General features: G+C 43.3%; 1 protein-coding gene across 1 annotated transcript; it reads left to right on the top strand.

Moving 5' to 3' along the window:
* Nucleotides 1-6,642: 6,642 nt before the first annotated feature.
* On the top strand, nucleotides 6,643-32,388 carry LOC146036879 (ubiquitin carboxyl-terminal hydrolase 46-like). Its single transcript, XM_083160731.1, has 9 exons — nucleotides 6,643-6,723; nucleotides 8,417-8,497; nucleotides 15,870-16,083; nucleotides 18,603-18,829; nucleotides 21,342-21,418; nucleotides 23,526-23,609; nucleotides 25,609-25,806; nucleotides 27,706-27,784; nucleotides 31,321-32,388. Exons 1-4 carry the CDS (start codon nucleotides 6,643-6,645, stop codon nucleotides 18,776-18,778), a joined length of 552 nt encoding a protein of 183 aa, XP_083016857.1. The 3' UTR covers nucleotides 18,779-18,829; nucleotides 21,342-21,418; nucleotides 23,526-23,609; nucleotides 25,609-25,806; nucleotides 27,706-27,784; nucleotides 31,321-32,388.
* Nucleotides 32,389-72,089: the final 39,701 nt, after the last annotated feature.

The following is a 72,089-nucleotide window of genomic DNA, read 5'->3' on the forward strand; positions in this document are numbered from 1 at the left end:
AAGGGACAGCTCTTGCGGTAAGAGCTGTCCCTTGCGATGCGGTGCCGGCGCTGGACTTCCGGGTCTGTGACCCGGGAGTCCATCTGCGCATGCGCAGACCCCGGCGCCGGCCGCAGGGCACGCTGGGAGGGATCCGTGACGGATCCCTCAAACAGCGCTGCGGTAAGAAGCCCATAGGCTTCTGCAGGGATTCGCCAGCTTTAGCTGGCGATTCCCTCCGCAGCGCTGACACTGCGGAGGCGCCATATAGCATATAGAAATGCGGTAGAAACCCCGAAAACGGGGTTTTTACCGCATTTCTGCTATATAGCATCCCGCCCTATGACTTGAAACTGAATGTGTTTTTACTCCATTGAGTATGTTCCTCCTATGTTCCATTCCCCTTACGTGTAATGTTCTTGTTGTTCTACCTATGTATTGCTTACCGCAGCCGCAGGAAAGCAAATAAATAACATAGGTTGAGCTACAATTTATAAAATTTTCTATTTGAAACACCTCGCCATTGATAATAGATTTATAGCTAGTTGTTTTTCTGGGTGCCATTAGGCATGTCATGCATTTTTCTTTCCCACATCGATGATATCCCTTTGGCTTTGGGGGTAGCCAGTTTAGTTCGTTATTAATATCCTCTCTCCCACCTCTTTTGTCTGCATTTGAAAAATGGCTATGTGTTAATTTTGATTTTAAGTTATCTGCTTTACGAAAAATCATTCTGCCATTATGTTGGATCTCATTTTTCAAAAGGGGATCTTGTAATAGCATGACAGTATTATTTTTAATTATATTTCTGATTTCTTTTGCACATCCGTTGTATTGGGTTACAAAAAGGCCTGTCATCCCTTCACCGGTTTCTCTCATTGTATTCTGTTTTATATTCTTTTTATTTTTATTTTCACCTAATAGGTTAGTTCTATCCATTCTATCTACTTCTTGTTTTGCTTGTTTGAGGATAGTCTCTGGATATCCCTGTTCTCGAAACGATTCTAATAGCATATTTGCTTGTTTAGAATAGGCATCATTAGTGGAACAGTTTCTTTTTATACGGACCAGCTGTCCCTTCGGGATATTTTTTTTCCAATTCTCTGCATGTGAGCTTTGGTAGTTCAGATATCTATTTTGGTCAACTGGCTTAACATAAGTCTCAGTTGTCAGCATATTGTTTTTTACATGGAGGGCGACATCCAAAAAACTAATGTGACTGGTGCTGTGATTGCTAGTAAATTTAAGACCAAACTCATTAGAATTTAGTTGATCTGTGAAATTTTGAAGTGATTCTAAATCCCCATCCCAAATAATAAACATTTATTATTTGGGATGGGGATTTAGAATCACTTCAAAATTTCACAGATCAACTAAATTCTAATGAGTTTGGTCTTAAATTTACTAGCAATCACAGCACCAGTCACATTAGTTTTTTGGATGTCGCCCTCCATGTAAAAAACAATATGCTGACAACTGAGACTTATGTTAAGCCAGTTGACCAAAATAGATATCTGAACTACCAAAGCTCACATGCAGAGAATTGGAAAAAAAATATCCCGAAGGGACAGCTGGTCCGTATAAAAAGAAACTGTTCCACTAATGATGCCTATTCTAAACAAGCAAATATGCTATTAGAATCGTTTCGAGAACAGGGATATCCAGAGACTATCCTCAAACAAGCAAAACAAGAAGTAGATAGAATGGATAGAACTAACCTATTAGGTGAAAATAAAAATAAAAAGAATATAAAACAGAATACAATGAGAGAAACCGGTGAAGGGATGACAGGCCTTTTTGTAACCCAATACAACGGATGTGCAAAAGAAATCAGAAATATAATTAAAAATAATACTGTCATGCTATTACAAGATCCCCTTTTGAAAAATGAGATCCAACATAATGGCAGAATGATTTTTCGTAAAGCAGATAACTTAAAATCAAAATTAACACATAGCCATTTTTCAAATGCAGACAAAAGAGGTGGGAGAGAGGATATTAATAACGAACTAAACTGGCTACCCCCAAAGCCAAAGGGATATCATCGATGTGGGAAAGAAAAATGCATGACATGCCTAATGGCACCCAGAAAAACAACTAGCTATAAATCTATTATCAATGGCGAGGTGTTTCAAATAGAAAATTTTATAAATTGTAGCTCAACCTATGTTATTTATTTGCTTTCCTGCGGCTGCGGTAAGCAATACATAGGTAGAACAACAAGAACATTACACGTAAGGGGAATGGAACATAGGAGGAACATACTCAATGGAGTAAAAACACATTCAGTTTCAAGTCATATACACAGATGTCAAGGTGGAAGGGTGGATGATGTGACAATAATTGGGATCGAAAGTATTAAAAGTACCAACAGAGGTGGCGACAGATTTGGTAAATTATGTCGCCGTGAAGCATACTGGATCTATAGAATGGATTCATTAATGCCAAATGGCCTAAATGACGCAATAGAACTAAATAATATCTAGTCATAATCTATTTGATGTTGCATACATCCACCTCTCCACCCCTATTCTTATGTGTTCATGAAGCAATAATGAAGTGGGAACACATAATTGTTCATATAGGATTTAACATCTTCCTATCCCCACACTTCCCCTCTACTCTAAACTAGGTATAATTATAATAGAAATTGTAACTTATTACTCTTTGTATCAGTTTTTGACATCCCTTTCACCTTTTCTTACTCATCCCCTAGCTTCTATTATCCCATTGGGCTTATTACTTTTAGCTATAACAAAGGGGAACTATGTTCCTACTATTGTAATATAAATGCTGTGGGTCGCCGGGGCGCCAGATCTGAGATCTTTGCACGTGTGGGACCGGAGGTCCATCTGGACCACATGTGCAGGAACTCGGGCGGCGCCTAGACGAAAACACAAATATTATTTAGAATCCAACTGGACAATTTTTTGGTTCAAAAGAAAAAATGTATTTGGAGCTATGCTATAGTTGTGACGAAACAATGTAGTGGGCCATATGTGTGTATATATGCACCACTATCTCTATGGTTACTGAAAAGAAAAAAGAAAAATACAGTGCTCTATAGAATAATGAATATTAAGGGCTTATAGCTATATGTGGACTTCTCTTGAAAAATTATGGTACATGTTATATGCTCATATATATATATTTATATGTATAAGTAATTCATGACGACCACTCTCTATGTATGTTTTTTTCTGGTCCTTTATTACATGGAGAAATGGTTGATATGAATCTGTGATTGAAAATGAATAATAACAAAAGAATAATTAATTGTATACATATAATTATGCAATTATGTCTCTACATGTACATTCTCTGGTTATGTCTGACTAGAGGTACATATACCTATTCCCCCCCCCCCCCCCCCCCCCCCATTCCCCCCTCCCACATTTTTTTTTTTTTCCCCCTCCCTCTTCCTCTTTTTTCTAATAAGTGGTATATAAACATTTTTTGTTTCTGCTTAGATATCCAGATCTATAGAATCGATAGATCTATGTTGAAAAATATGGGAATATCTGTTCCGCTTTTGATAATATGTAGATATGAATCTAGATATATAATATGAGAAAAAGATAAACATATGTGAAAAAGAGGTTCCTCTCTCTGTATATATATCTATATGCATCTTATTATAATTGGTTTGTTTTTCTTTTCTTTTCTTTTTCTCTTTTATAATGATAATTTGGTGATTAATCGATGTTTATATATAATAACTTTGCCCTTGGGATATAGACTCCTCCAGATGTAGTAATAGGAAGATAACAGATGGATGGAAAACAACTTTTTAAGTGATATATTTACATTGTCTCTATTGGGAAACTTAAAGTGTGATTAACCGTCTACTGAGTATCTGTCGACACATTTACACTGTCATAAAAGGCAGTTGAGATAAAATGTGTGAAAAAAATATCCGCAGCATACGGCATAACAGCTATATTTAAGGCATAATATGTCAGAAACGGACATGATTAACATAATGAGACTGGGAATTATGATGTCAATAATATATGTTTTCCTAAAGAAATAAATGATCTCTTCCGTGACTTCCCTTAATAATAATGGCCGCTGCGGTTTCTGTAATATACCTAAACAGATTTGAATACCAATGGAAACGGCATATTCCCCTAATAAAAATGGCCGCTACTAACTGCATTCCCTAGATGTTGATAACAACATAAATAGAGGGAATACATAAGACGGACACTACATTGACGGCGAAATGGAACGCAAAATGACGTGCTTCCGGCCCAGTGGAACGCACGGACCGGAAACTGGGTAACAAACAGCGGAAAAGCCGCCGCATAGCCGGAAACGGCAAGACGGCACACAGACATGCCGCTCAGACCATCCTGAGGTATAAATATGGGACCTACTAAGTGGACATCCACTTGCGACTCTTCCTTTTCTTTTTCCTTGATAAAGCCGCTGAGACCGTTAACGGAGGCGGGGAAACGCGTTGGAACAACAATTAATTCTTTTTGCACCACAGGGGATACCACGCAGTTTACAACCAGACCACCAGCCCGAAGGAGACTCCAGATAAAGTTGGACCAAGCAAGGTGATTCAGCACCATCCACTGGGAGCCCGGAGGAATTACAGGTGGCAGCTGTAAGGTACCCCAATACAATATTGTCTGGCCAGACAAAAAAAACCTGGACAGTTATATTCACTAATCCAAACAAAGACTGTTACGTAACCAACAAATTAATTACAACTAATATACTAATGTGACCGCAATAAGTAAAAGGGAAGCAAAAATTACTTGGTTTTAATCCACTAACCTGACACGACCGGTTGTGCAATAATTTTTTACTTAAACCTTCCCCCTATATACTTTTTTTATGTAATATCAATTATATCTAATTTTTCTTAAAAAATTGTGTTATATTATTCTGTGTATGTTTTATATGTGTTTTTTATCGGTACATAAATAAATTGCATGTACTATTTCCCCCTTTTATGGTGCAGTTCTATTTTGTTTCTTTCTGTTTCAGAGATGTATGCAAACCTGATTTTTTTCCCCTGCAGTTATTTGCATTTTAAGTTACACTGAGCATGTGTTGTAATATCTTGCAACAGTGGTCACCGAGAGGATATGGGTCATTATAGTAGAAGTAGCAGCAAAATCGCAGCCATGTGCGTCTGCAGTCCAGTAGCAGCTGCAATGTTGCCAGTGTCTTAAATTTTGCGGCCATGCTGCGTGATTATAGGGCTGCCTACCTAGAACTTCGATAATCGCCTGATCTATTGCTACTGCAGCAGAATGCAACTACTATTATGGTGTGTAATAGTAACCTGCTGCATTACCACTACAGCGGTTTTACTACTTCCAAGGCTGTGGTAGTGTTAGCAGCTCCAACTGCAAGTGAATCAGGCCTACTGTGCAGCAACTATGCTGACGGATGTGAACACTGAAATTAGATGGGAAGAATACATGAACGTACTGTAGTGCTTTTGATTTTGCCTTGCTAAACTTTAATAGGCCCAATGTTTTTCAAATGTGAAATGCAGGAATTTGGCATAACAGAGGGATTTAACCTTTGAACATAGTTGTGCAATCTTTCACTCTTTAAATGATTTTTTAACTACTAGTGACATTTGTAAGGAGACGTGGGGCAGCTCACAATAGCCGCCAATCAGTGGTCTGGATACTTAGAAACTAATGTTAGTAGAGCTTGTTGTGCCCAGCTTAGTGCTGTCTGTACAAACTACTATGAAATACTGTACTACCATAAAGCCAGAGAAGATGGAGAACTGTTTATTTGTCACAGTAATGTGATCTTTGATCTCAGTCTTGCAATGTATGTGGATTCAGGGAAAGGGGTAGATAAAATACCTCTCCACTGCTTGGACTGTTCAGGTGTAGAAATCTTGACCAGTACTTTGACACTTTCATCATCTTCAACATCATCCATCAAAGCCTCATTTTGTGGGCTGCTGGAATGTAACACTGTAGGTTGTCCATTTACATGGTAAATGACCTTCTGGATCTGCAGACCGTTCTCTTTTATTTGTATGGCAATATTTCAAGCAGCTCTATGCACAAACACATTAACATATGACATCATACAGTAATAAATGGATAGGTTAGGCAGGATGAGTTTGCACAGGATGGGGCCTGTCCATAAGAGCGTATATGCTAAGGGGAGCCACAGCGAGCGAATGCATACTATGGGGGGCACAGCGAGCAAGTGCATACTATGGGGGGGCACAGCGAGCGAGTGCATACTATGGGGGGGCACAGCGAGCGAGTGCATACTATGGGGGGGCACAGCGAATGAGTGCATAGTAAGGGGAGCCACAGTGAGAGAGTGCATACTAAGGGGAGCCACAGCGAGAGAGTGCATACTATGGGGAGCCACAGCGAGAGAGTGCATACTATGGGGGGGGGGGACACAGGGAGAGGTTGCATACTAAGGGGAGACACAGCGAGAGAGTGCATGCTAATGGAAGCCACAGCGAGAGGTTGCATACTATGGGGAGGCACACCGAGAGAGAACTTGCTAAGAGGAGCCACAGTGAGAGAGTGCATACTAAGGGGAGGCACAGCGAGAGAGTACATGCTAAGGGGAGCCACAGAGAGAGAGTGCATACTAAGGGGAGGCACACCCGAGAGAGTACATGCTATGGGGAGCCACAGCGAGAGGTTGTGTACTATGGGGAGGCACACCGAGAGAGAACTTGCTAAGGGGAGCCAGAGCGAGAGAGTGCATACTAAGAGGAGCCACAGTGAGAGAGTGCGTACTATGGGGAGGCACAGCGAGAGAGTGCGTGCTAAGGGGAGGCACAGCGAGAGTGCGTGCTAAGGGGAGGCACAGCGAGAGTGCGTGCTAAGGGGAGGCACAGCGAGAGAGTGCGTCCTAAGGGGAGGCACAGCGAGAGAGTGCGTGCTAAGGGGAGGCACAGCGAGAGTGCGTGCTAAGGGGAGGCACAGCGAGAGTGCGTGCTAAGGGGAGGCACAGTTAGAGAGTGCGTCCTAAGGGGAGGCACAGCGAGAGAGTGCGTCCTAAGGGGAGGCACAGCGAGAGAGTGCGTGCTAAGGGGAGGCACAGCGAGAGAGTGCGTGCTAAGGGGAGGCACAGCGAGAGAGTGCGTGCTAAGGGGAGGCACAGCGAGAGAGTGCGTGCTAAGGGGAGGCACAGCGAGAGAGTGCGTGCTAAGGGGAGGCACAGCGAGAGAGTGCGTGCTATGGGGCGGCACAGCGAGAGAGTGCGTGCTATGGGGCGGCACAGCGAGAGAGTGCGTGCTATGGGGGGGGCACAGCGAGAGAGTGCGTGCTATGGGTGGGGGGGGGGCACAGCGAGAGAGTGCGTGCTATGGGTGGGCACAGCGAGAGAGTGCGTGCTATGGGGGGGCACAGCGAGAGAGAGTGCGTGCTATGGGGGGGGCACAGCGAGAGAGAGTGCGTGCTAAGGGGGAAACAGTGATTTCAGTGCGTGCTAAGGGGGAAACAGTGATTTCAGTGCATGTTTGAAGCTGATGAGGAAGTATATTTTAGGTGACTGGTATAAAGTGGCAAAAGTTTTGGAGGTGGGTGTGCGAGGAGGAACCCGTATTGGATGTAAGGCAGTGGTCAATGAGGAACAAAAGATATGACATATGAAAGACACAGAAATCAAGTTAGAGATAGATGTAGAGAGGGAGGATTAATTAAGGACTTTATATGCGAGGGTGATCAGCTTGATCTGGACTGAGTGGTAGAGGATGGGGTGGGGATGTGATGGCATCAGAGAGACAAAAAAAAGAATGCTTAGTGCAGTAAGAAGTGACTTGCAAAGCCTGACTGAATGGAGAGTTTGAAGAAGTTAATGATTAACAGTGGCAGATTAATCTAAAAATATGAGAAGTGAGGCAGCGGTACATTTCTGTGGTGCCAAGGTAATGGAGACCAAGTAGAATATGATGAGATGGGAATGGGTAAGGTCCATACAAGCTGGGAGATTTGCCCAGCGTGTATGGATAAAGATGATCGTGGAAAAAATAGCTGGGCTGAAAATTTCTCTGTGCATACACACTGAGCGATTTTTGCCCATTTTAGCGATTTTTTTTTTTTCCCCTGGGGTGGACGACTTTCCATAACAGGATGCTATAAAAAGCCGCCCACTCCATCGCTCATCTAATAGTAATACCAGCAGAGAGCGGCCAGGCCAGCCCATATCAGCACTTACCACTCATTGCTGCCCCATACACACCGGGCGGCTTTCGAGCTGAAAGCGGCTCAAATGAGTAAACTGAGCTGCTTTCTGCTCGGGCACCGTGTGTGTGTGTGTGTGTGTGTGTGTGTGTGTCTTAAGAGCTTGGAGCCACTGTACAAATACATTGTGTGTTCTGTTGTACAGATTTTTTTTTTTTAAAACCTTGTATTTTGCACTATTACAATGGTTTATGTGTTTTGCCTAATATAAATGTATTTTTTGTTGTTTTCCATAGGGCACCAATGCCTCAACATTGGAAAAAGAGATCGGCCCAGAACAATTTCCTGTAAATGAACATTATTTTGGTTTGGTCAATGTAAGTTTTTACTAAAACCCTTTTCTTATTTCACTGTTCTTTATTTCGATGTTGATGTTTGTAGCTTTATTGTACAGTTACCACCGGTAATAAGCCATCAATCATGTGTTCTCTTCTACTAGGTGATTTATAGAAGATCCGTACCGTCCTTCCTCCCCTTCTCCTTTCCCTTTGTCTAGTAGTACTATAATGGCACACCTGTTATTTTCCTAAAGTAGCTGTCCCAGAGCTGAAGAAGAGAAGGCAAAAGACATTGGCCACATATTAGGTTAGATATTTCCGCATACATCCTCAATAAGCCACATAGTGTACCATGAGAGGCCTGATGTGAATGTGCCACCAGGTCCCATGAAATTCTGTTAGCGTTGGGCATCTTTTTGCTGACACTGCATCTTATACACCTTTCACACCGCACAAATAACCCGGGTCCGACCCCGGTCACTGTGCAGTGTGAAAGGGCCTTTGGAAAAGACCTGAGTAAAAAGAAGGCTTTTATCCAGTTAAGAACCAGATTGCTGGGCAGTGTGAATGGGTAACCAGGTCCCATTCACTTTTATGGAGAAGGCAGCAGCGATACCTAGGGATGGGCGCTGACCATCGATATTTCGAAATCATTGATGGTTTATGGTCAATGTAGAATAGTTTTGCCATCGATGTAGGAGAACCAGATGGTTTCCCACCATCGATGTTAATCGTAAACGAATAGTTAATTTTTCTCGTAAGGGGCCAGAACACAGAGCGTAGCTCCGTCCCTGACACCTGTGAAGACTGGCCCCCGTGTTTTGATTGGCACACAGGCCACTCAGCCTGAGAAAATGGATGACCATCAATAGGCAAAAACATCAATGGTCATCCATTCCATCGATGGCAAAGGCCATCCCTAGCGTTACCTTAGTGCTGCCTCCTTCCCTGCAGGCCTGACTCTCCGTCGCTCCTCCCACCCTCTGGATGATGTCAGCGACACGCAATAAGCTGGGTCGCTGTGAGCCGAAATTAGCGCAAATGCAGGGATAGACCCGTGCCCTAATCCTGTGTGCGACCCGGCATTTGTGGACTAATAGTGTGTGTGTGTGTGTGTGTGTGTGTGACTGAGTTTGTATACTGAGCAGAGCAGCTTGAAAATAGCTGCGGCTCCTACATTGTAGCGTTTCCCATACAAATTCAGAGACCCCTTTGCACCCAGATATACATGTCTGGCACATCAAGCTAATCAGCACAGCCCCCGCAGCAAATGTAATGCTGACACAATATGTATGTGACCACAGTCATTCACAGATATATCCATTGTACATACCTGCTGGTGTGGCCCCAATATATTGCCCAGTGTGTACCCAGCATAAGATGCATTTTTCACAAAACAATAAACCTAATGCTAGAAGATTCTCACTGGACTGGACACACCGGCAGGAGCTGTTTGGCAGGACTGCAATGAGGCCACATCTGTAGTTCCTAGGCTATCCAACCAGTAGCAGTCAAGTGAGTTATGGGGACATTTTGTGGTCAGTGACTGCTTGGCGAAACCCATTTAATACCCTTGGCTTCAACTTTCTTTGTAAGGCTTCCTGTTATAACCAGTTGTTTCTTAAATTGTGCAAAGATGGAAGTGTCCTATAACTCCTCTGATGCTTACATAAATGGTGACTCACAGCAGATAATTACGCATTGAGGCTTCGAGGAAGACTCTAATCTCCCTGGACTCAGTGGCGGATTCAGGGGGGGGGGCACCCGGGCACGTGCCCCCCCTGTCATTTATTTTGTATCTGAGGACCAGGGCTTTCCAACGAGCCCAGCCCCGTGTCTCTAGTCCCCCGGGAACCGGAGATATTGCCTGGCAAACCTGTAACGTTTTTTCCCCATAGGATAATATGGGACCCGTCAATTCCAACCCCCACCCGGTTCCGACGGCTGCCAGTTCCCGTCCTGGCATCTCAGAAGCTTGTGGTTGATATCATTCAATTCCAAATCGCTGGGCCTTCAATATGATACCAGGCTGGTCCAAATCGGTCAATCGGTTCCAGAGATAATGCGTGTAAACCGAATTTTTTATTTTTGAAATGTAATTTCATGGCTGTTCATGATTTTGAGGGCAGATTACTCTGGAACCAAACGTTCCAGTTTCACTGGACCAAAATCATTCAAAGCCAACTCAAAAGTTCTTCAATATAATACTTGTCTCATGTAAATGGGTCAGTTGGTTCCAAAGATATAGCCGGTTAAATGAGATAACTGGTTAAAGGGGGGAGGGGTGGTTTTCTCTCCCCCTCACACCAGAAAATGCAGGGACTAGGCTGGTGTAAAAGGGGCCAACCTGGGAATGCATTTTCTGGTGTGAAAGGGGTATTATTTCAAATAGCCGGGACCTGCAGTGCTCTGAATACAGCCAGGCTCTGCCACTGTCAGTGGCTATCACTTCTGCCTGGCGGCGGCTGTCCCCCATTTACCACGAGCATGTATTCCCCCTTGGCAATGAGCATGTAATCCCACATGGCAACGAGCATGGAACCTCTGGCAATGAGCATGGAACCCTTGGCAATGAGCATGTAGAGAAGCAGCACTTATGTAGCATAATTTTTAATAGGCATTATGGTGTTTGGCATAACACATAATGGACATAATGGCGTGTAACTTAACGTGTAATGGACATTATGGTGTAAATGTTTAATAAGCGCCTTTGGTGGACAATGTCCCTGTTTATGAAGTGTATTGTGAATTTTGGCTTAATCTGTGTGGCATTATGTGAATTCTGGCTCAATCCATGTGGCATTATGTGAATTTTGTCTCAATCCGTGTGGCATTATGTGAATTTTGGCTCAACCCATGTGGCATTATAAGAATTTATGTGAATTTTGACACAATCCATGTGGCATTATTTGAATTTTGGCTCAATCCATGTGGCATTATGTCAATTTTAACTCATTCCATTTGGCATCATGTGTAAGGGGCAAGTATAATGGGGTCTAGTATTTTGTTGCATAATGTGTAGAAGTTGTATATGGTGTTGAAACGCCCCCTGTTGAGTGGCCACACACCCTTTTCTGGAGCGTGCCTTTGGTGCGCGCACAACTACATCCTTCACTTTTGTCGCCATGGTGGGCCTCCGTACTTTAAATGCCAGGGCCTATTTTTAATTCCATTCCAACCCTCTCCTGCCGCTCTCTTAACATGTACACTGGCACCATTAACACCGCCCCTCCCCCACCCAAACCCTTTTTTATCATGGTGCCCCCCCTGTCATTTTATCCTGGATCCGCCCCTGCCTGGACTGTATATAAAGTTGTCTTTTCAGCAGGAGCTCTGTAATACAGTAACAGCTCAGTCAGTTATCACACTACACTATTAACTTTCCAGGTAATGATTGAAGACTTTGGTTTCAACATGTCTAGTATCTTCCCCTGAGAATTTTTAGTTCTTTTTAGTATTTGAATGTCAGGCGTAAATCCTTAAAGATCTGTTCTAGGCTAGTAATATAAAAGTGATCTGCGGCAGCGTCTGATACAGTCCTTTAATGAATTAGCGCTGTAATGTACTGTACTGTATTTCAGGTCAAGTCGACCCCCTCCACCCCTGGAAAGGGAGGAGGCGGTTGACTTCAGCTGCATACACATTATGCACAGTACCAACAGTTCAAAATATTCAGCATCGGCTATGTGAATGTGAAGGTAAATGTTTGTATAGGATCATGACACTACACAGCCCTTTTGCTTGCTCCGATGTTTACGAGCGACTCATTGGCACGAGCGTCTCATTTCCTACGAGCGTCTCATCGCGCACGAGCGTCTCATACTGTAAGCGCACTCCGTACGGCGAATGGCGGGATTCCATTGGCACATTACGGTATATCACTCCAACTCTAGCTTGATGGAGCATTAGCCACCCAGTGGTGGTGGATTGTATTGCATGGCGTGCACCCACGCCCCTTGTTGGGTGCCAGCGCGAGAAGAATATCGGAGCGCCAGAACCTCCGCCATGGCGATTCGCCAGCAAGAGGGAGGCTGGCTCCAGCTGTATTTGAATGTCAAGCGATCTCTTCTAGGCTAGTAATATAAAAGTGATCTGTGGGTCAATATTCCTGCTGCTGCTGCCACCACCATCCGTATCTATAAATAGCATTTTTCAGTAAATTATAATATAATATGTTCCAGCATAACTGGAACATATTATAATCTACTTGGAGAGATTTACACCAAACTTTGTACACACCTGATTTATAATCTGGGAAAAAATTCTGTGGGGCTAAGACACCCCTAGCACCCTGCCAAGGGGGCCCAAAAGGGGGCCCTGCCAATACACAAAGTGGGTCAGGGAAGCAACATATCCAGAATAACTTTGGAATGACTGGACCAATGTTTACCAAACTTTGGCCCTTATTCTGATACACTCTTAGAGGCAAAATCCTTCTCAAATTGACAAAACCAGGTGCACTGCAGGTGGGGCAGATGTAACATGTGCCGAGAGATTTAGATTTGGGTGGGGTTTTTCTTCAAACCCTGCACAGAAACAAAATAACTCGCCCAAATCGAAATCTCTCTGCCCCTCCTGCAGTGCACATGGTTTTGTCCATTTGGGAAGGAATTTGTCTGGTACTTGTTTCCCAGCACGGCGCCAATCGTATGCCATCACATACCACTACTTAAGGGATGCGATGGGACCCGATTTTCGGGTTTTAAGAGCCACACTGTACAATTTTAATATTGCGTCGCATTGCATGCCATTACAATGGCATGCGATGCGATCACACCCGATTTTTAATTGTACAGTCACCCTGATGGGTGATTACTATGTTAAATGCACCCCCATTGTTAACGCCACCACCACAATCAACACCAACCCGAAGTGTGGCGACCTTTTCATACCCCTACTGTCCACGACGGCGTGGAGTTGATTTTAGTATGGCGAGCCCGTGGCGAGCGCACGCGGAATACATGTGAAGTAATCCTCGGCCCCTCGCGGGGCTCACCACGCTTCAGGCTCGGTGGCTCGCTGCGCTCGCCACACTATAGAAAATCAACTCCACGCTGACGTGGATAGTGGGGGAAACAAAAGGGGAAACAAACTCGGGTGGGGTGCACTCTTAATATCTTAATCACAAAAGTTGTTCAATAAAGATATTTTTTAATTTCTGTTTTTTTTAGTGTGATTTTTAATATATTTGCTGAGTGTTTTAGATTAGTAACCAAAGTTACTGATTTATTTTACAATTAGTCTATTCTGGCGATTTATTAACTCATTGCAGGATTAGATCAGATTGGTGTGCGTAAATGCCCATTTAACTATAAATATAAAAATATGAGAGCTGCTGACCGTCATATATCCTTAATGCCTTTAACCAAGAGGCAGTGTCAATGTGGTCTCAATTATATGTATATAAATATATATGCAAATAATATTATGATAATAATTTTTTGGTATATGTCATTATTTTTCTACCTTTGAAATTTTGAGTTACGCTGACCAATGATTATAATCCTTATCTCAAAATTAATTGAGACCACATTGACACTGCCTCTTGGTTAAAGGCATTAAGGATATATGACGGTCAGCAGCTCTCATATTTTTATATTTATAGTTAAATGGGCATTTACGCACACCAATCTGATCTAATCCTGCAATGAGTTAATAAATCGCCAGAATAGACTAATTGTAAAATAAATCAGTAACTTTGGTTACTAATCTAAAACACTCAGCAAATATATTAAAAATCACACTAAAAAAAACAGAATTAAAAAATATCTTTATTGAACAACTTTTGTGATTAAGATATTAAGAGTGCACCCCACCCGAGTTTCTTTCCCCTTTTGTTTTCCTTGTTAAACTTATACCAAACTCAGGGGTGCACCACTGACCATTACAATAATCAGACTAAGGCTGTTGTCATAAGCCTGTGTGTAATGATAACTTTAGAAATTATTCTTTAATTCAGTCAGTTATATCTTTAATCCACTATCTACACCTTCATCCCACTTGAATTATTTAACCCCACCTAGTGCAGACTTCCCTCTACCTCTTTCTTTTAGTGGATAGTGGGGGGTATGAAAAGGTCGGAGGACGCGCACGGCCGCCCCTCGTGGGCTCGCTGTGCTCGCCACGCTTCGGGTTGGCGTTTATAGTGGGGGTGGCATTAACAATGGCATTTAACATATTAATCACCCATCAGGGTGGCTGTACAGTTAAGTCTGCGATGTGATCGATGCGATGGCATAAGATTAAAATGGTGGGCGCCGTGCTAGTAAACAAGTGCCATTTGTCTTTAAGAGTAAACCAGAATAAGGCCCTTTGTACACATATGGCTTACAATCTGGAAAAAATACTGTGTGGGTGAGGCACCCCTAGCACCCCCTGGGGGTTCAGGGCCCAAAAAGGGGTCCGGACACTACAAATATGCAAGATATAGCAGAGTTGCATAACATATGGGGGGCTTTTCTGGTTATATCCTGTCCTATAGAAGACACCCCTCCCCCTTATGTTTTTGCTGGCATTTTTTTACTATTTTAGCCTAATATTGGCTCTGTTTTGTTGCTGACGGTAATGGAACATATCCTGCTATAGAAAATTTGGAGCTATAACTGAATTTTGTTCTAAAGACTCTTTTAAATGTGCACAACTCACTATAAATAGAAAACACTAAAAATAACCTCAATATCTCATTTCTGCTCCATGCATATTACTGTTGCCATGCTATGCGTATTCCCCAATGACTGATTCAGAATACATTGTTGAGATTTATTACGAGAAATATTCTACAGTTCTCAACCCTTATTATGGTCATTTATTACATATTAATACATTCCTGATGCATTATCCTGCGTCCTACTTATTTTTAGCAGTGAATTAGGGCTTTTGAATAAGCATTTCAGGTTATTTTAGGTTCCTAATACGTTTTGCTAGTCACGATTCCCTTATGTAGCAGAGCAGTGACGCTGCATTAATGCTCATGCGCACTTATGAGTTTTTAAACCTTTTTTTATTTAAAAAAAAAATGCTGAATATATTCCTATTTTTACATTCAGTTTAGTTCTTGTATTGTATCTTGTACAGAATATTTCCTTTTTTGTTTTTTTCTGTAGTCCAAGGACACCCACAAAAAAATGCGTATCTAAGCTTATATGTGCTGCTGTTTGCCATAGATCTCCAGAATATATTCTAGCTGCGTACATAGTGATAACCGCCTCTATTATATACATATGTGTAACCCTTAAATACAGTAAATATATATATTTTATTATATATATTATATATTACGGTCAATATATATCTATATAGATAGTGTGGCCACCCCCACTTGATTTTTGGAAACTTTTTTTTAATCTACTTTTTTATTTGGTTTCTATAGTATTTAATTTGTAAATTAGTTTTTCTGTCTTGTCTTTCCCAGTTTGGCAACACCTGCTACTGCAATTCTGTTCTACAAGCACTTTATTTTTGTCGCCCGTTTCGGGAAAAAGTTCTGGCATACAAGGTCCAGCCATGGAAGAAGGAAAGCTTGCTCACATGCCTGGCGGACTTGTTTAACAGCATTGCCACGCAAAAGAAGAAAGTGGGGGTTATACCTCCCAAAAAGTTCATCTCCAGATTGAGGAAAGAAAATGGTAAGTAAATAATGCCTTGCCACATTAATGGAGGTTTCTCATGTGTGCAGTAAAGGTGAACTGAAGGCAGGTATTCAAATGTCATACTGAGTTGTACCGAATTGAGCCGGAGGTTTGGAAACCCACTTAAAGTAACATTTTAAAAACTTCAGTGAAGTACAATGTTAGAATTGTACCCTCTGATCTTCATATGATTGCCATACTGGGGAATGTAACCCTTTGAGAGATGTGAAAAATATATGCTAAAAATGCCAGCGTCGCTCACATTTCAAATAAAAAAATGTTGTGTAAAAAACAATTAGATTTTTTAATACAAAGGTAAACATTACAGGTCATTATGATGAATAAAAATGTTTGCTTGGTAATTTCTTCCACCTATTGGCACGCAAAGGATTAAAAGAAACTGCATGGCTATACTGTACATAAAAATATTATGTATTAATAAAACGCTCTCACTCCAACCCAGAAGCATTTAGCTGCTTTGCCAACTTGCATCTGTTGTAGTGTTTCTACAGCACTTATTTAACAGGGTATGACGTCAGGATGTTAACTTCAAAATGTTTGCATTGCCAAAGTTGACATTGACCTACCATCAAATAAGGTTATATTTACTGTTAGCCTACAGTAAAGGTGCGTACACACTGGCCGATATATCATCTGTTCGATTGAATGGCCAATACATCGATGCACCTTCGGCAGTGTGTATGATCCACCGACCACCCATACAACCTTGCCGTGAGCCGCCAGTGATTGGCAGCTCAGTGGGCGAACGCATGCAAACACGCCCACCCATTTGTGATGTCAGCCCAGATGGATTGGGCAGCGTGTATGGAGAACACGATGCCCGATCCATCTTTAGATAGATCTGCAGATCAATTTGATCTGCAGATCTATCTACCAGTGTTAACCCAGCTTTAGACTGACCATACACCCAAAGATTTATTGTCCAATCTGGCAGTCTGGAACAAAAGTCTGGTTATATCTGGGTGCAAATGACGACAATTGAATTTTGCTAGCAAACTCTGGAAAACAGACAGAAATGGTCATTCAGATAAATCCGTTAAATCCCTTTTGCAGCATTTCAGTGCAAATGGTTGTGTTATTTCCTCTCAAATGTTACCAGATCTTCGCTCCAACGAGCCAGATTGGACAATAAATCTTTAGGTGTGTATGGCCAGCTTTAGGCTAAAATATCATTATTGTTAACCTTTACAATATCAACATTATGTTATTTAGAATGTAGACATGTTATACCATACCCTTTAGCATAGATGAGAATATTTATGGAGCTTGTCCAACATGTTTTTTTTCCCTCCAAATAAATGTTATTGAGTTATAAAGAACGTACAGTACATATACATAACATCAGACTGTCAAAAAAAGTCCAGCTCAAATCTGATACATTTCAGTTACCCATACTCGCAAGTATATTGTAAATAGCATAATAAATTCTGAGTCCAAAAAGTGGCCTTATCATACCACACATAAGAAATTACGGGTGAAATTTACTAAGATGTGAAATACACTTCACAGGTCATGTGGCTATGGGAAACCAATCACATCCTGTCTACTATATTCTAGAGGGTGGTAAATTAATAAGAAGTAGCTTCTGATTGGTTGCCCATAGCAACATGACCTGTGAAGTGTATTTCACATCTTAGTAAATTTCACCCTACATCTCAATTGAGAAAAAAGACACAGAGAAGAGGAAAATGTTTTATTTGCAGAGATAGGACCGTAGTGAGCTGCGGATGTAGGAAGGAAGATGATGGCTTTATGAACCGAGGTACAGAGGAAACAATTGCAAAATGTACAGTGTGTAAAGCACAGCTTCCTTTTATGACAGAATCTGGGACATGTAGTTCCATAAAGGAATATTGTGAGGTGGACTCTTGCGCACTAACTTGTTTTTACTGTGTGTGTGTGTGTCAAACATCGAGCAGCTCTTTTCGTCACCATAGAAAAGCCGATGATGCTCCTTTTATGCATGTGAATAGTTATGGTGGCTGCTTTTCACATCCAACTCTCTTCCTGACTTATTCATAGTTCCGGTTACAGCTCATCCTGGTCATGCAGTGATCAGCAGCATTTATTAGCATTTTAATAGAGTGGTTTCATATACTTCATAAACAGCACCCTCTTGTGGAGAAATGTATGTAATTCTGCTTGGGAATCATATGCTTTATGTCCTGCATCGCAGTGATTTGTGAGTAACTGATATGGGAAAGAGGATCGAATAAAGAACATGGAAATGAGTAACTAATGATGTTTATAGGGAATAAACAAAAAACACTGTAATGTAATTTAAAAGGTTTTGAATGGGCAGTTTCATTAATAAACACACAAATAACTATAGCAATACATCACATCTAACAATTTGGCCTCAAATCCAAATCTGTCCTCCTAAATGATCCGCGCCCTGCACCTACAGTGAACAATGACTCATACTAGGAATTTGAATCAGCACATTCCATACAATTGCACTGTAAAGCTTTGTTTTGTTTCTTTGGCTCATGCAGAACTGTTTGATAACTACATGCAACAGGATGCCCATGAGTTCCTAAATTACCTGCTCAACACTATTGCCGACCTACTACAGGAAGAGAAGAAACAGGAGAACCAGAATGGCAAGCTGCAGAATGGGAGCTTAGAACTGCCAGAACCAGATAAACCTGACCTCACTTGGGTTCACTAGATCTTCCAGGGAACCCTAACCAATGAAACCAGATGTCTTAACTGTGAGACTGTGAGTAGCACAGATTGTACCAAGAATCATTAGAGATTTCTAATGCATAAAATATAATCTATTAGGGTGAATTTCTATAACCACTGTTGTCAGATAAATATCCACTTTGATCCTCAATTATGTGCGAGGTCTGGATAGGTGTTTACATTATAATGCAGTTTAATAAGCTATTAAGCATGTTTTGTGTGTGTGAGGGGGGGGGGGGGGGGGTTGCGAGGGGGTTAAACATCAGGGATCGCCAAAAACAAGCGATCCTCACCTGTTTTAACCCCAGTGCGGTCCACACACCCTATTCAACTCGACAGGGAAATCTGACGGCGAGGATTCCCCCAAACAGCGAGGCTCTCGGCTAATGCAGGGAGCTTGCTACATTTAGCCATGAGCCTTGCTGTTTTAGCGGCCGCATACGCAGTTTCCCCCTCGCTCCAAAAACCTAGCGAGGGGGGAAACGGCGTGTGCAGGGGGTCAGTTGAAGACTGACCCTGCGAGCTGTGACAGCGAGCAGAAAGCATTGAATACACCCCTCTGTCTGTGTTTCTCTCTTTGGCTTTTTTCACTTCCTTTCTTTCTTTTTTACTTCCTCCATTTACTCTGTCATTCTTAAATTCTGTTTTATAGCAGAAATCGCACGTGAAATAGAACTCCTATCTTAGTACATTTCCCCCTTTGTGTCTGGAACACATCATGTTGTTATGTAATGGGAGCAAAAACATTTATATTGTTTCTCTGCAGGCTAAATACTGGTTGCTTTTGCATGTTGCTCACAAATGTTAGACCGCTTTCATTTTACACTACAATTTAGATTTCCGTTTGGACACACCCTACCCAAATCTAAATCTCTGCCTGGGAGAGATGCAATAAAGTGATAAAATGGAGAGTGATAAACCACCAACCAATCGGCTCCTACCTGTCATTTTTTAAACACAAGAGAGGGGTAGTTGCAGCGCTCTCAAATTTTAATGAGTGAGTGCGATATCAATAAAATTGAATAATGAACATACAGTACATAGGAAAAAAAAAAAATATATTATTAAAACAAGGTATTGGTTAAAAGCAACAAGTGGACCAATCATTATGTGGAATATATAACCTGCTCTGGTACTGAACCACTGGATACTGGTGCTGGAGTCCAATTATAAGTCCCAATTTGTAATCCCAAAGGTCGCTGGAGGTGTCCCTGGCCCAATGGGGCGAAGGATATTGCTTGTAGGGATCCTCTCTAAAGTGCGGATTGAGTGCAGTCGGGGATTGGGTATGGCACTCCAATTGTAATGAGCAAGCCGTGATCTTTTTACCCCAGTCTGGATAGCTGTGGGGGAGGGCTGCCGTAGTAAGGTGCTCAATGCTTGGAAGTTAGAAATGCTCCAAACGAATTGAAGAGGTGGTGTTTAAAGTCCCAGAAGAATTAAGCAGGTAGGGAGAAATGTCCACAAATGGTCCCACTTGGTCACCGACGCGTTTCGCTGTCACTAGGGACAGCTTTATCAAGTCCTTGTTTTAATAATATATATATTTTTTTTTTCATATGTACTGTATGTTCATTATTCAATTTTATTGATATCGCACTCACTCATTAAAATTTGAGAGCGCTGCAACTACCCCTCTCTTGTTTTTTTCTCAATCAACACTAGGGATCTGACTAATCCCCAGTTGCAGCAGCTCACTCTGAGTCTAACAACCACGACCAGCGCTCTAAACAGCTTTTGCTGTATCTCTATTTTTTAAACACAGCCTGTAGGTAGGAGCTGGTTGGCTGGTGGTTTTTCACTCTCCATTTTATCACTTTTTAAGCATAGTACATCTGGCCCCAAATGTTACATCTGCCCCACCTGCAGTAAAACATGGCTTTGCACATTCATGTGCTTTTTTGCATACACAAAGCTGAATTAGGCCCTTATATGGCATCGGTACATCTGTCAGACCAGACTTAGATCTACAGTCATTAGGTCGACCCCGGAAGGTCGACTGGCCCCAAGGTCAACAGGGTTGAAGGTCGACATGGCTCAATGTCGACATGGGTTTAGGTCAACAGTTATTAGGTCGACATGAGTTTTTCACTGTTTTTTTTACCCGAATGTTGACATGGACACAGTTGGAGTTGAACCGCTTCGCTCGCGATGCTTCAGGCACACTTTTTTATTCTCCCACCACGTCCTAGTGGATGGTAGGGCATGAAATACCGCCTGTCGACCGTGGCCCATGTCGACCTTGAGCCATGTCGACCTTTAACCGTGTCGACCTTGGGGCCAGTCGACCTTCCGGGGTCGACCGAATGACAGTCGACCTAAGTCTGGTCTGACAGATGACCGTTTCCCGTCTATATACAGCAGCATAAAGCAGCTTTCACTCAACTGAATGAAAATATTCATTGTCAGAAAATTCTCTACATAACCCTATTATTATTGATCATTTCTAGGAAAGTAAACAGATAGTGAACTCTCTGTGACGTGCAGAACTGGTTTCAGTATTTAACAGAGTTTCTTTTGTTAACACTCTGCCTTTTCTATTCAAGGTTAGTAGCAAAGATGAAGATTTCTTGGATCTCTCGGTAGACGTGGAGCAGAACACTTCCATTACGCACTGCTTAAGGTGAGCTGGAAGCGGTGCTAGTTTCATTAAAAACTCCTGGCCAACGTACTTGTTAGAATTCTAGGTGGTTTAAAGATCACCTGTTAATGATGATGATTTTGTATACACAATGTTGGGAAATGATGGTAGGTGAAATAGTTGACATTCTTGGTAAAATACTGTTTTCCTAAACTGGAAACACAAACTTCAACGTGTAACGTTTCATTACTACAGCATACATTCACAAGGAACCTGAAACCAAATGTTACGTAGCTGGAATGATCAATCAGATGTAAATTTACATGTCCATTATAGGTATCAGTTATTATTCTATTTAGCTTCGATTTATTGTTAGTTTTCCCCCCGCAGTTTTCTTTATCTACTATACTGTATACAGAAAATGAAAGACATTACATCTACCTGTAGTAATTAATTTTAGCTATAGTCTTCCATCTCCACATAATAAACAGTGTGAAACTGCACTGATTCCCAAATGTTAGGGGGATACAGTCACTAGTTCTCCAGTAACTAGGTGCATGCACTAAAATGCATGAAGGTCGACAGGTCATTAGGTTGACGCAAGCATTAGGTTGACAAAGGGAAGGTCGACAGAAAATGTCGACATGGGTGTTTTCACTTTAAGTCGACATGTGCCGGCAGCCGATATTTCATGCCTTACCATCCATTAGTGTGGTGAAAGTATAAAATAGTGTGCCCGAAGCATGGCGAGGGGACGCGGTGCTGTATTTCAGTATCCATGTTGACTGTGTTGAAATTTGTGATAAAAAAGTGAAAAACCCCATGTCGCCCTTTTGCTTGTCAACCTTCCCCATGTCGACCTAATGCTTGTGTTTACCTAATGACCTGTCGACCTTCATGCATGTCGACCTTCCTGCATGTTGACTTAGTGGTGTCGACCTAATGCTTGTTGACCTAGTTACTGTCTATCCAATGATATCATTCCATTTTTTGAATCCGAATTTTATCCACAGCACTCCTAGACTAAAAATTTCTTAGTGAGATAAAAATCTTAATGAAATAAATTGTGTTTAAATTTCATCTTTACTTTTAATTATGTAGTAGGGACAAAGTTAGCTTCTGTTTGTCCAAATATTTTATAACTGGCCGCTACAAGCACTGGTTATACCCTATTACACTGATTATAACTTATTTGAATTGGTCCTGGACCACCAACTCAAGCATCCCAGGGTGCCAAGTGACAGTTTGGGAACCACTGTTATACTGTCTGAGAGACCAGAAGCCAACTGTTAAAAGCACAATTGGTACTTGTGTATTTTGGCGGCACCCATCGCATACCATAAGGTATATTGCGCGATACAATATCGCGCGATATTGTACAATGCCATACAATTTTAAAATTGTATGACATTGTATATGGCATACAATGCCATACAATGCGATGCGATTAAACATTGTATAAGCACCCTAATGGGTGCTTACAATGTTAAATGCACCCCCACGCCACCCCCCCCCACTCTAAACGTCAACCCGAAGCGTGGCGAGCGCCGCGAGGGGACGCGGATAACTGTGAAGGCCGCGAGGGGACTCCGATACCTGTGAAGGTATCCGCGTCCCCTCGCGGGGCTCGCCACGCTTCGGGCTCGGTGGCTCGCTGCACTCGCCACACTTTCTATTCTCAACTCCACGCCGACGTGGATAGTGGGGGTATGAAAAGGTCGGAGGACGCGTACCGCCGCCCCTCGCTGGCTCGCTGCGCTCGCCACGTTTCGGGTTCACGTTTATAGTGGGGGAGTGGCGTGGGGGTGCATTTAACATTGTAAGCACCCATTACTGTGCTTAAAAGCAACCTTTAGTGTGCTTATACTTTCTTTCATCGTATAGGGGGCAAAAATCGCTTCGCATCGCATGCCATCGGGTGCATGGCATGCGATGCGATTAAAACATCGCGCGATGGGAATCGGGGGCGCCGCTATAATACACAAGTACCACATAATTTAATTTTTTTTTACTTTTTTGATCATAAAATATACTTTAAAAAGATGCTATATATTTTAAGAAGACTGTAATTTTTTCCAGTTTTATAGAAGTATGCCCCCTACTGTGACATGTTGTGTTAGTCATACTCTTTTTTGTTGTGTTCCTGCAGGGGATTCAGTAATACAGAAACACTATGCAGCGAATACAAATATTACTGTGAGCAATGTCGAAGCAAACAGGAAGGACAGAAAAGGTGAGCCCGCTCTTCCACGTTAACATCTGCATTGCGGTGTTTGTACAGTACACGTCTATTGAGGGCTGGACCTGGAGATTATGGTGTGGAAATGGTAACACAGTTATGAGCTGTAGTACTTTTCTGTTAGGATTAATCCTGACACCACAGACATTGTGATATACGCAATATATGGGCACTTAGATGGGAGCTTTATTCAGATGGGATGTTGCCATGGGCAGCCAATCAGATTATGGGCGGTATGCAATGCTGCAATTTCCAACCGCATTGAAGGCAGATTACGACAAAACAAATCCGACATTAAAACAAGTCGGATCAGTTTTGTCGGAAACTGCCATGGATTGTAGAATTCACAGACACTTTTCGACAATCCATTACCGCTTTTGCCGACACCCCCACTTTCCAACACTCGAGCTGGAACAATGAATTCCGGCTGTCAAGTTACAGTCGAGCTGAGTGGAAACGGACCAGGATTCCAACTTGGGACGTTCTGACAGTCGGAATCCTTGGTTGAATTCCCCCCTTAATCTAGTATTTCCTAGAAGGTGCTAAATAAAGTAGTCCTCTCTTCCAGGAGAGGCGGTGTCGGCAGACAAAATACATACATTAAGAATAAAGTTGGACAAACCGTTATTGAGTAACAACACCCAGGGTACAAACATGCATAGTCTATCATTTAATCAGAATACACAATTTATATAAAGGGATGTAGCAAATAGATCATGCACTGTAACTAAAGGCTGAACTCAATGGACACCCGTCTTTATTCAGCCTGAACTACTATGTAACTATGAGTATACAATTGGAAAAGAGACTGACCTAGGTCAATCTATTAGAGCGCTTTTGTATGAGTCTATTCCTTTAAAGAGCAGCCGATTCAGGGGATGGTCAGTTCCCCAAGTAAGAATATAGAACAACAAAAAAAACAGAGGGGACAATCGGCGCTCAGAAAAATACTGTTTCAAGTGCCTGCATCAATTCAATAAAAATTATTTAATCAATAAATAAATAAATTCATACACATGTATACAATAGACATAAGGAAAATAATAAATATATAAATATAAAAACAATAAATGGCAATGGACCTATTGGGAGAGCTGGGATATTTGTATAGTCACCCGTGTGGTGTTGATAGGACCTGCACTGATCCAAGAACTTGTGTCCATAAAAGTCCAGAAAGCGTCCGTGTGATTTAAGGCCGTATGATGTTATGTCCTGGTAGCTGCCTAGGAGGTGGGCCCGTTGGCAAAAGATGGTATATGATAGCCATATTTATATATTTATTATTTTCCTTATGTCTATTGTATACATGTGTATGAATTTATTTATTTATTGATTAAATAATTTTTATTGAATTGATGCAGGCACTTGAAACAGTATTTTTCTGAGCGCCGATTCTCCCCTCTGTTTTTTGTTGAACTATGAGTATACACCTGTGGCTGGCTACATGGAGTATGCAGGTGTCTCCCAGTAACAGTTGTGATAGACAAGAGTGGCTTCATTTCCCTCTGATGTAAGAAATACTTTCAGCCAAGCTGTCTAATTTACTGACAAGCTCTGTATTCTGACACTGATCACTATTATTCCTTTCCCCTTCACATATTGGGCGAGATGTACTAAGCCTTAAAAAGTGATCAAAAGGAGAGTGATAAACCACCAAACAATGAGATCCAACCTGTCATTTTTCAAACACAGCCTGTGACATGACAGGTAGGAACTGATTAGCTGTCTGTTTATGTCTCCATTTTGTCACTTTTCAAGCTTAGTACATCTGGCCAATTCTCCTACAACTTAACTATGTGTCTTGGCCATCTCTCCCTTTGTATCATCCTTCACAGCAGGATTTATATTCTAGTTCTCCACTTCTGAAAATGTTTGAGTAGTACAAGTATATCTCAGCGTGTCTTCTCGTTCTGTGTCTCTGTCTGACCTGTCTTGCTACATGTGAATGATACAATGAAATACTTGCCAGTTTGTGTGTTTAATCTGTTTGCAGGATGAGAGTGAAGAAGTTGCCTATGATATTAGCCCTGCACTTGAAAAGATTTAAATACATGGACCAGCTGCACCGATATACCAAACTCTCCTACCGTGTGGTGTTCCCACTAGAGCTGCGGCTCTTCAACACTTCCGGGGATGCCACCAACCCTGAACGAATGTATGACCTCGTAGCGGTGGTGGTCCACTGCGGCAGGTGTGTAAATCTGATTATTAATAGGGTAGCTATTAGAGATTACATACCATTACATATGACCATTGAGCTGACCATTAAAAGGCATGTGAGTTCTCCGTATCCCATCTCCAACATAAAGCTTAGATAGTTCTTCTTCACTGCTCGCAATATTAAACCTTCTCCTTTTCTACGGGTCTTTATCATTTGTCTTGTAGCAATGAATAATGATAGAAAACTTGTCTAAGCTTTGCACAAATAGATGATTATCTACAGTACATAAGTATAATTGAACGATGTTTGTGTGTGTGTGTATGTATGTTCCATGATAACGTTCAAACTTTTTAACTAATAGTCGTCAAACTTTGCACACTACCTTATCATCGTAACCCTTTGATTGCCAACATCTCTATGAGAGATGTGCAAATAATCTGCTAAAAATGCCAGCGTCACTCACATTTGTTATATAGATTCAAATAAATAATGTGTTAACAAATATTATATTTCCTCTTCTCTGCTGTACATGAGAATTGCACTTTTTTAAATACTGGTTCCACTGCCCCATTAAGGACTTCTTTAGGATTGCATGGAATTCCCTTTTTCATGCAATATAACTTTCCATAGGCCAGGGGTGGCCAAAATGGACCTTCAGATATTTTAAAGGTCCACATTTTCCAAATCGCCTAGCTGGTGCACAGCTGTAGTCATTACTAAAGGCCCATACACACTGGGAGATTTTGAGATGAAAGCAGGTCAGTTTTGTCGTTTGAGCTGCTTTCAGACCCAAAGCTACCCCAGTGTGCATGGGCAGGCGATGAGCGCTGATGCACGCTCCTGTATCATCGCCGGCTGGCGCCATGTGTCTGAACCTGCATCCTGCTATGGAAAGCCATTCACAGCGGCAAAAATCGCTGGGTAGGGGGGAAATCGCTCAGTGTGTATGCACTGAGCTATTTTCAACCCAACGATTTCAGCGATCATCGCTGTCCATTTACGCTGAGCCAAAATGGCCAGTGTGTATGCACCGAAACTGCCACATTTCGAACATGCTGCATTCATTCCTACTATAGATCCACAGGTTGCCTGACATACAGGAACTGTTGGTAGATCTTGAGGACCGGTTTGGCCACCCCTGTTCTAGGCTCTAAACCTTCCAGGGTTCCCTGAATACCGCTTAAGGAAAGCTTAGCAACCTCCTGATCCTAAGCCTATACTGCTGTATGACTAAGCACTTATTCATATTGCATTCTAGGTGGCCCAATATGTACTTTCCCTATCAATTTGTAAATCCCAAAAAATCAAGCTGGTTTTACCTTTTAAAATTTGCTGCAAAAAAGGCACGCCCCGGGAATCTGACCGTAGTAAACTGTCCTTTTTGTTTAATACTTAGCCTTGTTTTATTACTGTGCTCCAAATGGTGAAGCTATGTGTACTGGTGCCATATATTTATTATTAACAGTTTCTTATATAGCGCACACATATTCTGTAGCGCTGTACAGAGAATATTTGAACCCTCCAGTCACTGCCCCAGTGGAGCTTACAACCTATATTCCCTACCAAATGTACATGCACACACAGACATTCTAGTGTTAATTTGTTGGCAGCCAATTAGCCTACCAGTATATTTTTGGAATGTGGGAGGAAACCGGAGTACCCGGAGGAAACCCACGCAAGTACGGGGAGAATATAGAAACTCTGCACAGTTAGGGCCATGGTGGGAATCGAACCCATGACCTCAGTGCTGTGAGGCAGGAATGATAACCATTACACCGTCTGAGCTGCCTCAGTAAATACATATATGGTCTGTTTTTATACGTGTATGCACATGGGCTTTTAACATATAGTAGAACTCTTCCTTTTTTATTATTATTAGCATCTCCAAGTCAACTGCATAACCGCACAATTCTCTTTTTGTTGAGACAGTGGGCCGAACCGTGGACACTACATCACCATTGTAAAGAGCCATGGATTCTGGCTGCTGTTTGATGATGATATTGTAGAGGTTGGTTATGTTCGTCTTGTCAGCTTCTGTACCTTTTCTGTGATATAATCTCCCCCAGTCAAACATTGTTTTATGTATTGTAGCTTAAAACCTGTATCTCTTACAGAGTGCATCCTGTTCTTGCTAAATATACATTGAATATACTGCCATATCCACTGTACATGGTGGTATGCCTGGTCCAGAATAAGGATGGCCTCTAAGGAGTTTACTGCAGCGCATCACATACATTGTACTCGTGTTCAGTGACCGTATTGTAACCTCCTTAGAAGCTCCTTCTCCTGAATTCATCTATCATCCAGTATTATATTTGGTCTGTTTTATTTCACCTTTAAAGGTACATTTAATAAAGCTACTAAAACGGAAGAAAGGTGATTTTGCCCATAGCAGCTTATCTGATTCTATCTAGCATTTATAGGATGCACTAGAGAAATGCGTATTGAGAATAAGTATATTGTTGGTAATACTTTTCCCTCATGAAACCAGATGGTAACTAGTGATGAGTGACATTTCTTTATTGGCTGAGGAGTAGATGCAGGAATTCTGGTGTCCCTGTATATACCATCACATTATCTCAATGATGTAAAAGGGTAACCTAGAACGTCATCCATTTTAGTGTCCTATTGCATATAGGGCCTGATTCGTGCCTGCTCGCTAGGCCGTGCGGTTACTCGCAACTTAGCGAACAGGTCAGCACCGCTTATCCCGAGCTGACCGAATCCGGTCGCTACCATGCGAGGGGATGTGTTCCCTTACACGTCCCCTCGCATGTGGCCGAATGGGAGAGAAATCATTCGAAGGTGGAACACCACTGAATGATTTCTCTCCCCTTTGGGAATAAAAGTCCAGTCTAAACTGACTTTTATTCCGGATGCAGATCAGCCACCGGCCCCACACAGGCATCAACCAGCCTATGTTCCCAGGAGAATGCCCACAAAACTGTACACGTTCCCCTGCAGTCCCCTCGGACCTTAAGCTGGGTACACATATATACAATCCCTATTTCTTGCGACCGTTCGATCGACCGTACACCCATCGGATCGTCCACAAACAACAGCCGATCACGCGCGTACACACCTGTACAATTTTACTTACGAAGTCTGATGTATTCCCGTCCAAACAGTCGCAAGAAAAAGATTGTACCAACGTACACACTGTCTCGATTTGGGCTATTCTCACGTCATATGTGAACAAAATGATCATAATAGGCTGGGTTAGGGCATACTTATAGCAAACCACTATATATGCGAAATAGCCGGCACGGTGACTAAAATTTAGACGCAAACCCGTCTATATAGAAATTTAGTCAGCTGGCAGGGTGACTAAACTTCTATATAGATGGGTTATGCGTCTACATTTTAGTCACCCTTTTACCCATTAAAAAAAAAAAAACTACATGGGGTCCCCCCCCACGGCTGTAACCAGCACCAGGCTGAAGAGCCGGGGCTGGTATTAAAAAATCAGGAAACCAACCATATAGGGCTTTGCTTTTTTTTTTAAACTAGCCCCAGGCTCCAGGTCCGGGGCTGGTTCCCAAAATACGGGGGACTAAATGACTATGGGTCCCCCGTATTTTAAGAACCAGCCCCAGGCCAAACCAGCCAGCAAGTCCCCCAGGCCAAAGCATTCAGCCCTCTGACCGGTCAGCCTGGCCAGGGGCCCTGGGGGAGTGGGGACCCCCCCAATTAAGGGGTCTCCCCCTCCAGGACTTACCTGACCAGGCTGAAGCCTGGTGCTGTCCCCGGTGACCCTGTGCGGTGGTCATCGGGCTGATTGAAGTGTAAAAAAAAATAGAATAAAAACTATTGTCTTCTACTGTGGAACTATGAGTCCCAGAAAGCCTCCCCCGCATGCTGGGACTTGGAGAACCACAAGTCCCAGCATGCAGGGCATTAAAGGGCCCGCTGGCACTTATAGTTCCACAGGAAAAAAAATAGTAAAATAAACACACTGACACACGATAAAAATAAAACTTTAATACATCCAAAGCCCATACATACTGATACTTCTTACCTATCTTGAGCCCGTCGGTAGGTCCCTGGGTCCGTTCTGGTGCCTTGGTTCCGGGGCTCCAGGGCTGAAGAGTCCGGGGTCCTGGATCCAAAGAAATCCATGGGGGACCTGTGGAAGGAAATACTACTCACCAGGTCCTCTGGCGAAGATCCCGACATCTTCTCCGTCTCCGCCGCATCAGCCGCCGGTACACGATGGACTTTGAGAGGCACAGAGATGTTTCATCTTCCGCGCCTCTCATCCGAATGATTCTATTGGCCGCCTAGCGGCCAATCAGGAGCCGACTTTCTCGTTTTGTTTTTTTATTTTTTTTAGTCACCCTACTGAGAGATCATGCAGCTATGGAACGCCCACATGGGCGTTCCAGCTTTGGCAGTATAGTCGCAAGGACGGCAGCATATCAATCGTACGTGCGTACACACTGCACTTTTGTTCCGATATGGGGCCGTCCTGTCGGATGAAAATTAAACAGCAAAGAACCTTTGACTGACCGAGTATGGACGGACAAGACCGTTTTTTGCCGTTTATCGCTCGTACGGGACAGCGACACACCTATACAATTGAACGGCCGCCCGACCCAGAACGGAAGAATGGCCCGACAATTGTATATATGTGTACCCAGCTTTACTGTCTAGAGCAAATGGCTCTGCATATTTGCATATTCGCAGAAGTGCAAACCCCCCACCATTGGAGAAGTGTCTGAATTGGCCCATAGTTTGCACCATGGGAGTTCTTAGAAGTGACAATTTATATAGGAGTTGGTTTTAAAAAGGGAGCTAATGTTACATGTTTCGGTTAAACAATTTTAAAAGAGAATATTATTGGGTTGGGTTGGGTTGGCGCATTGATCCATGAAATGGATTTAAATGTATTCTGTGTCCCATCTACTAAGTAAATAAAAGTATTCCTATCCTGGAGATCTAATTTCAGCCCAAATGCCTTTTCCTGGGTACAGTAGGGATTCAAAGCAATTTGGCAGAGGTTTATGCTCCTGAATAAGAAGGGCCTGAGGGGCAGATTCATTAAGCTCGGTGAAGTGATAAAGTGTCTGGTTTTAATCACCGGCCAATCAGCTCCTACCTGTCATTTTTCAAACCACGCCTGTAACTTCACAGTTAGGAGCTAATTGGCCGTGATAAAAACAAACCAGACACTTTATCACTTCACCGAGCTTAATAAATTTGGTGTTATACAGTTCCATCATCTATGTTTTGTAGGGTCAGGTATTAGACTGGATCAGAATTGGACATAGAGGGGGAAATTTACTAAGATATGTATTCTACTGCACTTGTGATGTTGCTATGGGCAGCCAATCAGAATCTACTTATTTATTTAGCACCCTCTAGAAGATAGTGGACATGATCTGATTGGTTGCCCATAGCAACATCACATGCAAAGCAGAATACACATCTTAGTATATTTCCCCCAGAATGTCCATCATTGTGTGAAACATTGTCAATCAAAACTTTTCAGTGTCTAAAAATTGACATATTTAAGAACTTTTTCTTTCTTCCATCCTTCCACAGAAGATAGATGCCCAAGCCATTGAAGAGTTCTACGGTTTAACGTCAGACATTTCCAAAAACTCAGAGTCAGGATATATCCTGTTCTACCAATCCAGAGACTAATTCCCATCCTGGGGAAATAATAAATGCCTAGTACTGAAGAAGGTTAAACTGTTGGACAGTGAATGAGGAATCAGTGGTCCTAACACGGACATAAAGGATTCACACAGCTGCCACTGTGGATATCAGTTTTCAGTTCATGGAAAAACTGTTTTCCCTTATAATTTCTCTGGTCTCCACAAGTATCCAAAGCCGATCTTCTCCAGAAAGCCATTTCAGTGTGTCTTCTCCTTACCAGGCCTAGGAAGGCCAAACCCTTCCTTATGCCTTGTAGGCTGAGAAGAGTGGCTTGGCATTGTGTTTTGTTGGAGAGTCCGTAGGAAGGATGACATCCACTGCCGAGTGTATATGACTCACTCAGACCCAAGCAAAGAAGATAGCACTTTGTAAGACAGAGGACAGCTGTGGTTTGGTGCTCAGTTCATACTCAATCAAAGATTTTAAAGTTCAAAAAAATGTGATTCATAACAATCAAGTTATTGTTTCATATCACTTGTAATCACGTCTGCTTCTGCACCATCTTCAGTGATTCCTGCCTTCCATTTGTTTGCTGTAACACTCCTTGTAGTGAGTGTTAATAGGCTGCTGTTCTGCACACTAAATAATGGGATCACTACGTTTTTTTTTTTTTCTTATTTAATTTTTTTTCAGTATATGTTTTGAATTTTAGCACCTTTTTTATGGTTGAAGACCTCTTCAAGTATTGCTGCATTAATGGACGTGAGCCAACCAGAGTGTAAGGCCAGAGGGTTCCAACCTCAATTTAACAAGCTGCCTGATCTGGAAGGCTCTTAGGCTCTATGTACATGAGCACAGGTGAGTTGATCAGCATCCATGTTTGGCTCACTTGTGCTCCTGTGATTAGGGGCCAAGAACACTTGGATGTCGGGGAAAAGTGCTACAATTGGTAATCTCTGCAACCGCTGTCCATAAAACTCCAATTACAAGAGACACATTAAGAATTTCAGTAGGATTAAAGTGTCAAAACCCATAAATAAAGCAATTAACCCATCTATTTGGGATTTAATCTTATTTTTTTCAAGTGTCATGACTGTTACTCCTATAGCGAGTGTGAATGAGATGCGGGTGCCTGGACAGGTAACATGTACTGATCCCTTCTTGATTGTGCAGGGATAAGAGTTTGCACGCATATGTGAAAGTAGTTTTGTAGCAGAACAGACTGCTTCACATCGATGGTTCCACGGATACCATCTTTCATTTGGCTTATGTATCACTAATCCACTATAGTTGTAGATTTACTATGCCTTTGGGTAAGACTTGAAGCATGTTGGACATGTCTCTTCCAAGTGCAGCACAAGGTGAAGATTTTTGGAAAATTTTGTGTCATAGACTTTTCTTAAAGGATGCAATATATTTGCATCACTAATGCAACAAATCTACAACTCCTACAACCTCCACCCCACAATGCCACCAAAGTCCACTTTCCTGCCTCTCAAGTGATAGTGTGGATGCTTAGATGTTCCACAGCCACTTCCTGCATTAAATACTACATGCCTGTCTTCCTCGTAGACATCCTTCATTTTTTGATAAGCAGTCTCGGTGGTGACCCCTTCAGATCCCGGTGCCCTAGGCAGATGCCTAATGAGCCTTGAGTCCTGTTGAAGAAAGAGCGCTATATAAATTAATTTTTTATTAATGAATATAAAGTTGACTTTGGTGCTACTTTGTATTGGCTGTGATGTGAATAAGATGCTAAGGCGGTATCCTGTTATACCCCTTTCACACTGACAAATATTTCCTGGGTTATTGCACATGAACACGCAGCAACCCAGGAAATTGGTCAGTGTGAAAGGGTCCTGAAAATTGTTCCAGTATTTCAAACTAGGTCTTGACCAGGGTTGGACCCAGGATGCTCGCGGGTCCAGGGGCAGTGTGAATGGGTAACACGGTTCGATGCAATGTGAAGGTGCCGCTGACGCTGAAAGATGCTGACATCTCCCAACGCCGTCCCGATTATGCCAACCACCCGGCTTTATGGTGGGTCGGGTGGCTAGTGTTAAAGCGCTTGCAAGGCTGGTTGCACCTGGTATTTTGTACCCGGCTTGCAAGTGTGAAAGGGGTATTACCTGCAGTAACTTGCTGCATGTACAAGAACAGGCTTTTTTTAATGATAAAACCCCGATGTTCAATTTGGGCTATCCAACTAGGGCCCATTTGTCATGCACTGCAAAAGCCGCAGACCTATGTATTTTCATGGCTGATGTCAGGTAAAAAATTGTCATGTATCAGGTATTTTGTTTGCCTGCCGAAAGCAGTTTGAAACAAAATCCCCGATAAGTGCTGACAGTAAGTAGCCCCACCAGCGGTAACTAGTTATGATAATTTACCACAGCTAATAGGATATCAGCCATACTTTAGGTAACGGTATGAAGGTTTGCAGGTCACTACTGGTGGTGGAGAGTCTAAGTTGCGACATGTATCTTGTGTCATAAGGTGCAAAAGGAATAGGTATATGAGCATACAGTATATCTGTACGTAAGTAATAGAAGCATTAGTGCTTGTTATCCCTATGAAGTGTGAGCTGCTGTGAATGTGTCTGTCCTTATGGCTGAAGACTACATTATTAGAAGGGTCAATTTCAAATTCTAAAGGAAATAATTTGGATGGATATGTGCATATATGTATATATTTCTGTTGCTCGGGAATAGGTTCCTGGTTGGTAACCATTTGTACGCCACACTGATATTTTCTGTCACTTCGAAAAGGGCCCCAGCAAGGGGTGAAAACGCGTTGGCCCTACAGCATGACCAGAGGGTGTTAACCAGAGTGGGGGACTGGATTCCCTGTGAAATCTCTATGTGAATGGATGGATTGTCCGGGATTCCTGTCACTTTATCCAAGCTCTTGCTGATCTGGTCATTTCCTGTCATTTTCTGCTGCACTATTGGGCTGCTGTGATTGCCATTGTATGTGACTAAGGGCCTGATTCAGGCATGTTCGCTAGGCTGTGTACACTCGCAGCCTAGCCATCAAGTCAGCACCGCTTCTCTGCCGCCGAATCCCCTCTTGAATATGGGACCATCGAATAAATTTTCAGCATTTGTTCTGAAAAGTAAGTCAGTACTTCAGGTGGCCTGTGATCTCCGTATTCGGCTAGGTGCTGACATCATGCCACACCTGTGTTCTCAGGGGAATGGGATATACAAGAGAAGAAAGTATGTCGTGGTGTGGTGCACCAAAGAAAATACAAATAAAATATAACCTTTATTTATACATTATTTAAGACTGCGAAATATAAAAAAAACATTTAAATGACAAACAAAGTGAGAATTGTGCATGTTTAAAAACAGCACGTGCGGGGACTGTTTGTGTGTTGGCAGTGTGTCTCTATACAGTTATAATGTGACGTTCTGAGTGAGCAACAGTACTTGTTAAAGGTCTGTGACCTGTAGTTACCTCTTGGCTCCCTTAATTACTCTGGTAGCCAAAGTGTTGCTAAATATTTCTCCCCTTCTTTTTTTTACACTAGGGGATGTTTTGATATGGTGGACCGTAATACAGTAAATTTGTGGGGTATATATCAACCTCTGAATAATTCTTACTGCCACCAACATATAACACATATAACACAGAAACGAGATTTACTCGTAGAATGCCTGATACTGAATGCGGTGCGCAGTGGTGTAGCTAGGTGCCACGGTGCCCGGAGCAAGGGCATGTTTCTCGCCCCAACCCACCCCCCCCCCCCCGCCCCGATTTGTAGTAGACGTGTCTCTTGCACGGCAAAAAGGGTGCGTGGTCTAACATTATACCACACTGCCCATTGCACATTTTAGAGAATTTTGTAATACCCATTATACACATAAAGCCACATTCCATAATGCCAATTACACACAAGGCCACACTTGATGCATACTATATAACACACCGTATCACACCATAATGACCATCACATGCAATATAACACACTGTAATGCCCATTATATACTATATAACACACCGTAATGCCCATTATATACTATATAACACACCGTAATGCCCATTACATGCTATATATAACACACCGTACCACCCATTACATACTATATAACACAGTGTAATGCCCATTACATACTATATAACACCGTGTAATGCCCATTACATACTATATAACACACCGTACCATAATGACCATCACATGCTATATAACACACCGTAATGCCCATTACATACTATATAACACACCGTAATGCCTATCACATACTATATAACACACCGTAATGCCCATTACATACTATATAACACACCGTAATGCACATCACATACTATATAACACACTGTAATGCCCATTACATACTATATATAACACTCCGCAATGCCCATTACATACTATATAACACACCGTAATGCCCATTACATCCTATATAACACACCGTAATGCCCATTACATCCTATATAACACACCGTAATGCCCATTACATCCTATATAACACACTGTAACGCCCATTACATACTATATAACACACCGTAATGCCCATTACATCCTATATAACACACCGTAACGCCCATTACATACTATATAACACACCGTAATGCCCATTACATACTATATAACACACCGTACCACCTATTACATACTATATAACACACCGTAATGCCCATTACATACTATATAACACACCGTACCACCCATTACATACTATATAAAACCCCGTAATGCCCATCACATACTATATAACACAGTGTAATGCCCATTACATACTATATAACACACCGTAATGCCCATTACATACTATATAACACACCGTAATGCCCATTACATACTATATAACACACCGTAATGCCCATTACATACTATATAACACATCATACCACCCATTACATACTATATAAAACCCCGTAATGCCCATCACATACTATATAACACAGTGTAATGCCCATTACATACTATATAACACACCGTAATGCCCATTAAATACTATATAACAGACTGTAATGCCCATTACAAACCAGGATTTCACACTGGTGGTGGGCGCAAATGATGGAACAGGCGGTGGATGATGATGATGCAGCCCTCCGGCACAGCGAGGGCGCCGGAGAGCTGCGTCATCTTCATCTGCCGCCTGTCCCGTCATTTGCGCCACCACCTGTGTGGATCCCGGCCTGCACAGAGGACCGGCAACCGGGGTGAGTATTCTCACCACCCACTGCCCACCTCCGCCGCCATCCCGCCTCCTTCCCACAGAAAATGCAGGGACAATTCTGGTGTGAATGGGTCCCAACCCGGGAATGTCCCTGCTTGTCCCGGGAATGTAATTCCCGGGTTGGTCCCTGCATTTCTGGTGTGAAAGGGGTATGAGAGGTTTGAGAGAACGGGGGTAAGAATAAAAAGAGAGAAGGAGAGAGAAAAGAGAAGAAGAGAGGGGGAGAAAGGAGTGAGGGGTGAGGAGAGAAATGGAGGAGAGAGTAGGGGGGGAGAAAGGTGGAGAGAGGGGGGCAGGGGTTTGAAATGGATGTGAAAGCATGACAGGCATCACTGACAGGAGGGAAAGAGGAAGGAGGGGGGGGGAGAGGAAGAAGAGAGAAGAGAGTGAGAGGGGGAGGAAGGGAGCAAGGGGTTAAATACCTTTGTGGCAGCCTGACAGGCAGATCTCTCCTGCACATGGGGGGGAGGGAGTACAGCGCCGGGTCTCTCTTGAAGAGAAGCCTCCGTAAAGTGTCAGTGCTTGTTCTCTAAACACACAGCACGAGGTCTTCTGCAATAGATTAGTCGCGCTGGGGCTGGTCACTAGAATGTGACGTCAAGCCCCAGCTACTGTCTTCCGGGCCCGGCAGGCTTTCTCTCTCTCTGACAGTTACAGAATACAGACGCTCTGTACTACTGTCACTGACTCGGCTGCCTGTGTAGGCTGGAGCAGAGAGCGGCAACATAATAGCAGCCGGAGAGCCTGCCTCCGGCTTGCACAGAATAAGCTCCCTGCGTCCCCATGACACCGGCTCCCCTACGCTACCCGCTGCCCTCACTTGCTGCTGCCGGCTCCCTGAGCTACCCGATCGGAACCGAGAGTTCCGATCGCGGTAGTCAGCCCAGTGCAGGACCTCCGCCAGCCCTAGGCAGGCATGGATGCCTATGCCTAGGGCCGGCTCTAATCGGAGTGTCACTGTCAGCCCGCCGCCCGGCCCCACCGCCCGTGACGCTTGGCGGCAGGGACCGGGCGAGCAGGGCAGGAGCACACTGCCCGGCGTGGCACTTGTATTGCAGGCAGCATTTGCGGAGGGGGGGTGGGCCGGCGGCGCCATTCGGCTAATCGCCGCCCGGAGCATGAGCTCCGGTGGCTCCGCCCTCCCTACGCCTCTGGCGGTGCGTGCTATAATTGAGCATGCCCGTTGTTCAGGTACACTGTAACAATTCAGCTATTGGAGATATCATGCAACTTGGAGTAATGTTGCAGCCCTGAATAGGGTTAAATTGAATAGAACGCCAATGTCTATTGTAGAAATCTGCCTAGACACAATTAAATTAGATACAACAACATTTCAAATTACAGCCCTGAAAAGGGCTAGATGTATGAGCCGCTAGGCTGTATGTGTCTGGCTTGGAGAGGCAGAACACACAACAGGACACCCGCACTGCCGTACTACCGGCGCACGTTCCGCTCCCCACTTTATCAAGGTAACCCGCTCTGTTACCTCAGGTGCTGTGTTATATGTTGGTGGCAGTAAGAATTATTCGGAGGTTGATATATACCCCACAAATTTACTGTATTACGGTCCACCATATTAAAACATCCCCTAGTGTAAAAAAAGGAGGGGAGAATTATTTTTTAGCAACATTCTGGCTACCAGAGTAATTAAGGGAGCCAAGAGGTAACTACAGGTCACAGACCTTTAACAACTACTGTTGCTCACTCAGAATGCCACATTATAACTGTATAGAGACACACTGACAACACACAAACAGTCCCCGCACGTGCTGTTTTTAAACATGCACAATTCTCACTTTGTTTGTCATTTAAATGTTTTTTAATATTTCGCAGTCTTAAATAATGTATAAATAAAGGTTATATTTTATTTGTATTTTCTTTGGTGCACCACACCACGACATACTTTCTTCTCTTGTGTATCTAATTCTCATGATAATGTCAGTGGTAGCACACCCCTGTATAAATTGATGGTCATTGCCAATTATAAGAAATAAGGGGGCCAAAATATCCTTATTTTCTCATCACCATAGTGTATCCTGTTCGGCAGATTCTCCTATTCTGTCTCTTCTCAGGGGAATGACCAGCGTCTTTATGGAGACCCCCATGGGGTGTGGTATAGGGTTCCGACAGGCCGGACTCAGACAGCATGACAAGCGCAACAAAGCCCCTTGCGGGCTCGCTGTGCTCACCACATAATCTATTTTGGGTACTTATGTAATATCTGGGCTCCCGGTTTTCTTATGAGACTGTGTCCGCTCGCCACGCTTCGGGCACGGTGGCTCGCTGCGCTCGCCACACTATATAAAATCAACTCCATGCGTAGTTGGATAGTAGGGGTATGAAAAAATGGGATGCATTTAACATGGGAGTCCAGATAATACATAAGTACCCTATTTTGCCTCTATGGGGGTCGTGGACCCCCACAAGGGAGAATAGCCGGTGGCTGTCAGGAACCCGTCTGTCAGTTTTAACAGTTGGGATCCCTACTGTTGGGACCGCGTCCGGCACCCATTCTCCTGCTGCTGCTCACTGCCCGCCCCAGTCCTCCCTGTCCAGAGTGGAAACTCGCTGCAGCTGTTTTCTCCCGAGGTTTGAGCAAGCGCATATTCACGCATATTCACACATGTGCAAACCTCCACCATCGGACACAGGGCTGAATTGGCCCCTAAGTCTGTATAGGTGATTGTATGTACATAAAAATTAACCGTACTCAACTATCAACATTTCCCTTCTTGTTTACATATCTGACATTGGGCGGAATACCCGCTGAAAGAGCTACTGAAGAGCCCCAGATAGGTTCATTTTTCATGCCTTCATGTTGTTTTGAGTATGACGTTTTGGTGGAGTGATTAGGGAATAATATCTGACTCGCTGCTCTGTATGTGCACTTGGGGCCTGATTCTGGTTCACTTGTAAAAGCAGTTTTTTTCTCTAATGTACTCGAAAAGGGGAAAAGGGGGTATGGGAAGTACTTCTGCACAAGTGGTTAATTTCTGGTTGAAAGGTATTGTCCCCAATGATCAGTTGCCGTGCTGAGACTGCAATCTATACATGAATGGGGGTGCTGCCAAAGACAATAGGAATGTACAAAGAAGCAAGGAAAGAAAAGGATTGTCTTTGTTGCTGGCGCACTGAAGGAAAAGGATATAATAAAATTTAACTTTTAATTCTGTCAATAAAGGAACCGTTACGGTGAAATATAAGCTACAAACATGACTTACAAAAAAACATTGAACAATTACTAAAATGATGCATGCGCTGTGTGTGTGTCACTTTTGTTATACAAATTGTACCGTGCAATCTCCACTGTTTAGTGGTATCTATGTGCAATGTCTCCCGTAATTTATTGTGTAATTCCCCAGAGTGCTGTGACGCGGGTCGTATGGGTAGTCTGACAGGTTGTTATGTCAGATTCCTCTATTTGCTGAGTATGGGTCAGTTTAGTCTGCTGTCTTATTTTGCTCAATTAATGTCTTCAAGCAAGCGTATCCATCCATACACCACTTTTGTGTGTGGTTGCTTGGTGTGTGTATAAGCGGTCAATGTTACAATCTTGGATCGTATCCTTAGTAATTATTGGTGCGCAATCAGGTTAGTGTCCCTTTTGAAGGAGATTTATTCAGATAATCTGATGGTCTGAGTGCTTTCAGACTCCCTTAAAGTAGTTCCCCTCTAGAAATACTTAGATTGTCATATGTTGCAATTCAAGGGGAGATTGCATGTGTGATCTGATGGTGTGTGTGCCGTCAGGATCGGTGATTTGGTTATATTTTCACCTCATAAATAATGCACAGTCAAATTTTGCGCTTATATTAGTGCACACATTTCCCATTGGGGGATATAGGCGTGCAATAGTGCATAGTAGTATTGATACTTTAATAGACACTTATGCCAGGTGTTATTTCCTTCAGCGGCGGCTTTGTGGGCCAAATGAGTTAGTGTTGTGCCCATTCAAGTGTGCTTGTACTAATATACACGTTCCACGCCCTGGGGTATGGTAATACTGTTTATGGTAGCCACGCAGCGATATTGATATTTTGGTGCGTGCTTATGCCGATTATTATTTAATTCGGCAACGGTTTGCAAAGTAGACGGGTTGGTATCCTGCACAAACAAATTTGTGCTTATTTTAGATACACACGTTTCACATTAAGTAGTATGGTTACAGTATTGTTACATCCGTTGCGTTCCCTTTCTGCGGCGGCTTATGAGGCAGGTGGATCTGTACTCTGCACAATCGAATTTGTGCTTCTATTTGTACACACGTTCCACACCAAAGGGTATGCTCACACTTGCTATAGTAGCGTCCTTTTGAGGAGAATTATGTGGGCAATCTAACAGTGTGTATACTGTCAAAATTCCCTCAATTAAAGCGGCTTGCAAAGCAGACAGGTTAATATTCTGCGCGGACAAATTTGTGCTTGTTTGGGATACACACGTTTTACATTTGGGCAGTATGGTTACACTATCGTTATAACAGTTGCGCTCCCAGTCAGCGGTGGTTTATGAGACAGGTGAATCTGTACTCTGCACAATCGAATTTGTGCTTCTATTTGTACACACGTTCCACACCAGGGGGTATTGTCCCTCCTATCGAGCAGTGTTATTATACATCTGTGGTTCATACATAGTAAAATTTATGTCATGCACAGGTAGGTTTGTTTTATTTGTCAAAACAAGAAGAAGGTTGTGGAGCGCTAGGTTGATTATTTAGAAAAAAATTCTTATAGGTATGGTCAGTTGGGTATTACAATTGGTAAAAATTTATTCAACACTGGTAAGCATAGTTAAAAATTAATTAATACATTTATATACACATAAATGAATGTATAAAAGCAAATCATATAAAAGAATTAAGAATGGTTGGCCTGAGCACTATACTTATGCGTTCTCCCGCTTGCCAAATGTTATGCGCCAGTCCGTCCTGTAGTCTTTAACTGGAGTTTGTGGAGGTTGGGTGTCCATATACCATGCTGGGAATTTGGTGCCACTGTGTAGAATGTTGCTGTCTGGATGTTTTGTAGACAGATGCACAGGTCGAGAATAGATTTCCCAATGAGTAGGCTGGTGGTGGTATCCCAAGGCTCTCTTCCAGTGGGTGAGGTACGGATGGAAATAGGATCCAAAAAATGATGGCTAGGCAAGATATAGTTTGGGAGTGTCCCGCAGTGCAGCTCAGAGTCCAATCTAGCAATATTCTTAGCAATATCCTAACGCGTTTCGTTACCTATGCTGGTAACTTTATCAAAGGAATATTGTCCAGTTTCTGGGTCAGGCTATTTATACCTATATACAGGAAGTACAGGGTGCAACAAGAATTAGTTACCCAAATGACCAATACAGTTTAAATAATAAATCCCAACAGGAGGCAGACCTATCAGGTGTACTATGGTGACATCATAATCAAATATATTCATTATATGCAGTAATAGAGTTAATATAGAATAATTTTCTAGCTAGTTCCGGATAGTGGAACGCACTCCGCGTCACCATTTCCGGTATATGGACCGCATATGTGTGGCGGGAGATTGTACTCAGTTCCGGTTTATGCGTAATGCTTATCTGTGTCCCCGTCTCCATGGGGACACAGCGTTATGCATGTGCATCGAGTGGCCGCGCACTACCGCTGCGTCACTCGTCTGAATGTGGCGTCTTAAGTGACGTGATCTACTTCCGGGTTTGTTATCCGGAGTTAAGCAGAGAGACTTCCTGGTTATTGGAACGCGGAAGTACGTTCCCTATCGCTCCTTGGAACGCATAATACTCAATTCCAGGCGAGAGGTCTTATCTAGACTAGAATTACATGCTGCTGATTTTACAGATTATTCACATATAAATATAAGCATATTAATATCCTAAGGTGGGGGATTTACACAGGGTACTTTCCAGTAGGAACAATTATATAGCGTTCAACACATGTATATTTGTAATAAATGTAAGATTTCCTGTTTTTATTCATTGTATTAATCTATAAGGAAATAGTGATAATAATAATCATATAAATAAATAAATATAATGTAAAGATAAAAAGAAAAGAGAAGAGAAATATATATGATAATATGAAATAATATGAATAAAAATAATAAAAATTATTATTATATATTTGATGGTGAGTACTAAACAGTAAATAATAAATTAAGAAATTTGACTCATTGAATGTTTAGGGATTAGTACATACATAAAAATATATCAACACATAAATGTGAATAAGAAATCCTCGTAATCAATATTAGTAAGAGGGGAAGAGTATTGAGTATTTCATATTTAATGTTTAATAATGGAATCAGGGCAAAGCAGTTTGGAAGGGGGGGGGAGGAGGGGAGAGGGGAGGGAAAGGGAGAGGGAGGGGTTAGGGGTATGATGAGGAAAAAAAGGGGGGAGGGGTGGGGGGAGGGGGAGGGGGAAGGAGAGGTTAGTAAGTAAATATAATTTTTTAATTTATTTTTTATATATGTTTTATATTTTATTATTTTTACTTTAGTTGGGGAGTCCTGTCACAAGCATGTGTTGAGCTCCACCTGATCATTCAACCCTTCTGGAAAAATAGAATTCATACGGTGCATCCAGTATACCTCTTGTTGGCATAAGGTTTTAAAACGGTCTCCTCCTCTTTTAGTATTCTTAATGTGCTCTAATCCTAAAACTTTGAGGCAGGACGGGTCACTTTTATGGTGTAAGGAGTAATGCCTGGACACACTGTGATTCATAAATTTGTTTAAGATATTTCTCCTGTGTTCTAGGAAACGTTTCTTCAAAGATCGTGTGGTACGTCCGATATAAACCAGCCCGCATGCACATGTCAACATATAAATTATATATGTACTCTCACAATTAATAAAAGTTTTGATTTTGTAGTTCTTATTGTCACTGGTTGTCACTTCTTTTTTGTTGTTTTGTATATGTTTGCAGGTGATGCATCTATTTTTATTGCATCTGAAACACCCTAAAAGGGTATTTTTTATTGAGTGTAGCCAGTCAGATTCTTTGGTTTCTTTTATATCAAAAAAGCTTGGTGCTAGTATATTTTTAACAGTTTTATTTCTACGAAAAATGAAGTTGGGTTTATCTGGAATTTGTTCTTTGAGAACTGGATCGCATCTCAAAAGATTATAGTTTTTATTGACAATTTTCTTAATTTGTAAGTGTTCACTATTAAAGGTAGATATGAAAGCGATTTCATTATCATGGTCAAGTTTACCCATATCCTGATTTTTCTTTTTGGGGACCAGTAATTCTGCTCTCTCTAATTTCCCAGCTTCTATCTGAGCCTTTTTTATAATTTGTTCAGGGTAACCCCTTTCTATAAAGGATTCTGCCATCTCTTTACTTTGTGTCAAATACGTGTCCAAATCGGAACAGTTCCTGCGTAATCGCAGGAACTGTCCTTTTGGAATATTACGCTTCCATGGAGGATAATGGGAACTGTGGAAATGTAAATATGAATTGGTGTTTACCTCCTTGTTAAAATTAGAGGTGTGGATCCGGTTATTCTTAATCGTGAGGGAGACGTCTAAATAATCAATCTGGGAAGGGTGATATGTGTGAGTGATAAATAATCAACCTAGCGCTCCACAACCTTCTTCTTGTTTTGCTATACCTTTGTTGCAAGGAACTGACCTTCCTTGGTGTGAGCTGCTTGGACCACAGGACACCCCCTCGCTGTCGCCCACTTCTTACCTTCGGGTAGGAAACCAACCCCTTTTTTTCTTGTTTTATTTGTCAGCGGTTTATGCACAATAAAATTTGTGCCATGCACAGAGAGATTTGTTGTATTCGTCAGTGGTTTATGCACACTGAAATTGGTGTCATGCACAGTAGAATTTGTGCTCATATGAGTATGTGATCGCACCAGTAGTATATGACATAAAGTGAAAACAGGTACAGGAACCAATGTCTGCACCGGCTAATCCCAATGTCACTATTATAATATCCTGTTGGGAGATTGTCTGGGTGATCTGGTAATGTGTATACCGTCAGATTCCCAAAATATGTTGCAATCTTCCCATAAGTGTTTATTGAGATTAGCTGTATATGGTGTTCATAGTCTGCAGGGTTTTACCATACATTTATCATAGTTTGATTAATTTTCAGGAGATAGCTGAATATAATAGTGCACGATCCCGCTTATAGTTCCTGTGGTCTGTTCGGTTTCAGACCCAATTTGCATAAGGATAGTGGGATATATCAGTGCACTTATTTACTGCTAGTATATGTGGTCTATTGATTTTAGTACATATAGCAGTTCTCCGGTCTATTTTAATTTAAGACAGCGGTTGATTTGATATTGTTAGCTACTCCACTCCGTCAGTCATTTCTCGTGGCTGGCGGATTAAGATAGTTTTAAGCAATTCTATGTGCACCAAGTGCCGCTAAATGGTCTTAGCGGTTTAGTATATCTACTGGTTATAGGCTAATCATATGGCTAACATATCTCATTCATAGACAATGCATAATTAATCACACAATTTAAGCAGCGCGTGCATCAGGCCAACGCGCGTTTCACAAAACGGCTTTTTCAAGGCTGCAAAATATCAATATCGCTGCGTGGCTACCATAAACAGTATAACCATACCCCAGGGCGTGGAACGTGTATATTAGTACAAGCACACTTGACAGGGCACAACACTAACTCATTTGGCCCACAAAGCCGCCGCTGAAGGAAATAACAGCTGGCATAAGTGTCTATTAAAGTATCAATACTACTATGCACTATTGCACGCCTATATCCCCCAATGGGAAATGTGTGCACTAATATAAGCGCAAAATTTGACTGTGCATTATTTATGAGGTGAAAATATAACCAAATCACCGATCCTGACGGCACACACACCATCAGATCACACATGCAATCTCCCCTTGAATTGCAACATATGACAATCTAAGTATTTCTAGAGGGGAACTACTTTAAGGGAGTCTGAAAGCACTCAGACCATCAGATTATCTGAATAAATCTCCTTCAAAAGGGACACTAACCTGATTGCGCACCAATAATTACTAAGGATACGATCCAAGATTGTAACATTGACCGCTTATACACACACCAAGCAACCACACACAAAAGTGGTGTATGGATGGATACGCTTGCTTGAAGACATTAATTGAGCAAAATAAGACAGCAGACTAAACTGACCCATACTCAGCAAATAGAGGAATCTGACATAACAACCTGTCAGACTACCCATACGACCCGCGTCACAGCACTCTGGGGAATTACACAATAAATTACGGGAGACATTGCACATAGATACCACTAAACAGTGGAGATTGCACGGTACAATTTGTATAACAAAAGTGACACACACACAGCGCATGCATCATTTTAGTAATTGTTCAATGTTTTTTTGTAAGTCATGTATGTAGCTTATATTTCACCGTAACGGTTCCTTTATTGACAGAATTAAAAGTTAAATTTTATTATATCCTTTCCCTTCAGTGCGCCAGCAACAAAGACAATCCTTTTCTTTCCTTGCTTCTTTTTTCTCTAATGGACAGAACCATGTGCACTGCAGGGGGGGGGGGGGGGGGGCAGATGTAGCATGTATAGAGAGATTTAGATTTGGGTGAGTTATTTTGTTTCTGCAGGCTAAGTACTGGCTGCTTTATTCTTACACTGCAATTTAGATATCAGTTTGAAGTAAAAAACCCCCACCCAACTCTAACTCTTTCTGCACATGTTACATCTGCCCCACCTGCAGTGCACATGGTTTTGTCCATTAGAGAGAATTTTCTTTTGCAAGTGAACCAGAATCAGACCCATCTTGTACACATTTCTATTTGTTTGGCTTGAACCACAGATAAAGAACAACTCCAGATTCACAAGTTCCCTAATGCCTCTTTTGAGGACTGCTAATCATTATGGTATCACACGCCACTAGGACAGGCTCTACATGGATTTCTCATTTTTATTTATTTTGTGTAGAGAATACTATTTGCATGTCAATGTCAGCCATGTACTTTTTTAATGTAACATTTAGTATACAGTATATCTATAGATAATCAGGGTAAGATTTATATAATTATAGTGGCATAATATGTTTAGGGTTACCGTTTTCTAGTAGTAACTTACAGTAAACTTAAAATAGAAAAAAATCCCAAAAACTACACTAGGGCTTTCCCAGCATATTTAGTGTCCCTGTTCTTAATCCTCAGTGAAGCTAACAAGCCTTTGTGAGCCCCGCAGCCCCACACAGGGACTACTCTGCTTCCCACTCAAGTGTCTGTGTATCTAAAGGGCATGGAAAGTGTTGCAGACACTGGCGGCCAGCAGTGGGGTCTTCCAAAAATATTTTCTTAAATTCTGCTGATGCTTTCTGCCCCACCGCCCGACACCTTCCGCTCCCCGTCGCTGTTTCCCGAATCCCGTCTCTGCCCAACACCACTGCTGCCCACCCCTGCACATACAGTAGGTGTGTGCCAGCGGCGCTTTACCACTGACACACACACCTACAGTACGGAACCAATACATCAGCACCCGCGATTTGCCGCTGAGGGGTCGGATCCAACAGATTTAACCTGCAGCAGGTTTGCATAATATAAAATTATATACAGGTGGGAAAGGGGAATTGGGAAAAAGGGAGTATGACCGCACATGTGTGTATGAAAATTCAAATAGAAATAGACAACAATGAGAAACTGACTTTTACCTGTAAGATAGGATCTGTGTGTCCCTATGCACCTTGTGGCTCTGAGCCAATGGGTGCCTATTTGTGGGACAGTCAGTGGTGCACCCCGGAGTTAGAATAGCAATATGTAGGCTTGCCAAGGGAGGTAAAGAGGGAAAGAAAACTCTGGGTGGGGGCACCCTTATGTCACTGTTTCTGATGGTTTTATAGGTAGGCACTTGTGTCAGTTTCTGCCTACCTATAAAACCATCTGTGCGCAATCAACAGCGCACTATAACTACTAGTACACTAGCCCATAACATTAGGAGCCCTATATGACAGCCTAGCGTGTAAAAACACACATAAGCAACCTATTGGCTTAAGACTACAAGCCCTCATTGCACCATTGGTCAAAACACGGAGTTTCCCTATAGCTCCTGATTGGTCCATTACACCTAAGCATACTACACATACTACATGCATAGAAGCAGACCTTAAGGGATTAACAAGCAGGCACTAGCTTAAAACGATATAATGTATGCCAAGATACCTAAATTAGCACAGTCTAACACTGTGCGTAATCAACAGCGCACTATAGTGAATACCATAGAAACCCATAACGCTAGAAGCCCGATAAGAAAGCCAAGTGTAAATAAACTAATACCAACAACCCATTGGCTGAATTACACAAGCCCCCGCTGCACCATTGGTCTAAACACGTAGGTCTATTGAGAATCAAAGCTCCTCAGTGGTCCACTGCACAAAAGCAGGCTCACTCTCCATAGGATCACAGCTATGTCCATCTAGTACAGAAGCCTCCCATTGGTTGCGCATCAAATAAATAAACACACTCATTACAGACAGCTCCACACACCCCCCTGCGAAACGTACGTCAGAAGGGATACCGATCACGTGGTGCACTCACGTGACCAGCCGGGCAGGAGCTCACACAGGGACATCGCTACAGAGAGACGGCAGCAGACCTGACACCAGTCCTCCATCTCAGGCGGGTCCGGTCGCCAGGTAACCACTGGCTTAGTCCAGTGGCTTCCCTCCTTATCACCCATCGGTCTCACTTGGGACCAGCCATTTACCTCATTTATGCAATTGACCTGTATCTGTAGCACTATACCGCCCCCCTGTGAGCACTAACAGTATTACAGCTCAAGAGCTACACTTCTTTAACATATCCCTGCCTGATAGGTGACCACCGGTTTTTAAGAAAATGATCCAATGATTACAGTCCTTATATACCTATACCAATACCATGGTGATATCATAGGATAAATGAGGATCAATAACTAAACACTGGAAACCGGCTGTCTCCTTCCCCCTAGGAGGCAAAGTTTGCCCCTCACCAAATACCACATAGTTTTGCGGCGCTCTAAACACAAAGGTGACATATAATAAGGAACAATATTTTAGAGCATACCTAATAAAGATTTATTAATTTTTAAATTGTATCAAAAACATTCATCAACAACAGTGACATAAGGGTGCCCCCACCCAGAGTTTTCTTTCCCTCTTTACCTCCCTTGGCAAGCCTACATAATATAAAATTATACAGAGCAATAGGGGGTCGATAACCACCCACGCGAGCATGCATAGTTATCGTTTGTACACAGTGAACACTATACACAATAACATCGTTAACCATATTATTATCTGCTACATCATCTTCCTTTATCTTAGTGTACGGTGCTTAAGGATTACATCCTGATCAATAGATTTAGCCCAATGTGCTATTCTGTTACAGAACAATTCTAACCCTGGATTACATTAACTATCAATAACACTTATCCATCATACCATAGCAAGGAAATGTAGTAGTAGTAGTAGTACGTTTATTTATAAGGCGCCGCAAAGTGTCCGCAGCGCCGTACATAGCAAACAAAAAAATAAATTACAAGGTAACGTACAGGGTGTGTTGAAAGATACAGTATAAATAGGGGTATAGCTGGTAGAACTAAAATCAGCATCAGTTCAGAAGTAGGTGTCAAAATTGTCAAAGAGACTGAAGATGAAGTAGAGGAAGGGAAGAACAGGACAGGAGCACAGGTGAGGTAATGAGGTAGGGTGAGTACGTGAGGAAGGAGGGCCCTGCTCATAAGAGTTAACATACTAAAAATAGGTGGGTGGACGAACGAAATACAATAGGATAAGTAGGAACGGAAGGGAACGGAGGCAGGATAGGAGGATCAAAAGAGGTTAGGAGGAGGGATAGGCTAGTCGAAAAAAGTGGGTTTTGAGGGAGCGCTTGAAGGAGGTAAGGGAATCAGATAGCCTGATGGGTGGCGGGAGGTTGTTCCAGTGCAGGGGGGCAGCGCGAGAGAAATCTTGGACACGGGAGTGGGAGGAGGTGATTAGGTGAGAGGTCAGTCGGCGGTCAGCGATGGAGCGAAGAGGACGGGAGGGAGTGTGGATAGAGATCAGTGAAGAGAGGTAGGGAGCTGTGGAGGAGGAGAGAGCCTTGTAGGTGGTGGTGAGGAGTTTAATGTGGGCTCAAAATATATTATGTGGGCTCAATGTGGGCTCAAAATATATTATATAATATAAAATGTGGGCTCAAAATATATACAAATGACATTAGAACGGAATGTTTTATCATATTGAGATAATAAAATTCCCTGGATTCTTTACTGTTTTTGATATTCACTAAGGGGAGATCTAGCAATACTTGTAGAGAGATCAAATGCAGATAGTTAAAGTACCAACCATTCCGCTTATATCTAATATTTGACAGGCTGGGGGAAATTTACAAAGATGGGAGTTCTATTTTACATAAGATATTGCTACGGGCAGCAATCAGAATCCACTTATTTATTTAGCACCGTCTACATTAAAAGATAATAGATAGTAGGCAGTATTCAATTGCATTAATTGCTATCTGCAGTGAATCCTGTTTAGGATTCGCTGCACATTCGGTGCGTTCCAGAGGGCTGGAGCATTCACTGCCAGCCCTCCCTCTCACCCTATTCAAGCTGCAGTGGCTCGCTGCCTCTCCCCCGCCCCCCCCCCCCCCCCCCCCCCGGCGAGTGCCGCAGGGAGCCGGGGGACGGTGCAAGGCAGGGAGATGGTAGCCTCACCGCCTGCGCCGGACACAGTGGGGGAGGAGGGGGGCTCCTGGTAGAGCTGGCAGGGGATGCGGTGGAGGGACCCGCTGCGCTGGTCCTGCTCATGCATATGTAATGAGCGGGACCAGTGTGCAGTGAACATGCAATGAGCGGCTCCCCCTGCTGACATCATGTGTAAAAAAAAATATATATATATTCAAATAGCATGCCCCTTCACAGAATAAAATTACTGATATTTTTGACACCAAAAAAAAACCCCTTTGTTTTAAAAGAACACATTCCAGTTCCCCTTAAAAAATGCAAAACGTTGAATCACGGTGAAAATCATGCTGAAAGCCGTTCTCCATCTTAGCATTGAATACACTCATGGCGAATCACAGTGAAAACCCCAATGAAATACCCCAGCGACTTGCAGCGAGCATGAAACGGAGAACTGGCCGGCATTCACTGTTCACTTTGGGCGAACAGTGAACATTTAAATAGGGTGAATCAGAATATCAGTGAAAAAGATTCACCGCAGGGAGCGAAAACAGCCCGATTTGCCGGGAAAAAAAACCCTGTGAATTGATAGCATTGAATACTACCCAGTATCTGATTAGTTGCCCATAACAACATCCCATGTGAACTAGAACTCCCATCTTAGTAAATTTCCCCCGCTGTGTCTGATTAAATGTTAAGTCAGGAGCTTATTGGTTGATACTATGGGTGAAATGTAATAGAGTGAGAGAATCAGAAAGTGAGAGATTTGGATACACAATCTCCAGGCTTTTTTATAGCGACAATCATTTACACTGCAAAATTAAACTGGTTTTGCAGTGTAAATGATTGCTGCTTTAAAAAAGTGGAGATTTCTAACCAAATCTCTCACTTTCTGATTCTCTCACTACATTTAACCCCAATCTCTTTTACAGTTTTGATAATTCTCCCGTATAGCCTGTAGGTGACACTGTTGCACCTCGGCAGTAACATTGAGACAAATGACTATTCAGTGGTAACAGAGTTCTTAAATGGCTGTCTCTGCTCACTGCATGATCATCAAAATAATCACAATCTGACTGCGTAGAACACAGGTTCTCAAAGTTAGGCAATTAGCAAGACCCCCTCAACAAAGGAGTTGTTCTGCAGACCACTTCTCAGCTCAGATGTTTTGGTCACTTTTGAAAGCTGGCAATGCTTTCATTCCAGTGGTAGCATGAGACCGAGTCTACAACCCACACAAGTGGCTCAGGTAGTGCAGCTCATCCAGGATGGCACATCAATGCGAGCTGTGGCAAGAAGGATTTCTGTGTCTGTCAGCGTAGTGTCCAGAGCATGGAGGCACTACCAGGAGACCTACCGTAGGAGGGCAACAATCCAGCAGCAGGACCACTACCTCTGCCTTGTGCAAGGAGGAACAGGAGGAGGATTGCCAGAGACCTGCAAAATGACCTCCAACAGGCTACAAATGTGCATGTGTCTACTCAAACGGTCAGAAACAGACTCCATGAGGGTGGTTTGAGCAGTGGCGTAGCTAGCGTGAGGCAACCCCCGCGGCCGCTTGGGGGAGCGGGCGGCAGCGGGGGCGCCTGCACCCTCATACCCCACGGTGCAGTGCAGGGACTGGGTCGGGACGCGCTGTCAGTCAGCAGGAACTCTTCAACCCCTCTGACGGCAGCTAAACTCCGAGTGTCATAGAGACAGGCTGCCGCTGGCTGCAGATAAAGGGAGCTAGTGTGCAGATCCTCTAAGCTCCAGCCTCTGGCGTGTCCTGTACGAGAGAAGGCCTGCCCTGGAATCTTGTATCCAGCAGCTGAGTAAGTACAGTACTAGGTAGTGGTACACTTTGCTGAAGTTTGAGGGAGGGGGGGTAGGACTCGGAGGTGGTATGTTTGTGTGTATATGCTGTGTGTGTGCTTGTATGCATGTGTGTATGTATTCTATGTGTGTGTGTGTGTGAGACTGTGTACATTCTGTGTGTATATGCTGTGTGTATGTTTGCTATGTGTGTCTTCTGTACATGCTGTGTATCTTTTTTGTGTGTATGCTATGTGTTTGAAGTTATGCTGTGCTTGTGTGTGTGTATTGGATGTGTGTGTGTATCTATGTCATGTTGGTGTCTGTACATGGTGTGAGTATGCTATGTGTGTGCATGAATGTATGCTATGTGTGTGAATGCCCCTGCTCTCCCCTCAGACCATTTGCACTACTAGCAGTAATGGAAGCTGAAGCTGCAGTCATACATATATTTACACAGCAGCTACAGTTAGTAAAGACACAGCAGAGACCGAGGTATGTAGTGGGAATAAAGGGGGGGACTTGTGTGCAGGGTGTGCATCATGTAAGGAGTGAATAAGATACTGTAGGACTCATGGGTCCTCAAACTGCGGCCCTCCAGATGTTGTTAAACTACAATTCCCAGCATGCCTTGCCACAGTTTTAACACTCCCTTATAGGAAAACTGTGGCAATGCATGCTGGGATTTGTAGTTTCACCACATCTGGAGGGCCGCAGTTTGAGGACCCATGCTGTAGGTATTATGGCTAAGAGGGGTGGGAAATGGAATGTCATAAAATTCTGATGACAAATGATTGGCAAGGGGGAAATGTGCTAAAATTATGATGAAAAATGAGAATGGTGGGAGGTGGGGGCATGTTATTAAAAATATGGACAGGTAACACAAATATGAGAAGGGGGCATGTGAAGAAAAATTTGAATGGTGGGGGCAATTGAGGATAATTGTGATGGGCAGGGGAGACGTGAAGAAAAATGTGGGAATAGGGAAATTAAATGAAAAATGTAGTAGTGGGCCGTGAAGGAAAATTGAATAGGCAGGGTGTGTGCATGGATGAGAAGTTGATGAGCATGCAAGACTTTCAATATATTTTGTAAGGTCTTTGGTACTTTCTACAGATGGGCAACGGAGCCTGCCTCCGGTCCCCGCCCCCGTCGCCCTCAAACCCCCCCCCCCCGAGCGTCCCCCTAACCCTGCCCATCTCCCTGAAGCGGAGAGGGGCAGGGACATGCAGCGCCCCCGCCGAGAGACTGGGACGTGCGCGCGTGTGAAACGCACGCGCGTCCCAGTTCAGTGTAGCCCCTGCCGCCAGCGCTCGCCAGCGGGGAGGGTCTGGCGAGCCCCGGCCAAGGATGGCAGGGGCTCCATCTGTATATCCATGCCTCTTTCCTTTCTTTACCTCTGCCACAATCTACATTTGTCCCTCTAGGCACCCCTCTCCCCACTCGTCCTTCCTCATCTGTACATCTGCTACCTCCTCATCCTCATGTGGGCCTGCGCCTCCTACATCCATGGCTGGTGGCTGCCATTAAAAGTGACCAACAGAAACAAGAATTATGGCAGGTAAGCACAATTTACACACACACACATGTTGGGGGGCGCCAGAAAGTTTTTTGGCAGGGGGGAGCAAAATTTATAGTTACGCCACTGGGTTTGAGGGCCCAACATCCACAGGCGGGGGTTGTGCTTACAGCCCAACACCGTGCAGGACGTTTGGCATTTGCCAGAGAACACCAAGTTTGGCAAATTCACCACTGGCGCCCTGTGCTCTTCACAGATGAAAGCAGGTTCACACTGAGCACGTGACAGACTGGAGATGCCAAGGAAAAAGTTCTGCTGCCTGCAACAACCTGGTTTGGCAGTGGGTCAGTAATGGTGTGGGGTGTGCTCACCAGAGGAAGCCTGACTGCCATTATGTACTGAGATGAGATCCTCAGACCCCTTGTGAGACCAAATGCTGGTGCGGTTGGCCCTGGGTTTCTCCTAATGCAAGACAATTCTTGACCTCATGTGGCTGGAGTGTTTCAGCAGTTCCTGCAAGACAAAGGCATTGATGCTATGGACTGGCCCGCCCCTTCTTCAGACCTGAATCCAATTGAGCACATCTGGGACATCATGTCTCGCTCCATCCACTAACGCCACCTTGCACCACAGACTGTCCAGGAGTTGGCGGATGCTTTAGTCCAGGTCTTGGAGGAGATCCCTCAGGAGACCATCCACCACCTCACCAGGAGCATGTCCAGGAGTTGTAGGGAGGTCATACAGACACATGGAGGCCACACACACTACTGAGCCTCATTTTGACTTGTTTTAAGGACATTAAATCATAGTTTGGTTGGATCAGCCTGTAGAGTGTTTTTTCACTTTAATTTTGAGTGTGACTCCAAATCCAGACCTCCATGGGTTAATAAATTACGATTTCCATTGATAATTTTTGTGTTATTTTGTTGTCAGCACATTCAACTATGTAAAGAACAAAGTATTTAATAAGAATATTTAATTCGTTCAGATCTAGGATGTGTTATGATAGTGTTCCCTTTATTTTTTTGAGCAGTGTATATTGGTTGTTGAAGTATGAAAATGTATTGTATAACTATGGGCAAATCAGATTAAAGGCAAGAGACTATTTTGTCTGACTAAGAAATTGCTAAATTTTGAGATTACTTTGGTCTCATTAACACCTTTGGTCTTCCCTGCTAAGGGTTTCCTTTGTTGTGCTGATATCATTTTCTGATGTTCACTTTATCAATATCACTGATTGCTTTATGCAGTATCCACACAAATTATATCTTTTTTTTTAAGAAGTCTTAGGTCACCACTGTCGGTCTGCCCCGACAGCTATGGCCCTGGCCAAGGTGGGATTCAATGTCCTGTTTGCCAATTGGTGAAAAGGGGCGTGTCCACGTAAACAGCCATGAATTGTCTTGATCCGGCCGTGACCATGACAATTCACTGCTGTTCTCAGCAAAGAAGGCCCGACAGCTTTTAAAGTTGGGCCCGTTCTGTCGATCTGCCTCTTCGATGCCATCGGGCAACGCCGCATTGAATAGGCGCAGACAGCTATTTCCTCTGTCGGAAATAGCGGCGGGGATTGAATACCCCCTTTGTATCTTAAGAAACTGAAATTTGTGTTTTACTCATTCTAACATGTCAACAGCAACAAAAAATACCCAAATGTCCAGAAAAGTCTTTCTATTGAAATTTCAAGTAATACGTCTTATTTGGAAATAGTCCATCTTGCCAAAAGAATATTCTAGGGCCAGGTACAGTATCTTCCTACATGTAGGAACAGTCTGGCAGCTCAACTTGGATACGATTCTACAAATTCTCATTTTAGCAAATTGTTTCATATGGAAAAACGTTGTGGCCCTTTGTGTGTGGTTTTAAATAAACAGTGGCGTAACTAAAGTGGGAGCAGGGGATGAAACTGCTATGGGGGCTGGGGGGGCCGGAGGATCCAGCAGTCAATCCCCTGCAACCTTTTGAGTTTTCTTTTCCTTATTTTTTCAATTAATTCTGCAGTACCGCTCACTGAGTTAGGTCTGGCAGCCCTTCCTCTTAATAAAGGAGGTGGGAGGAGGCAGGATACAGACACGACAGGCTGCGTACGACACCACACTAGAGGGCGCTGCGGCTGACTTCTTCAATTGCTGAGCGCACGCTGAGATTGTGTACCAGGTCCAGCGGGCTCCCAGCCTCCGGCACATGAGGAGCAGATGCCTGTAATGCTGCACTCAGACTTTTTTAAGGAGAGAAAGAATTGTCATATGGTGGTGCACCATTTATAAGAACTTGAGTCATAAAATATACCTTTTATTGGTTATCACTTAAAAAGGAACGCAAAATATGACATACAACATAAAACATATACGCAAGTGAAAACAGTGTGTTTTAAAAGGCACGTGCGAGTTCAAGGAGCAACTACCTTAATCAAATGTTTATTAGTAACACCATTTAATACTCCTTCTTATCATAAAACAATTGTTCAGGAGGGAGGTGTCAATATGATTCTATTAGGGTTTGGTGTGTGTTTAAGTACAGTTTCAGTCAGCCATATTAGTAGCTACTATTAGGTTACAGTGTTGATAATTGTAGGGTGTCACTTTGCAATCAATTGGTTACAATAGACTAATTTGTTAATTCGGCATCAGAGTGCTGGCAGTCTGCCTAATATGTATCACTTCTGATCCAGATACGTTAGTCTTAGTAAATGGGCGTTTTAAATTAGATCTTATATACCCCGTTAGTTACAGTCATCTCCTATAATGGAAAAAGGTGCTGTGATATGCATTTTTTAGATAAATAAATCCTTTTGTACTAGATCAACCAATCCCTCATTTTTTACTTCGCCTTAATTTACAGGACCTCTTCATTATATATTTTTTCCAATAAGCGCTGCTCAAAACCCTCCATCTTTTTTCTTGTTTACCCAGTACAGGACTAACTATCCTGTCACAGAGCAGCAGCTAGGGAAACACAGCTCTAGCTAGGCGCACCTGCACCCAGACCCACCTAGTGTGGTCGGGGTTACCTCTACATTTTTTTTATTGCTTCCAATAAGTTTTACAGGAGCAGCCGGCATGAGCTGTTTTTCCCACTTTGATTCGCGCTTAAGTAGGAGGCAAAATATTCTGTCGCAATGGGATAGAAATGACGATAATGTCACTGAGCCTATCCAGGATCTCAGGGATCAATTCAACCAACTAGAAGATCTTATGACAGCCGAACTAAGACACTGGTTGTATTGTTTGAATTTGCAGAAATATATAGATCAAAAGATGATACCCAGGGGCCTCAGGCTTACGAAACCATCAGTGTTTCAGAACGAGACAGCGTTCCAGAAGGAATGGGACCAAACCCTGGACCAATGTTCTCTAACACTGATGGGGATAGTGGTCAGATATAGACAACAAAAAGCAGATGATCTGACCAAACAAATAGAATTGTTGAAAAAAACACTAGAACCCCAAAATAAACTGAAAGAATTCGAGGAAAGGGACAAGAACCTAATGAACAAATTAGTGACATTTGAACAGTCCCTCCTAGATTCCAAATGTAAAAAATTCAGGAGGGATATTGAGGACTATAAAGGAGGAGATATCAGGGCATATAGATCGCAAGCCAAGAATAGGAGGAACATGAGGGACAACAATTACCCCCAAAATAGACACCCCTATAGACAGAGAGACCCATCACATAAGGGTCAATATGAAAAAATTAATGATCTTCCAGTATACACACCCCCACATTTAAAGAATAGAACCAGCTACAAAGAAAATTACCCACCACGTCAACATAACTATGTTACCAAAGAAAATAGTTATAAAGATGTCCTTATAGGTAATACACAACAAGGGGCTAGACCCAAAGAAAGACCATTAAGAGACCAAGAGACCTCAGCTAGCCATCAGAGTGTTTTTTTAGAGGGGCGATACACCAAACAAAGAGTCCAGAACCCATCAGGCCAGAGAGTAGGAACTCCAAAAAGAAGACGAAGAAGCTCAGAGGGAAGAGAGGAGGAAAGAGGGAGATATACAAGAAACTAAAGAAAGAAAATAAAAAAGAACTCCTTAAAAGTGTCATAAATCTGTCTAATAAAAAGTTAAATGAAGGGGAGATTTCGTTCCTCAGTAAGGGCCTCAAGTTCGCCCCTACTGCGACCCCCAATATTTTCACTTTATTCATAGAACTTAATAGATTCGTCCGAACTTTGTGTCGGCAACGATATTTCGCAAAAAAAAAACCTACCCCAAATAGAACAACCATCAGAATGTATCACCTTAGAACCTGAGGACCTTCCATACTTAGATATACTAAAGGAATTACAACAGGAGAATTCTAGTGAAGAGAATGTCCATACCACAGAGTGTCCCCCAACTAATTTTAACATCAACCGGAAAAACTTTAAACTAAAGTCTGAATTCTTCCCCATAAGATCAAAAGGCCCAAATATAGAGAGCTTTTACAAGACCACCCTGTCTGACTTTAAAACTATGTGTACTAAATCCAACAAGACGAAAACATACAGCTCCAACCTTACCAAACAAGAAAAGAAAGCCTTAAAAAATTTGGTAGAGGACAAGGGGATAATTATGAAAGAAGCAGACAAGGGGGGGAGTCTTGTTATACAGGATAAACAAGACTACATCTCTGAAGCCCTCAGGCAATTGGAGGATACCAAGTTTTACACCAAAATAAAGGGGGACCCCACGAATCTGTTTAAAACTAAACTATTTGAATTACTGGATCAGGCAGTGATGGAGGGGACCATATCCAGGGACGAGTTCAAGTTTCTTTTTTCTGAACACCCCGTGGTGCCCATCTACTATCACCTTCCCAAAGTACACAAATCACTTTCAGCACCCCCAGGGAGACCTATTATTTTGGGCATTAATTCTTTAACTTCCCACCTTTCATTTTTTGTGGATTCTTTTCTTCAGCCCAGGGTCTCCACCCTCAGGTCACACATTAAGGATACTACATCCTTCCTTAAACTCATCAAAGAGATCACATGGAAAGACTCTTATAACTTCCTTACGCTCGACGTCACAGGCCTGTATTCTAACATCCCACATGGCCTGGGTTGTCGAGCTATAGAGAAACGTCTAGAAAAAGATGGTGACCTGGGGGTGGAGCTCAGGCTGTTTCTTCTTAACTGCATCACTTTTATTTTAGAACACAATTATTTTCTATTTCAAGACACTTACTATCTACAGGTGATGGGTACCGCCATGGGGACCAGGTTCGCGCCCAGCTACGCCAACCTATACATGGGGGAGGTCGAGGACCACCATGTGTGGGGCGGCAGCTGTGGCGCGAACCTGGTCCTCTATGGACGGTACATAGATGATCTTTTTATGATTTGGGATGGGGATGCACAAACAGCACTTGATTTTGTTGAAACACTTAATAATAATTCATATAATTTACAGTTCACTCACATTTTTCACCCCACGGAGATATCCTTCCTGGATGTGGCCCTCTCCATAAAAGACAATAAAATTGTGACTAAAAATTACACAAAAGAGGTGGGGAGCCAAGCTTACCTCCACTTTCCTAGTGGACACCACCTACCTTGGAAAAAAAGTATTCCCAAGGGACAGCTCATACGTATTAGGAGGAATTGTTCCTCATTACCAGATTTTGAAACTCAAGCGGAGAAAATGATGTCCTCTTTTAGAAGCAGAGGATACCCCGCCCCCTTGGTTAAAAAGGCATTCGAAGAGGTAGTGAATATGGATCGAGACACACTGCTCAGTCCAAAGAAGAAAGTAGGAGATACACATTCAGACACCAACATGAATAATATGAGAGTGGCCTATATAAGTACATTCACAAGCCACCATACTGAGGTTAAAAACATTATATGTAAAAATTATAATATATTACATCAAGATCCATTTCTAACAGGAACATTACCCAAAAAACCGAACTTCATTTTTAAGAAAAACCGCTCTCTCAAAAGTATCCTGGCACCCAGCTTTCTACCCTCAATTGCCACCCCCTCACCTCTCACGACCTGGCTTCCCTCCCAACTGGCAGGGTTTTATAGATGCGGGAGCTCCAGATGCATCACATGCTCACATATAAAAAATGCTAAAACCACACAAATTATGGTGGATACTAAAATACACCCCATCAGAAATTTTATAAATTCCAATACTACTTACACAATTTATGTTCTGTCCTGTGAATGCGGACTCAAATATGTGGGCCGCACCACTAGGAAACTCCGCATTAGGTTCTTAGAGCACCGCCGTAATATTAAAAAGAGTCTAATTTCACATAGTGTCTCTAGACATTTTTTCGAGAGACACAATGCCGATCCTCAGGGCTTGGAATTAATAGGGGTGGAGCACATTAAAAACACCAACAGGGGGGGGGGTAGGTTCAGCAGATTGTGCAAACAGGAAGTCTTTTGGATGCACCTGCTGAACTCTATCCACCCAGAGGGCCTCAATGAGATGGTGGAACTCAACTCAGTCATCTAGAATGTATGTTCCAACTCCATAAATTTCGAACACCATTCCACCTATTAAATTGTGTGTATATATATGCCTACTTTCTTGATACACTATGTAGTCTGTATTAAAATATTGATTGTGGGAGATTAGTATATACCCCCCATTTTTTCCATATTCACTCATTGTTATAATTGCAGATTACCATTATATATGTCATCCATTTATTTATTTATCTTTTAGTTTTCATTATTATCCTATTATATTAATATTTTTTTGATTTTGATCCTTATACTGCACCTCAGTATTTCTTCCTTCTTCCTCTATGTAAATACCAACTGTGCTGCTCGGTCTAAATGAGACATCCAAAGTGTATTCTAGTTTATAACCACTAGAGGACAGCCCTTCCATACCTTCGTTTAAGTATGGAACCTAGGTATTCCAAAAACTATTCGACTGTCCAGAAATAAAATACATAACATATAATTAAATAATTTATATTGAACTAAGTTTATTATTATTATTATTGTTTACTTATAATATACTTTTATAAACCAATTACAGTGGACACTGAGCCGGTACATAAATATGAAGCAGTCCACGCCCACCTGGATGACGCCCATCCTGGGCTATCCGCCCCCAATACAATAACACAAGTGAAGTGGGTCATAATAACAGTCCGCGCCTCCGGAAGTCCGGATGACGCGGCAGGTAATTCTAGCTACAAGTCTCCTCCCCTGGCACTATGATCTTCTACAGGCCGCGGCACCGGAAGTCCGGATGACGCGGCCACCGGAAGTCATTGGGAGCGCTCCTGATAATATGTTCCTCTACAGGTCGCGTCACCGGAAGTCCGGATGACGTGACAAGAGGCTCTAACTTCCGCCCTCAAATTCCCCTCCCTGATACTATTATCTAGATGGGACGCCTCTACATGTCGCGTCACCGGAAGTCCGGATGACGCGACAGGAGGCCACAACTTCCGCCCTCACAGCCCATACATGATTGTGGCTGAATGACCCGGAAATGGATTAGACGCTCCTCCAATTGGAGCGCTCATCTGATAGGGTCACGCCAGTTACCATGACCACCAGAATAAATAATATTAACACCATAAGTTAGCGAACGCAATCTATGCGCCCTACAGTGGAAAATACACAATGTTTTATTGTACACTCGATTATTCTATCTTACTGTGAATGAATATGTAACTATTTGCCTCCTACTTTAGCGCTGTATTTGTTTACAAAATAGATTGGTTGATCTAATTAAGCTGGTCACATGACCCATGTAACAGGAAATAAATAGCCAGCCATGTTTCAAACCTGTTATCCTCTGACAAAGCTGCCTGGAGCAGCGAAACCGGTCAGGACTCAGGTTTTTCATCTCTATCCAGAATTCCAAACTGGTTATTCTCAAAGAACCCGGAAGTGCTGATTTGCGCATTCACTTATTATTATTATTATAATTTTATTTATAAGGCGCCACAAGTGTTTCGCAGCGCCGTACAAAGGAACAATACAGGGAGACAAAACTTGGCATAACATTGAATAAATAACAAAAATACAGTACAAATAAAGAGCACCACAGTTCAATACACATTACAGCTTAAATGTAAGTAGTGAGGACCCAATCAACATACAACTAGAGGCTTGAGGCCAATGATGGAGATGAGTATGAAGATGGTCACTGAGTGTTGGAGTAAAGGAGAGCTGTGAGTGAAATGTGAAGAGAAGTGGGCTTTGACAACAGGAGGGAAGAGGGCCCTACTCGGAGGAGCTTACAATCTAGTAGGAAGGGGAGACAGACAGATTACAAGAGGTGCAAGCGAGGGCAGAGCCGGCCTTAGGCATAGGCAAACTAGGCAATTGCCTAGGGCATTTGGAATGCCTAGGGGCATCAGCAGCTTCTGCTGATTAAAATGATATGCAGCATGCCTATATTCTGTGTGTGAGTGAGGCTGTATCTGCATATGAAATAGTGTATTCATGGAAATCACTGTAACATAGCATTCCGTATGCAGGTACAGCCACAGTCGCACACAGAATATATTTATGCCACATATCATTTTAATCATCGGAAGCTCCTTGTGTGTTCTGGTCATAACAATGCAAATAAGATGAATTTTCAGCAAAAAAGGCACCCAACGTTAGCAGAACTGGACAGGAGCTGCATGGCTGCATTTTAATCATCGGAAGCTCCTTGTGTGTTCTGGTCATAACAATGCAAATAAGATGAATTTTCAGCAAAAAAGGCACCCAACGTTAGCAGAACTGGACAGGAGCTGCATGGCCTATTCAGTCAAGATGTATGAGGAAACATCTGTATCCAAGCAGAGGTCACAGTGTTAGTGGCTGTGCGAGTTCTGTCTGTGGGTGGGTTGGTTGTGCAATAGTGTTCGGCATATGTGTAACGGGCATTATGTGTGTCATGTATAAATGCATTAATAATGTGCGACATATGTGTAACAGGCATTATGTGTGTCGTGTATAAGGGCATTAATAATGTGCGACATATGTGTAACAGGCATTATGTGTGTCATGTGTATAAGGGCATTAATAATGTGCAACATATGTGTAATGGGCATTATGTGTGTCATGTGTATAAGGGCATTAATAATGTGCAACATATGTGTAAGGGGCATTATGTGTGTCATTATGTGTATGAAGGGCATTAATAAAGGTTGGCATAATGTGTAAGGGGCATTATGGTTATAAGGACATTAATAATGTGTGTCATGTGTAAGGGGCATTACTGTGTGGTATTATCAGGGGTGCCGAGAGAAAGGGGTAGGGGGTACAAATTACCCAGGCCAAAGTCTGATGGAAGGGTGCAGTGGGGGCCCCGGGCCCCCTCCCCTTAAGTGACAGCAGCAGCTGCAGCTCTTCTCCTCTGCCCAGCACACACTGCTTTGTGCTGGGTTGCAGTGTGGCCATGGAGGTGCTTAAAATACAATATTTTCTCAGGATTTTTTTCTAAGGGTATAATGTGAGGAGTAATGTATATAAGGTAAAGTGGTACTACTGTGTGATGTAACGTGAATAAGGGACACCATCGCATGATATAATGTGAATAAAGTGGCACTACTGTGTGGCAAAATTTGAATTGGGAGTACTATTGGGTGGCCATGTCCCTTCGCAGCAAGAACACACCCCTGTTTGGGCTGCGCACCGAATGTGTGCACTGTTTCTATTTAAAATATTGCGGGTAGGGGCACCAAAATGATGACTGCTATGATGAGGGTTGATGTGCTGGGAAAGGGGAGCAGGGTCAGAGGCGGAACTAGTGGCGGTGCTAGGTGGCACCAGACAAAATCTAGCCTAGGGCGTCATTTAGGCTAGGGCCGGCTCTGAGCGAGGGGGTGGTGGTTAGATAGCAGGATGTAAACAGGCAAGGGGTCGGAGAACCAGCTGGTTTATGCAGTGGAAGGGTACGCTTTGATGAATAGGTGAGTTTTCAGTGCCCGTTTGAAGCTTTGCAAGGTCGGGGAGAGTCTAATGGAGCGAGGGAGTGCGTTCCACTGAAGGGGTGCAGCACGGGCAAAGTCCTGTACTCTAGCATGGGAAGCAGTGATCAGGGTGGAGGAGAGACGACAGTGGTCAGCTGACCGTAGAGGGCGGGAGGGTATATGAATGGAGATGAGGTTAGGGATATATGGAGCAATGGAATTAGAGGTGGCCCTGTATGTGAGTGTGAGGTGTTTGAAGAGGATTCTGTAGGGGAATGGGAGCCAGTGCAGATTTTGTTGAAGAGGAGTAGCAGAGTTAGAGCGGCGGGAGAGGAAGATAAGCCTGGCTGCAGCATTGAGGACAGATTGGAGAGGAGCTATTTGGGATTGAGCGAGGCCAGTGAGAAGAGCATTACAGTAGTCAAGCCGTGAGATGACTAATGAGTGGATGACCAGCTTAGTTGCACTCTGTGAGAGAAAGGGCCTGATGCGAGCAATGTTGCGTAACTGGAACCGGCAAGAATGGGACAGGGCTTGGATGTGGGGTGCAAAGGAGAGGGAGGAGTCAAGAGTGACACCCAGGCAGCGGAGTTGGGGAACAGGGGAGATGATGGTGTTGTTAACAGTGATAGAGATATTAGTAGGGGGCATAGCTCTGGGTGGGGGAAAGATACCACGTCTGGGTCGGCCGGCGTACACTTCGCAGGTCTTCCTCAGGGCCCCGGCCGACCCAGCCGTGTGCACGTTCATTAAGCACTACCACCCTGTTTGTTTGTGTGTATGAAATGTATTTACTAGTCCTTTTTAGGACTCTAATGTAATCAGCAGCCTAACAGTCTTTAGTCCCCCTAAGACCGCAGCAGCAGTAGCACGAGCTGACGGCGGTACAGGGCAGGACAACTGACTCACGGCAACCCGGTTGCGGCATTTGTCCCTACACAGGGAGTGCCCGCAGATAAGCTAGCTATTCGGACTACAGTACCGGCGGTCTCCCTGTCAACCGTAGTACGACCAGCGCAAGTGGTCGGCAGTACAGAGTGAGACTGACCACGTCCGTCAGTGTGTATTGTAGCACTCACCTCCCTCACAGGGAGTGCGTGTCTTGATATTGCGTGATAACTAATAGAACCAGATCAATCAATAGTCTCCACACGACCGCAGTGGTACCAGTACCAACCGACAGCGGCGTAGAGAGAGACAGTTGTTCTAAAAATAACTCGCAATAAAGCATTTATCTCAAGGCGATAATCACAGTCTCCCTGCAATCACTGCAATATCAGCATAGCTGACGGTGATACAGAATGCCCCTTTCCCACTGCAGGCTTTACATGGTAAAATGCCGTTTTTTTAGCCTTTTTAAACGGCTAGAGCTGCAGTGGGAAAGCTCCAGGTTGCTTTACACGGGTAACAAATACCGGTATTTGTTAACCGGGTAAAAAGCAGTGTTTTTACCGTGTAAGAGCCGTTTTTTTGGCAATGGGAAAGGGTTTTAAACGGTATTTAGAAATAATAATAAAGGTTAAGAACATGATTGGTGCATGTGATGTTTTTAATGACAGGCAAGGTTTACTAGAGAGTTTAAACGTGTTGCTTTGTGGTTTACACGGGTAAGTGTGAATGGGACAAAAACTGCTTTTAAACGTTATTTTAACGTTTAAAAGCTGCAGTGGGAAAGGGTCTTTGTGGCTATTACCCGGGTAAAGACACGTTTAAAAAAAACGGGTTTTTACCCGGGTAGGCAGTGGGAAAGCAGCAGAAGAGAGACAAGTGTGATTTAATAAACCCGTATCACAGCACCTTTTTCCATTATAGGAGATGACTGTAAATAACGGGGTATATAAGATCTAATTTAAAACGCCCATTTACTAAGACTAAAGGCTCATACACACTTAACAATTTTCACCTGAAAATCGCTCAAAACAGCCGTTTTGAGCGATTTTCCGCTGAAAATCGCCTAGTGTGTATGGCCCACCGATGGAAGACTAGCAATGATGGGCGCTCCCGCATCATCGCTAGCAAAGTCTCCCATCTGCTGGTTTTACCAGCATGCCAGCGATGATGGCTGCTTTCTCAGCCATCATCGCTGAGTGTGTACAGCAGCCAGGCTGAACGCTGAGCTGCTTTCAGCCCGGCTGCCGCCCTGCGCCTCCCGCCCCCGGCTCCCTCGTGCTGTTGATGGAGCATACTCACCTGCTCCTGCCCGCTCTGCTGCTGCCACATACACCGCTCTACCTTCTCCCACGCTGGCTCCGGCCTGCAGCTCTGCTCCCCAGGCCTCACATCCCTGCGTGATGCCCCGCCCGCCGGAACGCCCCGCCCCCTGCACTGTTCCATACACTGCCCATCAATGACTTTTCTGAAGGCAGTAATATATATAATGACTGACACATGCCAGCCATGTATATATTTCTGTCACCACTGCCCACCAATGATATATATATATGGCAGTAACATATACATGGATGGCACATGCCAGTCCTGTATATATTACTGTCACCACTCCCACCAATGATATATATGGCATATATATATATATATGGCAGTAACATATACATGGATGGCACATGCCAGTCCTGTATATATTACTGTCACCACTGCCCACCAATGATATATATATATATGGCATATATATATGGCAGTAACATATACATGTATGGCACATGCCAGTCATGTATATATTACTGTCACCACTGCCCACCAATGAGATATATATATATATGTCAGTAATATATACATGGATGGCACATGCCAGTCCTGTATATATTACTGTCACCACTGCCCACCAATGTATATATATATATATATATATATATATATATATATATATATATATATATATGGCATATATATATATATATGGCAGTAACATATACATGGATGGCACATGCCAGTCCTGTATATATTACTGTCACCACTGCCCACCAATGATATATATATATATGGCATATATATATGGCAGTAACATATACATGTATGGCACATGCCAGCCATGTATATATTTCTGTCACCACTGCCCACCAACGAGATATATATATGTCAGTAATATATACATGGATGGCACATGCCAGCCATGTATATATTTCTGTCACCACTGCCCACCAATGAGATATATATATGTCAGTAATATATACATGGATGGCACATGCCAGCTATGTATATATTTCTGTCACCACTGCCCACCAATGAGATATATATATGTCAGTAATATATACATGGATGGCACATGCCTGCCATGTATATATTTGTCATCACTGCCCACCAATGATATATATATATATATATGTCAGTAATATATACATGGATGGCACATGCCAGTCCTGTATATATTACTGTCACCACTGCCCACCAACGATATTTATAAGGCTGTAATACAGATGGAGCCGCTCTCCCCCTTGCCGCCAGCTTGCCATATTGCTGTAGCTGGCAGGAGATGGTGGACGGTGGGACCATGTGGCACGCGAGCATCTCCTGCGCTCACGCCCCATTCTGGCAGACAATGTGGGACGGCACAATGAGAGCCGCTCTGATGCAGCGGCCCCATCTGTATATACATTGCTGTCACAGGCCACTGCCCACCAATGTATTTTTTATGGCGGCAATGTATACATTGCCAGCAATGTAAACGTTGCAGCAGCCACTGCCCACCAATATACATTATGTTATGGTGGTAACGTATTCATTGCTGGCGCAGGCGAATGGATTTCTCCCTATGTACAAGGCTGCAAATAATCGTTGCCATACACATGGGTGGGATTTTGCCTGACCGAGGTGGCAGTTACCTGATCGCTGGGCTCCGAAAATATGCAGCCCAGCGATCAGTTCTGAATCAGGCCTCAAGAACAGAAATGCACAGAACAATATGGCCGCTGTTCCCACCCTTGGATTTCAAACCCACCCATTATGTAAATATCCTTATACTGAAAGATTTTCAGCAAAGTCTTTTGACTCCTGAAAATCTTTTGCTCTTTGGGGAAAATAGTTCAGTGTGTACGCACTACTTTGGTGAAAGATAAATCTATCAGAGATTTTGGCAAAGTCTTTTGAAATGAAAGTCTACAAGTGTGTATGGGCCTTAACATGTATCTGGTTCAGAAGTGATACATATTAGGCAGACTACCAGCACTCTGATGCTGAATTAACAAATTAGTCTATTGTAACCAATTGATTGCAAAGTGACACCCTACAATTATCAACACTGTAACCTAATAGTAGCTACTAATATGGCTGACTGAAACTGTACTTAAACACACACCAAACCCTAATAGAATCATATTGACACCTCTCTCCTTAACAATTGGTTTATGATAAAATGGAGTATTAAAAGGTGATACTAATAAATATTTGATTAAGGTAGTTGCTCCTTGAACTCGCACGTGCCTTTTAAAACACACTGTTTTCACTTGTGTATATGTTTTATGTTGTATGTCATATTTTGCGTTCCTTTTTAAGTGATAACTAATAAAAGGTATATTTTATGACTCAAGTTCTTATAAATGGTGCACCACCATATGACAATTCTTTCTCTCCTTAAAAAAGTCTTCTACTAATACTGTCTGTGGTAGCACACCCCTAAGAAAATTACAATTTATACTTATCCTTACTAGAGGGGGCCAAGCTTAAATATACCCCATACCTGTCTCTCTTCCTGTGCAACAGATCAACAAACCTTTGCCCAAATGCTGCAGTCAGCACTGTGCGTGAGGACGTTGGAGGGAAGGAGACTGTCAGATTCAGAGCTCCTCCAATACAATCAGCGATGCATTACAGCAGGTATTCAGATGGGTGCTGGCTGCACACACCCTTTGCAATGCTCACAGGTCAGCTCCTGAACCAACAAGCGGGTAGCTGGCTTGGGGGGGGGGGGGGTGCACTGGAACTGGAGGAGCTGCCTCTCCTACTTCACCCCCACCTCTTCCAGTGCATCACATTTTGCCCTCACCGCCAGGCTACATGCAACCCCCATCTTCCAAATGTGCCTGTGCCCCCCTTGTCCCCCCCAGAAGCTAACCTGCCCCCTCCTCCTATATAGTTCAGATGTTAGAAAGCTTAGGAAGTTGGTCAGACATCGGGGTGGAGGAGGCACTGCATTATGAGGTGATTTCAGCTCATATTCATATGCCACATTAACAATATATAGAATGTATTTCTGATTAATTTGATTATATCTTCATTGAAAAAAATGGGGCTTTTCTTTAAAAAAAATAAGGAAATATCGAAGACCCCAAACTTTTGAACGGTAGTGTAAGTGTTAATAAATAAATAATAAACTCTGAATCAGGCCCACAGTGACGATACTGGTTGCAAAGTGACTTCAAGCGAATGTTCCGGAAGCACTGTGTCCATTCTGATTAATTAAATTCCCCCCAATAAATCTGGACTTACTGTATCTCTGTGAGTATAAATAGCTTGCAACATGAATATTCTTAGGGGGGTTTGAAATCCTAAACTGGTTTTATGTTCTGGTAACATGTTGTACAGTATAGACAGTTTGTTGTGTGGTGCAGACTGCTATAAATGTTACAGGGGTGTACACACCGTGCAATTCCTTTTCTATTCAATCACGATTCGGTCAGGATTGGATGTGCACATTCGGGTCAGGTGTGGTATAATACCCCGACAGTCGGGATTCCGACAGTCAGTACTCCGACGTCGGGATCCAGACTGCACAGCGTGGGGAGCGCAATGAAGCCCCTTGCGGGCTCGCTGCACTCGCCACCTATTTTATTCTCCCTCTATGGGGGTCGTGCAGGGCCGGCGCTACCCACTCAGCAGCTCCTGCAAAGCAGGGAGGCGCCATGCTGAAAAGGCGCTGTTTCCCTCCCTGTTCTGCTAAAGCTGCCTCAGCCCTCACTGTCACTGCTTCCTGCACGCCGCCTGCAGCGCCTGTCTGACAGCGGGCGGCAGTATGGAGACGCTGAGCAGCTCCCTGCACCGCGCACACGCTGTCCTCCTCTTGCGACCTGCTCCCTCTTCCTCATGGACAATTGCACTGAGGCATGTAGCACTGTGTGTGAATGCCTGGATGACATGTTATGTCCGGATCCGCCCCCTAGCCATTGCTCCCTGCGCAGCTGTCAATCAAATGACGAACAGGCAGCAGCGCCGCCTCCCCTTCCTTCCCTCTTCTCAGTGTGCTGTGCCAGTGCAACAGCCAGTCCTCAACACTCCGCCCCCTCTATCTCCTCCCCTCTTCTTCCATCTACTCCTTCTCTCTCCCCTCCTTTCCCCCTCAGTCACGAGTGCTGCACATACTTTTTGTACTGCTTTCGGATTGCAACGCACACACATTGCATGCATGCCGTGCGATGTGATGCGATCTAGCCCATAACTAATGCGATTCTCGCAGCGTGTATGGGCACCTTTAGTGCCTGCAACATTTTGCGGACACAGCACTGAGATGGTGTATACATACATGTACATGCACCCGGGATCCTCCATAGGATCACATGTTGCATACACTCCCACAATCGGGCTGCAGCTTGTTGCAATGGCAATGTGAAAGGGCGCAAAATGTATGGTTTGCAGGAGGGCGCCGGACACCCTAGCACCGGCCCTGGGTACAATGAGGAGAAGGAGAACAGAGACACGTAACAGGTACAATGAAGAGAAGGAGAACAGAGACACGTAACAGGTACAATGAAGAGAAGGAGAACAGAGACATGTAACAGGTACAATGAGGAGGAGAACAGAGACATGTAACAGGTACAATGAGGAGGAGAACAGAGACACGTAACAGGTACAATGAGGAGGAGGAGAACAGAGACACGTAACAGGTACAATGAGGAGATGGAGAACAGAGACACGTAACAGCTACAATGAGGAGATGGAGAACAGAGACACGTAACAGCTACAATGAGGAGATGGAGAACAGAGACACGTAACAGGTACAATGAGGAGAAGGAGAACAGAGACACGTAACAGGTACAATGAGGAGAAGGAGAACAGAGACACGTAACAGGTACAATGAGGAGAAGGAGAACAGAGGCACGTTACAGGTACAATGAGGAGGAGAACAGAGACACGTAACAGGTACAATGAGGAGAAGGAGAACAGAGACACGTAACAGGTACAATGAGGAGATGGAGAACAGAGACACGTTACAGGTACAATGAGGAGATGGAGAACAGAGACACGTTACAGGTACAATGAGGAGATGGAGAACAGAGACACGTAACAGGTACAATGAGGAGAAGGAGAACAGAGACACGTAACAGGTACAATGAGGAGATGGAGAACAGAGACACGTAACAGGTACAATGAGGAGATGAAGAACAGAGACACGTAACAGGTACAATGAAGAGAAGGAGAACAGAGACATGTAACAGGTACAATGAGGAGAAGGAGAACAGAGACACGTAACAGGTACAATGAGGAGATGGAGAACAGAGACACGTAACAGGTACAATGAAGAGAAGGAGAACAGAGACACGTAACAGGTACAATGAGGAGAAGGAGAACAGAGACACGTAACAGGCACAATGAGGGACGGCTTTTGGCGGAGGGTTCCGGTCCCGCCTCCCATGTGAGGGGGCAGGTGTAGCAGAGCTCCGTTACAGCACCAGCTCCAACATGCTCTAAGCCAGCCAGAAAACTAAAAAATAACCCCCAGTACGCGAACACCCCTGGAGGGGAAGAACAAATAGAACTCCCATCAGACAACGCTGAAAACAGCAAGGACGCGCCTGGGACTCTAGCCATCTACGTGCGGCACCCACTTGGCAGGGAACCCGAGACCTCGGAGCCGGGGGCTGCCTCCTGCAGCTCTGCGGGTTGAGGCTGGGGTATTCCCTGGAGCGGAGGACAGGAGTCCGGTGGTGCCAGGCGGGAGGCGTGAACACCTCGCGGTATCTCGGTGGGGTCAGCTGGGCTCCCCATAGCCGTTTTGCTTCCTGGGCAACGGACTGGGGGAAGCTCCAGCAGAAGGACACCGGACGGAGAGGAGGAAGACGCAGAGTCTGGGACCGGAAGCGACAGGGCTGGAGGTTGCTGGAGGGAGACCCTGACCCGCTGCTGGCTCCCAGCTATCAGTGCAAGCCTATAAATCGCTGCTTTGGGAGGAAAAGCCCCGGACCTGGAGACAGCACACATACCGGTAAGCCTGATTTCCACTCTATATGATAGATCAAGCTGTACTGCCTAAAGCATAGGTGAGCGTGTGACAAACTAAAAGGGAACTGTCTTTTAAAGATATATCATTAAGGGGACTACTGATTTAGGACTGGGAATCAGTGTATCTCTGGGGTTACACCCCTGAAAAAAAAAAAAAAATAAATAAAAAAAAAAGAAAAACCCAGAGGAGTATCTCTATGAAGCAGAGCTCCATACAAAAGAGCTTTTCGAGGGGAACATGTTCATCTGAGGCAAAATCCCTCTGAAGGAACTAGTAATCGATTGGTCTCCCTACAAGAAAGCTATAAGAGACATTGATAATCCTAAGTGAATATATCTTTAAATCGGCAGTATCATATGGACAGATACTTGTCCCCACAGATGCCGAGAAATAGCAGAGAAAAAAAAAGGTGTGGGCCCCAAAACAGGGGTTGCAAGAGAGACAGCAGGCTCACAGCACCAGGCGCAATTAATGTCTCCGGCTCCAGGGGTGCATGTACTAGAGGATCCCCCAGTAACATATGGGGAAGTGGTAAAAGCCATCCAGGAGACGATGGGACCA

This window comes from Crinia signifera, chromosome 9 (assembly GCF_055691185.1).
Source record: "Crinia signifera chromosome 9, ASM5569118v1, whole genome shotgun sequence".
NCBI lineage: Eukaryota > Metazoa > Chordata > Amphibia > Anura > Myobatrachidae > Crinia > Crinia signifera.

Excerpts from the sequence above, each read along its gene's own strand:
- LOC146036879 (XM_083160731.1), top strand. The coding sequence starts at position 6,643 with ATGGGGAGGCACACCGAGAGAGAACTTGCTAAGGGGAGCCAGAGCGAG. Across the intron at positions 8,498-15,869 it reads ATTATTTTGGTTTGGTCAAT|TTTGGCAACACCTGCTACTG; the intron begins GTAAGTTTTTAC and ends TGTCTTTCCCAG. Across the intron at positions 16,084-18,602 it reads CAGATTGAGGAAAGAAAATG|AACTGTTTGATAACTACATG; the intron begins GTAAGTAAATAA and ends TGGCTCATGCAG.